The sequence below is a fragment of the Orbicella faveolata genome, unplaced genomic scaffold (assembly GCF_042242905.1).
Source record: "Orbicella faveolata isolate gen_17 unplaced genomic scaffold, um_ofav_v1 contig_4, whole genome shotgun sequence".
In the NCBI taxonomy this organism is placed as follows: domain Eukaryota; kingdom Metazoa; phylum Cnidaria; class Anthozoa; order Scleractinia; family Merulinidae; genus Orbicella; species Orbicella faveolata.
In genome coordinates, this window is record NW_028301569.1 from 7479352 (window position 1) to 7548986 (window position 69635).

At 38.4% G+C, this 69635-nt stretch overlaps 7 protein-coding genes and 2 long non-coding RNA genes across 13 annotated transcripts in view; 3 read left to right on the forward strand and 6 right to left on the reverse strand.

The window, feature by feature from the left end:
* Positions 1–381: 381 nt before the first annotated feature.
* Positions 382–10177, reverse strand: LOC110053527 (uncharacterized). 2 transcript variants are annotated; one of them, XM_089276511.1, is made up of 8 exons: positions 9691–10177; positions 7131–7372; positions 6004–6121; positions 4998–5095; positions 4205–4341; positions 3078–3126; positions 2917–2986; positions 382–2396 (listed from the first exon to the last, which is right to left on the reverse strand). In XM_089276511.1, exons 1-8 carry the CDS (start codon positions 9989–9991, stop codon positions 1048–1050), a joined length of 2364 nt encoding a protein of 787 aa, XP_089132637.1. In that variant the 5' UTR covers positions 9992–10177; the 3' UTR covers positions 382–1047. The 2 variants fall into 2 exon arrangements, with proteins under 2 accessions (XP_089132637.1, XP_089132636.1); XM_089276510.1 differs by having other exon boundaries at positions 4845–5095.
* Positions 7956–14687, forward strand: LOC149101299 (uncharacterized). The gene is made up of 3 exons (XR_016203182.1): positions 7956–8196; positions 13458–13584; positions 14612–14687. It is a non-coding gene; the product is annotated as an uncharacterized LOC149101299 (long non-coding RNA).
* LOC110068630 (uncharacterized) lies at positions 10985–19313 on the reverse strand. The gene is made up of 7 exons (XM_089276512.1): positions 18771–19313; positions 17454–17671; positions 15866–15995; positions 15225–15331; positions 14536–14684; positions 14102–14208; positions 10985–13186 (listed from the first exon to the last, which is right to left on the reverse strand). The coding sequence occupies exons 1-7, from the start codon at positions 19060–19062 to the stop codon at positions 12207–12209; spliced, it is 1983 nt and encodes a 660-aa protein (XP_089132638.1). The 5' UTR covers positions 19063–19313; the 3' UTR covers positions 10985–12206.
* A 4552-nt stretch (positions 19314–23865) lies between these two features.
* On the forward strand, positions 23866–28078 carry LOC149101300 (uncharacterized). Its single transcript, XR_016203161.1, has 2 exons — positions 23866–24358; positions 24751–28078. It is a non-coding gene; the product is annotated as an uncharacterized LOC149101300 (long non-coding RNA).
* A 489-nt stretch (positions 28079–28567) lies between these two features.
* Positions 28568–34264, reverse strand: LOC110068332 (uncharacterized). Its single transcript, XM_089276271.1, has 6 exons — positions 33422–34264; positions 32726–32854; positions 32506–32599; positions 32155–32245; positions 31206–31299; positions 28568–28835 (listed from the first exon to the last, which is right to left on the reverse strand). Exons 1-5 carry the CDS (start codon positions 33482–33484, stop codon positions 31257–31259), a joined length of 420 nt encoding a protein of 139 aa, XP_089132397.1. The 5' UTR covers positions 33485–34264; the 3' UTR covers positions 28568–28835; positions 31206–31256.
* Positions 34265–34394: 130 nt separating this feature from the next.
* Positions 34395–41667, reverse strand: LOC110068397 (uncharacterized). The gene is made up of 8 exons (XM_020775776.2): positions 41520–41667; positions 40251–40825; positions 39298–39419; positions 39130–39164; positions 37499–37521; positions 37008–37101; positions 36326–36529; positions 34395–35353 (listed from the first exon to the last, which is right to left on the reverse strand). The coding sequence occupies exons 2-8, from the start codon at positions 40791–40793 to the stop codon at positions 34866–34868; spliced, it is 1509 nt and encodes a 502-aa protein (XP_020631435.2). The 5' UTR covers positions 40794–40825; positions 41520–41667; the 3' UTR covers positions 34395–34865.
* Positions 41668–45082: 3415 nt separating this feature from the next.
* LOC110068563 (uncharacterized) lies at positions 45083–54582 on the reverse strand. 3 transcript variants are annotated; one of them, XM_089276225.1, is made up of 9 exons: positions 54355–54581; positions 54060–54244; positions 52187–52309; positions 50766–51095; positions 50145–50197; positions 49234–49364; positions 47873–47913; positions 47391–47525; positions 45083–47091 (listed from the first exon to the last, which is right to left on the reverse strand). In XM_089276225.1, exons 2-9 carry the CDS (start codon positions 54145–54147, stop codon positions 46502–46504), a joined length of 1491 nt encoding a protein of 496 aa, XP_089132351.1. In that variant the 5' UTR covers positions 54148–54244; positions 54355–54581; the 3' UTR covers positions 45083–46501. The 3 variants fall into 3 exon arrangements, with proteins under 3 accessions (XP_089132351.1, XP_089132350.1, XP_089132352.1); XM_089276224.1 differs by having other exon boundaries at positions 54060–54581; XM_089276226.1 differs by lacking the exon at positions 47391–47525 and having other exon boundaries at positions 54060–54582.
* Positions 54583–55137: 555 nt separating this feature from the next.
* Positions 55138–64430, forward strand: LOC110068391 (uncharacterized). Its single transcript, XM_089275949.1, has 8 exons — positions 55138–56212; positions 57827–58056; positions 59648–59792; positions 60480–60520; positions 61501–61742; positions 61982–62019; positions 62447–62635; positions 63321–64430. Exons 1-8 carry the CDS (start codon positions 55855–55857, stop codon positions 63746–63748), a joined length of 1671 nt encoding a protein of 556 aa, XP_089132075.1. The 5' UTR covers positions 55138–55854; the 3' UTR covers positions 63749–64430.
* The window catches only part of LOC110068564 (uncharacterized), a 10827-nt gene continuing 5618 nt past the window's right edge, over positions 64427–69635 (reverse strand). For both annotated transcript variants that reach the window (XM_089275948.1, XM_089275947.1), the window contains exons 4-9: positions 69597–69635; positions 68684–69015; positions 67313–67500; positions 66558–66592; positions 65625–65723; positions 64427–65394 (exon numbers count right to left, since the gene is read on the reverse strand). The exon at positions 69597–69635 is cut by the window's right edge and continues 91 nt beyond it. In XM_089275948.1, coding sequence (XP_089132074.1) covers positions 64532–65394; positions 65625–65723; positions 66558–66592; positions 67313–67500; positions 68684–69015; positions 69597–69635 — 1556 coding nt within the window. In that variant the 3' untranslated portion in view covers positions 64427–64531. The remainder of the gene's footprint in view (positions 65395–65624; positions 65724–66557; positions 66593–67312; positions 67501–68683; positions 69016–69596) is intronic.

Genomic DNA, 69635 nt, shown 5'->3' on the forward strand with positions numbered 1-69635 from the left:
TCAAGCAAGGAACTCAATAGAAGGGGCTTCACGGTATAGTGTTTCAATTAGTTCTTAAGAGAACCAATCATTGGTGAACACGTTGCTATCATTTTCGTGACAGTATATGTTACTATAGCAACAGTATGTTGGTGTCCAAAACCAATTGTTGGAGTTGAATCTATTTTTATGTAAGCACATTCCTTTGTTCCAATAAAAAAATTTACACGAATCTTGCCACGTGAGGGAAAACGCTCTATAAACTCGAGAGATACTTTATGACCTGCGAAAGCTTTCCCAGAGGGGAAACAAAGTGGTAATGCTAAATTGAAAGGTGTAGTAGCCACTGTGAGTTATGTTTTGCAGGATTTCTGCTAACATGATCATCGATTTACATGGATATGTGTATACACGAAACCGTTTTTATTTCAGTTGAATTAGTAAATAAATTAGTGGTGTTACAACAGTACACTGATTGGCCTTGAGTCTTCACAACAGCCAGGTCATTATTCTTTTATTGTTTATCAGTCGACATTTTTGTCTGTTAAATCTGGATCGGTTCGTGTGTTTTCTTGGGGACCTCTGGGTTAAGTCATCTACTGATATCTTGAAAATGTTTGGCGTTGTACCCTTTATCATCTGCTCGGACTCCAAGGTAAAGTTCCTCCACGAGAACTGAGCTTTACATCCTCGCAATGGCCCAGTTCATTCTGTTTAATTGTTTCTCTACCTTATTGTTTGTCTGTTTACTCTGGGTCGAATTACACATTGAATCTTTTATGTTGCTGTATTCTTTATCATCCACTGGGGCGCCACGACAAAGTTTCTCCTCGAGAACTGAGCACTACATCCTCACAATGGCCCAGCTCATTCTGTTTCAGCGTAGATGGCCATCGACGAATGGTAACACTACTTGTTTCGCTGTTTACTTTGGGTCGGGTCCTTCGAGAACGTTTTACAGAGGTTCTTGAACATTTCTGGTGCCGCATCCTTCATCATCTGCTGGGATACCCAGCAGATGAAAAGACTCGTCCTCGAGTACTTTAAAAAACCGGATCATTGACGTATTCAGGAATCATTGGGTTTCCTTGTACCTCCAGGCTTAGATTTTTCCATCGTGTTGAAAACCAGCTCTGCTGAAGATATCATGGTACCATATTGGCTAGGTCTTTTTGAACATTCCAGATAAGATTCCAAAGCATTACACTCTGGTTGTATATCATTTTCACGACCATTGGCAGGTCCATTGGTTCCTGGAACTGACAGCTCCTCTACGTGATTGTGCACAGGTTGCTGTACACAGACTGGACCTTTCTTTTTGGGCCTCAGTTCCTTGTCTAAATCAGGATCTTTATAGACAACAGAACACACAGGCTGTTGAATACCTTTGTCAGGACCCTTCACAGGTCCCTTGGCGGGTCCCTTGGCTTCTCGAACTGGCAGCTCCTCCAGGTGATTGTAAACAGGCTGCTGTACACAGACTGAACCTTTCTTTTTGGACCTCAGTTCCTTGTCTAAATCAGGATCTTTGTAGACAGCTGTATACACAGGCTGTTGATTACCATTGTCAGGAGCCTTAGTAGGTCCCTTGGCAGGTCCCTTGACGCCTCGTACTGAGAGCTCCTCCACATGATTGTAAACAGGCTGCTGTACACAGACCGGAACCTTCTTTTTGGACCTCAGTTCGCTGTCCATATCAGGATCTTTATAGACAGCTATACACGCAGGCCGTTGGTTACCATTGTCAGGAGCCCTAGTAGGTCCCTTGGCAGGTCCCTTGGCTCCTCGTACTGAGAGCTCCTCCACATGATTGTAAACAGGCTGCTGTACACAGACCGGACCTTTCTTTTTGGACCTCAATTTGCTGTCATGATCAGGATCTTTATAGACAGCTGTACACACAGACTGTTGAGTACCATTGTCGCGACCCTTGGCAGGTCCCTTGGCTCCTCGCGCTGACAGCTCCTTCACGGGGTTGTAAACAGGCTGCTCTGCACAGACGCGACCTTTCAGTTTGGACCTCAGTTCGTTGTCAAAATCAGGATCTCTGTAGCCAGCTGATTCCAGGGTGTTGTCATGTCCATAGGCTTGGTGTACCACAGGAATGCTCAGATGAGCACCAGACTGTTGCGTACCATTGTCATGATCTTTTACAGACCCCAGCGGAGGTCCTCTTACCGACAGCTCCTCCATTTGATTGTATACAGGTTGATCAGCACAGACCGGACCTTTCGTTTTGGACCTCAGGTCGCTGTCACAATCAGGATCTTTATAGACAGCTTTATGGGCAGGCTGTTGGGTACCAGCTGTTTCGTCATGGCAATGAGTATTGAGTCCCACAGGAAGGCTCGAGGAAGCATATTCAAGGCTTGGGTTGGGGGGAAAAGGGACTACGTAAGTTGACGCATAATAATTTGCTGCAAAGAAAACAATGAAAGAAATAGGACTTAAAAATAAACTCTCTCAAGAAACGGTTCTTTATCATAAATGGTGTCTTAAATGAACCTCTTGCTTTCGTTGAAAGGTCTTCTCACGAAACCAGCTTTGTAAAGGGACAAAATAAAACACAAAAAGGAAATAAAATGAGAAAGGAATTTCTGTCCAGCTGTACCTGCCGTTATTCCATCGTTCTGTGATCACTCTTTTTATCAACCTATAATAAAGCTCTTGATAAGAATTCCTAAGTAGAAGAATGTTTGTACCGGTTAAATATCCCAGGGTAGCCGTTGGAAACTAAATTTTTTCCAGTTCAATTATAAATTGCCATATAAACAGTAGTCTGAATTTCAGAAGAGACGGCTGAAATTCAGACTATATAACCAGACTTTCCTTTCCTTATTCCTTTCTTCTCCACTTGTCATGTATGGTTCTTTTCATATGTGCATTGTCATTAATTATGTGTTGTTCTTCTTATTGTTGTTGTTGTTGTTTACTCACATGCGTGCCTGATATCTGGTGTCCTGTGCCCACTCTCTGAGCTTGATTGTGTGTTCGCCGATGTTGTGTTCTGAGATAGATACAGGTAAACATTAGACTGAGGACAGGTGAACAGTAAGACCCAGCTGCACACCAAAATTATGGTGACTCAAACTCCTCACCTCTCTTTTCACCCTTTTCAAAGCAGGCAGCTTGGGCTTCTTCAATTTGCTGTGGACAAAATATTTGAAAATGATGGTCAAAAACAAAATATCAACGAACGTCTGCTAACATAGTTGGTATGTATAGCCCTTTGCATCTACTTACATCATTTAAAAATAGCGTTAGTTCACTTGTCACCAATTTTTGACAGAATCGCCTGACACAGCGTCCGTTATCTAGCAGTTTGTTTGTAGCGTGACCTAGCCCCTTCAATCAGTTTGTATGTCACAGAATCACCTAAAGTAGCGTGACATGGCCACTTTAAGACCACTTTGTATGTAACTTAATCACCTTCAAAGTTTCAGGGCACAATCTCAAGACCAGAACCACCTAACACAGAGTGCGTGACCTAGCGCCCTCGAAGCGATCTTGTTTGTAGCGTGACCTAACCCCTTCAATCAGTTTGTATGTCTCGGGATCACCTAAAATAACGTGTAACACAATCACCTACAAAGTTTGAAAGTACAGTGCAGACAAGACGCAAAAAGCGCTTTCGAACGATTGTAACTACAAACAACACCAATTTGATAGATAACATCGATAAAGAGTATTCTAAGGTACAACTGCGCTATTATTACACGACTAAGTTAATGCAGAGGGCCAATAACTGAAATCAACCAATCAGATTGCTTCATTACCGGTGCAACATTTTCTATGATTTGAGCGGGTACAGTCCTGAATGATCCCGCACGATCACTCTTGAAGATTTTCTGGCATTGTTATGGCTTACGTCTCTAAAAGAATTTGATTTGACATAAACCATTCCTTTCCTTATTATCAAACTCTCTTTCCCTTCTGTTTTGTTTAACATCGACGTGAGTATACGCCTAGTCGGCTCCCAGTCAGAATTGTGCGCTCGAATTTTCCAATGTTTTTTCAGTCCGTGATCGTGGCACTTTTCTAAACATTTTCAGTCGCGCGTGTAAAGACGTTTTTTTAACCAATCTCACTCGAGACCGTGCTAAGAAAACATGGGACCTTATTGTCAAGATTTGTCAAGACCGCTGGGGCAGATATTTTCACAGTACGGCCCTCGCGCTTAGTGAATAAGATATATTAATCTTTCTTTAAGTCAAAGTTCACTAACTTTAGATAACCGCGTCGATAAGCAAAGAAGCCAATGATGATGACAACAGCTAATATGGAAGCGGTAAGTCCAGCGATGAGGCCCTGGGACGAGCTTGAATCATCTGCACCCTGTTCACGGCCAGGACGGGTGGGAGCCTGGAGACGAAAGAGGAAAGATGCATAAATTACTATCAAGACTGAGGTACCTGGTTAATGCATTGAGAAATGATATTCCTCTCTTTTCCAGTCAATTCAAAGCGGCTAATTGACAGCCCAGCAATAAGTGAAGATTTTGATGACATTTCATTAAAGTTAGCTCAGAACGTTTTTGATACTTGCTGTTAAATCAAACACTTCATTCATCAGTCTCTAAGTAGGAGTCAAGTTAGAGAGTTTAGTATATTGATATGGGCCTTTTCTGATATTTGACTAATTCAAAGCTACTTTTGGAAATAGATACGCGTGATTTAGTTCATTGAGAGTGCGGCAAAATAAAGAGATCTTATAAATGTCAAATGCAGATAAACTAAATTCTAAATAAACATTGTTTTCTGTGGTTTAATTTAGTGTTAAATAAATTTCAGAGAGGCCCATGACTGGTTCGTATATTCTGCAAAACGTTTAGCTAGCGGTTACAGCTGATAATGCAATAGACGTACTATCAGTCGAACGTCGGAGACCGTCGGTTGAACATCGTTGACTGTCGGTCGAACATCGGAGACTGTTGGTCGAATATCAAATCCGTTCGGCATTGCGGTGTAGACCACAGGCATGGAAAGTGAGGCACTGCGTACAAGTTTCAAATCAATTACCGTGTTTCCAGCCATGCCTGTTCCTTTGGATGGAAATAATTTCAAATTTCTTTCTCCTGGCTTTGTTGTAACTTTGGGTGGTAAAGTGGGTGCTAAACCTAAAATAAAAATATCAATGCCATCGATATATATTTAATCAGCGTAAAAAGCAATATACCTTTTCACGATTTCTGACGCCATCTTGCTTGGGGGCAAACATGACAAAAATCAAGGTAAATGTATTAGGAAAATGGAGAATCTAAGGTCTAAGACCTCACGGAAAATTCGAGTTCTGAAGTATTCGCGGGAAAATTTAAGACATTTGTATGAAAAATTAAAAGTCCAATTCTTCCCTTACAGCAAACCTTTGTTCTTCAAATTTGGTTAAAAAATCTTCTGCTGGGTATCTTTTCCTTGTATATGTAATTCATAAAATACTCAGAACATAAGTCAATAGTATTGGGCATCGAACTTTTTTACTTTTTCCATACATTTACTGTAATGTTTGCTTTGTTTGCCCCCCAGGCAAGATAGTGTCAGAAACCGTGAAAAGGCCTATCACTCGATCTTTTTGCTTCGGGGGACGGGGGGGAGCGGGGGGGGCTCTATGCAAAAGGAACGAGAATAGTCGTTATCTCGTGTGGTTTTACACGTTCAAGACGAAACGCTATATCTAAGGGCTTTTACCTTTAAAGTATCTTTTAAAGCTTTCAAGGTGATAGTTTATATCGATTAGGCATCTACAAATGTCTTCAAAGATACATAAGCATCGGATGACGTCTTAGATGTCTTCAAGGTCACTAAAGCTCCGAACGTTAATTTGTCTGTTTGTGTCGGGGTGATTTCTCCTAGGGTTCAAATAGAGCTTTAGTAACGCCCGGATTGTTCTCCTTTAGACGTTTACTAGAAACTCATTAAGTGAGCCTCTCAGCTTAAAACTACTTTAATACGGTCACCGCCGTTAAAAAGAGCAAAGATTAGTGGACTATAAGTGTTCGGATTAACAGGGCTTAGTACTCGAACTTACATTTGATATTTCCCACATATTTAAACAGCATCCAACGGTTAACAGGACCATTGCAAACCACTCCGAGCTTGATGATTCGTCCCTCTAACAATTTGGTGTTTGTTGCGCCGCCGTTAACCTGCAACGTGTAACAAGAGAGGAAGGCTGTCGCTATGCAAACCCTAAAGATTATGCAAATGACATTAGAAAAGAATTTACACGTGTTCTGCCCTATCACCCTACTCGACCCAACGAGTAAGTCGGGCATGATCTAGTTGTCTGCGGCCCCATGCCCCACTAGGGGCAATAAGGATTGATAATGATGATGATGATGATGATGATCTAGCTGTCTGTTTCTATTTTCGCTTGGTCTTGGGCTTGGTCCAGGCCAGAGTGATTCCCCATAACTTATTACCATGTCGTGAATAACAATGCCCAGGGCAGAAAATTGCATTATGCTGGAATCAGGCCTCGTACCTCTCTGATCGAGTGAAAACGACAATTTACAATGAGGTTATGGTTAAAGTTTGCTCAAATCCTAGGGTCGAAGGAAGCATATGTTACATTGGTCTCGGTGCTTAACTATACTATGGCATGGAACGACAAGGAATATAGTGTCATTTATGGGATCAGAGAAATCCATTGCAGGTTATCCCCCTCCCGGCCCTCCCCATCCCCCACGGACTTTTGTAAGGTTACCTTAACTATTCCAGTAAAAACCCATGTGTAAGAAACTATAATTTATTTTTGAAGTTCTTGGTTTTTGTATTTTGGGGTAGTTATTGGCAAGTTAGGCTAAGTAGGTTGTTATTTAGGCTCTCAATTTCTATGAAGGACATATAGTTGTTGATTACTAGAAAAAGAAATAAACTTGGGTTTGGTCCTTGAATATGCAATATTTATTCACAACTGTATTATGTAATTTCTTGTAATATAAATTTGCAATCTCAAAGTCACACTCCTTGGTTAAAATGTTTATCATAATTTAACTGTAACCCATATATAAGAAACTGCTTGATCTTGCTTGACTAATCAGGTTCTTCTATTTTTGTATTTTTGTGTTCATATTTCTGTGGTAACTTCACAGCTCATTTAAACCATTAGGTTCTTAGACTTACTTAGGTTGTTACTCTAAAATCTAGTCTCACCCTAAGAAAATAAGGAGGAGAATCTCTAGGATCCCCATCAGGTACGATAGAAAACAGGTTCGTGTTGTGGAATGGAACTTCGGAGCCATTACACCCAAAATGTCTTGAGGATACCACATCAACTCGACAATTTTTCAGACTCGAAGGTAAAGACACTCTCTTGTAGTTGTTGATGTAAACAAACCGTATCGGATAGTTCAGTCTCTCGGTCTCAAACAGGATATAGCGTGTTGGATTATACCCTATGGAATGAATGAAAAATCATGCGTTGAAAAAATGTGTACCTCAAGGAGACTAGTTTGGCTAGGCAAAATATACCACACCTTTTAAAAAATCACTCTGTTTTTCATCGGTCTCTGCTTTTATATTGTACAACGTTCACAAACAGTCAAGAACATTACAGTAGAATTTTCCGGAAGGAGAAACCTTCGGAGCTTCCTTTTAACATCCCCAGGTAAGCTATGGGAGGTGTTCCCTTACTGGGATTTTTAAACAGAGAGTCCCCGTCATGGGTAGGGGAAGGGGGTCTGAGTATCCCTGATATCGTGTTAAGTTTTGGTCGAAATATCCCGTACCCGGCAAACGTCATGCCCAATTTCAAACACTAACAATTTTCTTACTGGATATACCGGAAAATCTGTCTAATATCCCTTATCCGATTAATGTTCCCCATGAAAATTCCGTATCCCGTGACATATTTACCTTAGCTTCTATAACCATTTCGTATCCAAAAAACCTAATAAGGCCTCAAAACAAAGTAGTTCAGGGCAATGTGTTTTTATCCTGCTATGTGAAGTGTCCTTTGAGGGGTTCGCTCCCATACTGAAAGCAAAAACTGTGGTACTAATGAATGGCCGTGCAGGACCGTTATTCAGTATTCCATCATGGACCCCATATTGAAGGTCAGAAAAAATATGTATGGCATTTCTATGTGGTCAGAGGCATGATTCAGGCGCTTTATTGGACGTTTTCCTTGCATTCCTTATAGGACAAGACAAGACAAACGCAGTGTTCGTGAGACCAAGAACGAGACCATAACTAATCGAGCAGTATTGCATTCATTGAGGTAAGCACGTAGTTAATTGTATCCTAAAATACCTAAAGTGTTGTCCTGTACCAACGGAGGAGGATCTAGGGAACTCAAGTGGCAGATAATTGTCAATTTCATCCCCACCCAGTCCTTTCCCTCCTTGTGAAAAAGCAAGAAAAAGGTTTACTTCATTTCCCCATGTTTTTGAGCAAGACAGATCGCATCTTTCCTTAATTTTAGATCTCGTTTGTGAGCACCACTTGACTGACCACCGAACAATATTAAAGTAAAAATATGAAAAGCACGAAAATCTTAAATCTTTCGAACGAGATATCATCACAAAGTGAATTTTTAAAAAAAAAAAATTGAAAAGGCATTTCCGATCCAAGATTTAAAGGGGCCCGATGGTTCCTATTGAATATGCGTCAAGGATGCGAGGGAACTTTTGCCTGAGCAATAAATAAACTCATGAACTACAACTTTTGCTATCTTCGAAAGCATTTAGATATCTCTAAATCTTGGTAGTAGATTCTTCTAAAATTCGATAAGAATATTGGTATAATGATGAATTTAGAAAACACTTATCGATCATTTGGCAGATAAAACCAAACACGTACAGTATGACTTGAGGCTATAGAAGTTTGGCTTTGTGTCCAAGCTTTGAGCTGGAGATCGAAGTACACTAACGTAATCATTTGAATATCTAGTAGTATATCAAAACCTCAAAGACTGACTCCAATTTTATCATGGCAATGCCATACCATTCATTTAAAGTTGTTGGACTTTAACTTAGATGCAGGCTCTCCAAATTCAAAAGCCTTTAACTTCGATCGTTTAGAAAATAACATTTTTAAAATAACTCCGCTTCTTCTTTAGCACAATAAGACACACCCAGTCTACTTCTGTGTATCGGTTTAATGAAAGCTCAGATTGCTGATTAGTTCTTCTGGTATCATCTGCGTTAATCTTCAAACAAGAGCCGGTTTCTTTTGAAAAATTCATGCTAATGAGATTGATGATCCCGCGCAAATTAATTGAAAACTGAGGACCTTTTTTAAATGTTTCGTGAACCTTTAGCTAACATAGTTAAAGGATTTATGAGAATCACCGTTTTCTCCCAGTTCTTTACGAGAAACTGAAATAGAACTTCGTTTAATCTGGCCATCACAGGGCCACCAAACATGACAAAAACTAGTCAGTCATATTTAGGGCGTAAGAGCTCTTAACACAACAATTGGCTGGCCATTTCTCTTAGCTAAATGGAAAGAAGCTGGGCTTCAACGAGGGGTTGAACGATATTATAAATTTTAACAAGTTTCCATGATTTAATTTACAAGATCTAATTGATTTGATGTAACAATATCGACCTTCTTGCGTGAAATCGCTCCGATAAAAATCCAAAGAATCCAAACAAGTTAAAACTGTTTTCCTGGGGAACAAAGCTATGTTTTGAGATAATCTTATGGTTTAAGTAAGAATTAAGTATATTAAAACTCCGATGAACTATTAATACACCTGTCATTTACTAACCAAACAGTTGACGAGCCTGGAAGTTGTTTACGCATCTCCAATCACTCCTGTCGAACATGAAAGTGGCTGCACCATAAGGGCATGAACAGTGGCATGCACTCTTTCTATGGGCGTTGAAATGAGCACAGTTCATTCCTCCTTGGTTGCACAATGAGGGAGGGATCTTGAACGAGTCTCTCCCGAACACCCATCCATCCTCCCCAAACGGTCTTGGTCTGAAAATCTCGAAATCCTCTGATATAGTGATAGGCGTCAAGTAAATCAGAATTGTTACGGTAAATTCGATCTTGAATACGTCCATTTTGCGTAAATATCAGCCTCACTAGCAAAGAATACCGTCTTGGAAAAAAGTCAGTTATCGCGTCCCTTCATCGTAGCACAAACTTCTTCTCACAAGAAACTGAAATTCAGTCCTCGATGCGTTCAAATATGTTTCTGCTTTCGATTGTTTTCATTGCACTTCGAGAACTGTCTGTTTTTATCGTACCTTGTAAGTCATTGAAGCCAATATGGGCATTTCCTCATAGCTACCAGCCAATATAACTCGTAAACACAAGATCTAACTCCCTTTTTAGGTAAAGAGCTATTCAATCAATTCACTTTTCCAAGTGTTTTTTCGTATTGTTTGTTGGTTGGGTGCATATTGCAGCAAATACTCCACCTGTTATTGCAAGGCTTTTTATTTTTATGGAATTTGAATCACTCACTGATGAGCTTCGAAGAAAACTGAGCACACTGATACACCCAGTGACAGATAATGAATTCAGTCTAGCGTCTTAAATGCACCACGCTTGCTGGTTTACCTCTATAACCACAGACGCAAACACACATGGGCGTCACGTAATTAAGAAAGAAAACATATCCAAGCGTGGGAAAAATCGCTCGATTCAAACCAAGAGTTCTGTATATGACGTCAACAGCTGAAGGGCTCTTCCCAAATCAACCGACCAATCACTTGACTTGTTCCTGTCCTCTCTTACAACTGACTGATGGGCAACCCTTACAACTGTTTCATCAGTAAGAAACGTCTGGGTACCCATCTTGTCTGCGATGGTGCTTACCACTTCTCACCACTTTATCCTGATGGTCTCAATGGGGCTAACTGGTTAACCACAAAACGGGACAAACATTTAGTCGTTAGGCGTAAAAAATGTTTAGCCACGAAGGTGAAAGTCTCAAGATCTCTTGTCAAACTTTTTGTGTATTGTCTTTTGGTTTGGTAGTAAAAAAAAGAGTCTGGAGTCTTTCACATACTCGTCGACTGCACTCCAATTCTGAAAACACAACTACGAGATCATTTCTTCACCGCACATTTACTTATTAAAGTTAGAAACTATTTACAGTCTCTTTATCAGCTATAAAAGCAGCAAGTCTCGTCTAAACACTAGGAGGCCGGGATTCGGAGAATTCGAGACAGTTATGCAAACTCGAAACGCAATCGTGAGTTTGCATAACTTTCGAGAATTCTCCTAACCCCGAGTGTTTAGATGAGGCTAGGTAAACACGCAAAAAGTCCTTTCTTGCTTTTATATAAAATATTTCTCAGAAATGCGCGCAAATCTAAAACGTCACAACCGTGTTTACATACTCTCATCTAAACACAACTATCGACCAATGAGCGCTCGCGTAGTATCTCATTTATTTTATAATAAGCAATTACCTACAATCTTTGTAACTATTTATTAGCTACATGTATTCACTATCTGTTTACAGTTTTTTCCATCTGTTTATTGTCTCAGTGTTTAACACAGTAGTCATCTCGCACTTGTTGTCGATTAACTTACTCATCGCTGAACTAAATATAGATATCTTAAATAAAAAACACCACATTTGCAAACACGATGTAACGACCAGGAGTACGATATTTCCCATACTTCTGAACTACTTTACAAATTTGTTCGTTCCTTTTGTTTTTCATGGTTTGTTTGTTTGTTTGTTTGTTTGTTTGTTTAATGGCTTGCTCGTTTCTTTTTGGGTGACCAAAAAGCAAACAAGGGTTAAATAAATTAAGTACCTTAAATTATTTTCTCCAATTTTGCCCATCCATTTCTGCTTTTGGCTTCCCTATGTTTCTTTAGAGTTCTTCACAGTTTCAAGTTGTTATTGCCATTTTTCAGTTGATTTTATAAGCAGTCGGTAAAAGCTGAAATTGCTTAAAATTGGCTGACCTAGTCCCTTACAGAAATATATATTTATTATTATACATGTAGGTTTCACCTAATTCTCATACCTAACATACAAAGAAATGTATGGTATAAGTAAGGAGAGTTCATATCTGGATTTTCGGGATAACAAAACCCTCGCCTCCTTCTACAGCCTACGTAGCAGGGGTACATGTATAAAAGCACGCGGCGAATGAGTGCGAAACAATAAGGAGCAGGAGGAAGGGATGAGGCAAAAAGATTCCTTTTTTTCCACCCCCTGCCCTCTCCTCGTTTATTGCTCACCCGTCCCCGCTTAGCCCTAGTTTTTGCTCACCCCAGGTGCGCTCGTTCGCTCGCTCGAGTCTCCTTTTCTTAAGCAACTGCGTACAAAAATGTGTTACTGTTATTATCCTGTTGCTTGGTATTGTACAATGTGTCATTAGCCGTTTCTTCTGTCTTTTCCGGTTCAGGCCCCTCCAGGACGTTATACACAGGGTCTTTTTCAATGCTAGAACAAGCCTTTTCAGTGTCTCTCGCGCCCTTTGGTAAAGGCTCCCCCAAAACGTTGTACACGGGAGTTTCTTTGTGACTAGGATCAGAGCTGTTGGGTTCATCCTCGGTTACTGTGTCAAAGACCTCAATCAGGTTATACACACGTTGTTCCACGCTCAAAGGAACATGATTCTGTTTTACCACATTGGAAGCATAATCATAAGGGCTGTCTGAGGTGTTAGTATTTAGGTCCTCCATCATGTTATAAACACCTTGTTCCACGCTTAAGGGACCAATGTTACGGGACCTTTCTGACGAAGCGGGATCGACATATTCATAAGAGCTCTCTGAGATGTCAGTATTTAGGACCTCAATCATGTTATAGACACGTTGTTCTACACTTAAAGGACCAACATCGCGGGACCTTTCTGACGAAGCAGGATCGACATATTCATAAGAGCTCCCTGAGGTGTCAGTATTTTGACCCTCAATCATGTTAGACACACGTTGTTCTACGCTCAAAGGAACATGGTCGTTGTTCCGTTCATCGGAACCATGATCACAAGGGCTGTCTGAGGTGTTAGTATTTAGGACCTCCATCATATTATACACATGTTGTTCCACACTGAAGGGACGAAAGTCGCGGGACCTTTCTGACGAAGCAGGATCGACATATTCTCCTGGTTTGCCACTGCATTCTGAACATAATTCGTCCACGGTACTGTAAAATGGTTCCTCTCTGTAGAGACCGTTATTATCAAGTCCTTCAGAGGTACTGGGTGCACGAGGGGAACGCAAATGAGCCCTTTCGTCTTCAGATCCACCGCCGTTAGGGACGTCGTAATTTGAACTGTATATTGCTAAACAAGAAGAACAAATATGAAAACTATTGTATTTGACTAAATTAAAACTTACAGTACAACCTCGTTTCCAGGGCCAATTTTAAAGGGAAAAGCCCGGAAATGAGGTTGTTTACAATACTACAACAGCCTTCCCTCCCCCTCCCCTCCATCTTCCTTACCCCACCCCGTCGAAAAATTTAAATGAAAAACCAATGACTATGACCTAATCAGACTGCAATATACCCTGTCATACAGGAGTATTTTGACGAGCGAGTGCATTTGTTAGCAGGTGAGGTCCATCCTGGATTCAGAAAACAGAGGAGGCTTGAAGTGAGAGGAAAAAACCCTCTTAGGAAGTAGGAGTGAGGCTTAATGTCGAGCGACAAGGGAGCAGAGGTCTCCAAGATGGCTGTCAGGTACGCGAACAACTTCATCTAACTTTCAACCGCATGGTAAAGGCCTACGCATTGGACTGTTATGATTCCATTTACTTTTGGTCGTTCAAGGAAGGGCGTTTATCGGAGATAGGGTGCTAATTAGGGATGGGACGTTTATATCTTTTTGAACACATACATTTGAATGGGGTACAACACTATGCAGTGTAACACTATGACACAAAACAACAACAGATACTTTCCCTCAACAACTGTACGTAATAATAGGGTCTTTGATAGTCATAATGTTCAATAATACGTTCAGATTATAAAGCAGACATTCGTCTAGTCAGTCTACTCTACGTCAATGTCTTGAATGTTAGTTTTGCGATGGGGGGGACAATTATTGGGATGGAATGCATATTGGAATAGGGGCGCTTACAAAAAAAAAGCTGCACTCAAGAAAAAGAGCTTATTAGAAAGGGGGCGTTTCGGATCATTACCGGGTATGTGTCAAATGCTGCATGTTTGTGATGTTACACGAAAGAATCACACTTACCGGATCTATAGGTACTGAGTGTCTCGTAGCCCTCATTTTGATCACGAGGCTGGGATCCTGAGTCTGATTGAGAACTTTGAACTTCAGAGATGGTGCGAGGATGTTTTCTGCGAGGAAAAGCCACAAAGTTTGTTTGTTTGTTTGTTTGTTTTTTTTAAAAAAAAAAAGAGCAGTTGTGCTTTGTTAAAGCAAAACTATTCCCAAAACGTTTTGAAAATTTGTTTAGCAAGTGTGGATCTGAGTCCCCAAAGGGATTCGAAGCCATAACCTCACAGACATGGGTCGCATTATTGTACCCTTATTGTACTGAGCTGAAGGAATCTTTCATGGAGGGAGAAGCAGCGTAAATGAGGTAGATGCACATACGCTGATATTGAGAAAAATGTCCCAAATATTTGCGACAAAGGTGTAGATGTATATCAAAGTATAGTTACCTCGCACTGTGCCTTTGGTAAATTATGATTCCAACCAAGAGAACAATAAGAATAATACCGACTGTTACTCCCACAGTAACACCCAGAGATGCCGGGCCGCCGTCATCGGCAATGCTTTGGTCAGCAGCTACATTTGGAGGAGTAAAAACCTGCAAGGAGAAAAATTAAAAGATCGGCATTCGCTTTTAAGATGATACAGTAAATCAGGGTAAAAAAAAAGTTACTGGAATTTTGCCAGTTTTGGCAGGTGACCACTGAAAAGAGAATTAAAATAATCGAGAGCCAGAAACGAGAGAGAAACCTTAAAGATTATTTGCATTTTTTAGTACACAAAACAGACGGGCCAAATATCCGCGTTACACAAATAAATAACTTATATTTGCCTCAAGGTGAAGCAAATTGTTACTGTTTTACTTATCGTTTCAAACAACTGAAATGAAAAGTCGACATTTAAGATGATGGTCGCTTGGCCATCTCCTGTCAACATTAAAAAACCACGAGATAAGGAACAAATGTTACCCCTTTGGTTGTTTATTTACTAACATTTCAAAACGTGGTATGGGATATCGGAGTTTAAGGTCATATCTTTCTTGACAACGCAGGATTTTAAAAAAATGATAACACGTGGAATTACTGACTCTAAATCAAGTTTATTTTCTTGCTTGCATTGCTATGTTAACAAAAGGTACCTGAGTTGGATTCATTCCCAGGCCTGCCTCTGGTAGAGCAGATTTTAACACCATGTCGACCACTGTTGTTGTTGTTGTTGTTGTTGGTTGCGTTACTGTCATAGGGCCTATGTATTAAAGTAACAATACCATCAAATCTCTAAATTATGATTGGATAACCGATACTTTATGGAAGGGCATGACAGTTTCTATAAATGGCCAAGAGAGACTTTCCGTATATGACGAAGTGCGAATTTAAGTTTCCATATTTGGCGACTGTTACTCTCCGAAAACAAGATGCCGGACATTACTATATTGTGCGGATAAGAGTTAACGTTTTGGTCGTTAAAGGCTCAAGATGGCGCTGCCAAGAGGTCTGTGAATAGCTAAGCTAACTGGATTGTTGTCAGTTTCACTGGTAAGGTATTTTTCTTGAATTATAAAAGTGCTAAGTTAAAAGCTTATGTGATTGTAAGTAACATTTTAATTTGCCTTAATACCCGTGGTATGGTGAATGGTGTTGAAAGTTCCTCTCAGTTCGCGTTATTATTTTCCAATGTCGCTACAGTAAATATAATGGTACCACTTGCGTTAAAATTATAGCGGAATTTTAAGGCGTGAATGCACAGCAGTTTTTACGTGCAACCATGGTAAAAACTTACAGCTGGTTGTTCCTTTCAACTTGAACAACAGGCAGTAGTTTTGATTGGTTTGTTGACCCTCCGGGCTGCAACTTATTCCCAGGTTGATAATTCTTCCTGCGAGTGGGCTGTTTGTGGGAAGATCGTCAACCTAGTTTGAAACATGACAAAACATTAATATGAATAATAATAAATTATAAATTATAATAAATTAATACTTTAAGAGGAGGCCTCCAATTACCTAGAGGTGGTTTCAGGAGGATCCTCCAAAATTTAAAACTATACATTAAATGTCTAAAATACAGAAAGTAGTAAACGCTAAAAACTTAAGATACAGCTAAGGTCTAAATCTAAAACTAGAACGATGGGTAATCATATGACGAAGAGTGAAATATGGAAATAATCTCACGTCCGTGAGATTTCTTAATTTCACGAGTGTACTATTTCATTACCTTTTAATATCAAGGGTGACACATTACACTTACTCCCCAATCTTGCGTTTTTGACTTGTATATAGCCTGTGAGCAGGCTCACGTTGGAGCACAAGCGCGCGCGGTGTAGCCGCGAGCGCGAAATCGAGCTGCGATGCCGCGGGCGCCTCTTCACCAGACTCCTTCCCGCCGGATCGCTTTGCTCTTCGCCGCTCGCGCGTGTGACTCAAAGGTGAGCCTGCTTGCAGGCTAACTTGTATATTGTATCGAGAAATTTCGCGCCAAACGTTGCTATGGCAATTTGGAGTGTTTAGATGAGGCTATGTAAACACGAAAACAAGTCGTCTATTGCTTTAAAAATATATTTCTTGTCCCAACCTTGTTTATATACTCTCATTCAAAACCACCTATCCACCAACAAGAGTGCGTGTACCATCTTAAATATTTTATAAATTAAAATTCATACAAATCATTCTCGTCCCAAAATCTCTATAGAGGACTCTTCTCTAACTTAAGACTTGCTCCTTGTGAAGCCCCCCTGCCTTCTATTTGGCTCCCCATCCCCCCACTACAGGATTTTCAAATCCAGCGTTCTACACAACTGACATTTTGCAACAGAAAGGGAAAGAAACTGGAAATCTTTCTTGCATTATTGGTGCAATAGATTGGTGCAATAGATACGGCATTTGAAAACCGTAAACTTCTCTTATAATCTCTGGGCTTAAAATCTTTGTAAGGGGTTTTGGATAGTCTTAAACACGGAGGGGCTTATATCCGAGGGGGCTTTTAAGCGGAATAAAAAAAAACCGTTTTTCAATAAGCTACAGCAGTGCTGATCGAAATAAATTCTTCATTGAATTTTAAAGTTCTAAAACATCATTATAGATTCATTTCATTTTAAACTAAAAGAGGCCTTTATCCGGGGACTTACAGGCAGAGTGACCTGTAACTGTGGAGGGGGGGGAGGGTTATAAGCGGTAGTTTACGGCGGTATAGACAGAAAAAAATGCCAGACGAAAACGTGTCGTCGATCGGTATGCACCTCAGACGCAGTCATCAGACCCAGCTCACGTTAAATGTCCTGATAAAACTTTCCCTAAACGGAGCAAACAACACTTATTGTAATAATTACTGAGTCAAAAACTACGACTTTTTCCACACATTTTGCTTGTTTTTACCTCAAGCTCATTATTGCGAGGGTCTTCTTCAATATCAAACGTGTTTTCCATTGATTCAACTGTGTCTTTATTTCCATCGCAGTCCATGTACCATGAAGAAATCGTGTTTATTTTACAGTTACTTCCCGTCAAATCTAATTTTTTCTTGTTACCACTTCCCAGCAAGCTCAGCTTATCGTCATCTCTCTCCTTATCAAAGAAAGTTGGCTGGCTACACCCTGAAAAATTTTTCAAAAAAATGAATGTTATTAAGTCGGAATCCACCAGAAGTTCGAGTAACAAGTGAACAAAAACTTTATACCAAGATTATTTACATTGTATTGCAAACTTCTGTACGACTATTTTAAATATTTCGATCTCAAAAAATTTCATTTCTAACAACACCAAACGTCGAAAACAAATTTTGAACTTCGTATGAAACACTTGAAAGTACTAGTGAAATGGAACTGATGATCAAATTTTACCTGTGTTTGCACAATTTCTTTTCTCGCGTTCCCATGGGGAAATTGTTTTCGGTATTTAAGAAAATGAAAACAGGACTATAAAATACTTAAAATTATTTTGGTGCAAGGTTTTTGGCCATTAAAACTGAAATTGCTCCATTTCCTGTTAGATTTCGCCTTAAACATTTTGAAGGCGCCATTTTCTTCCTTGAATTTTTGATATTGGGTTATGTTTGTCTAACACGTCATTGGTAGAAAACAAAACAAAGGCTGACACGAAAACAAGTCAAATGTCTTCACGTATGTTCATGTTTACAAAAAGTAAATTTAAGGGAAAAAACTTTTGCTGAGGTAGTATTCACTCGATTCTCTTGATCCCCTTCCGTTCCCTCACGTTTCAGCTCTCGTGAGAGCCACTGGTAGCACTCTTAATCTCAATATGTATTAATTGGATAATATTTGTTAGAAATGAAAAATATACGTCATTACGACAGCGAGCTACTAATCTTCTTAATCTTATTAATACTTTGAAAGATATCACGATATCGTAAAGAGAAGAAACACATAAAAAGGAACTAGAGTAGAACTATAACATCGCTATCTTATACATTTTTCTAAGTTGTAAAGCATGTTAGAGAAACATTAAGCCCGCAGTTATGTTACTGAATGAAATCTGGCTTAGACACAAAATTAAAACATGCTTCAAATCGTCAACTTTTGCCAGCGAAGGTAATTCTGTGAGCCCTTATCAAGCTTTGAGAGCTACTGAATTAAAACAAGCTTGCTCATCTGTGATTGGAACTGTTACAAATTTCAGGTAGCTTAAACTAAAAAGATAAATTAGATGGCTGATAGCCTTAATAGCAGAGCTTACCAAAATGCGTTCTTGTATCTTCATCTCTAAGGCAAGACCAAGACTGCTTGTAAACCGAAAAGGTCGCTTGCTTGTCACGGCAGACACATTCACATCGTTTACCATTCGCTGCAGTGGCATTATATTCACCGCAGTAATCGAAAGCATTGTTGTCTTCGTCACATTTCGTTGGCGGAATCGTAAAAGAATCCCACGGTGTTCCCCTGACGATTTGAAAATTCTCCGAAGAACAGACCTCGGTCAGAAGTAGACAAAACAGCGCTATGGATTGCTTCAAAAGCAAAATCTTCATCTCCGCCGACAATGATGGTTTTAACGCAAATTGAAAATAAATAAAGAAGTGTATAAAAGAAAAACGGCTACGCTTGGACAATTGCAAGCTGTTAAGATATGCCGGAGATCTGATATGTGCTTCAACGCTCGTCGAAATTTGAAATGAATTGAAGAATGGGTTGAAACCTTGCAGTGACGATTGAGAGTATCGCAGGTAAGCTAAAACTGGTCATCTCTCAAAACTGAAAAATATTGGACTTATTGTTATCTCTTCAGGTTCGTGGTTTTTGATATTGGCCTTAGCAAACTCTATATTTACCAGCAAATGGCAACATTTTGTGGGGCTATTTTGTAAGGATTGACGTAAAACGTTCCATTTCCTTCCTTTGCAGCGATATTGCAACTTCAAGTAATCAGTGATGGATGTCGCATCTAGAATAAGTTAGCCACAGATTTATTAATTTTTTCGTTCGTTCTCTCTCTTAATCCTCCCAAATCTTAACCAATCTCGTTCCTTTTGCGTTTATCTTAGTTTCCTGGAATCAGTTTGCCTGCGTAACTGTTCTTTTGTACGTTTCCTTCGTTTTAAGGGTGAATTAAAAAGTTGTGAAAATGACTTAATATGCAATTAATAATTAATGTGCTCCAATATATTATACCCAAGATATGACCAACTCGGAGAATATAAGAGGTCATTTGCATTAATCCTTTGTGAAGACCCTTGAAAAGCCGCCAAAGGTATTTCGGAGCGGAAATTTTAATTTCTCAATTGGCTCAAATCAGGGAAAGATATGCGAATTTATATGCTGGTTTTTAAGATATAGATATTGCGTAGTTATGCTTTTACTGTTATTTGTTAACTTAAGGATATCGAGGATGTCAATTCAAATAGAATAAGTTCATTAACTATAGATTATGTCAGCGTTTTTAACATACAAGCATTTTACTTGTCATTGAGTTTTAAGCGAAAATGTGAAATTGAAAAACACCGCATGCGTGACTGCCACGAAGTATTGTGAAAACTAAAACTTGATATTGTACCTCAAGATACAAGATGTGGGTTTCAGATCTATTTCCCGCGGAAGAAGAACTCATGATTTCCGTTTCAATCAAAAAGGTTCTTTTTTCCTTGAAAAGAAGTGGCAAGCTAACCTATCTGCCTTTTGAGAACATTATGGTGTGATAATGTTACTTCTGTAATAGAGATAGTCAATTTCTATAAGCATGCGGATTATCATAATAAAGGACATATTTATAGTTCTTCATTAAAATAGCGCCATTGACGTAATCGCTTAAGCGCCTCCTCTCTGCCACTTCATTGAAATATTGAGTCGTCTGAAAATACACTTTTTGTTGAAATAGAAAGTGCAAGTTGAATTAAGCTTTTAGATAGTTTCAGAGGTGCGAAACGAAAACAACAACAAACACATTATTCACCCAGGAAACGTTTTAAATTTTGAACTCGGAGTTGCTAAGTGTAATTCATTTCTTTGTGAAACATTTAGAAGCGACATTTTTCAATCTGAATATCTTTTCTGTGTGCGAGCAGTTTAAATTCTAGCTCTCTAAGGTTCCTTCCTTTCTCCGCCGGAGAAATTTGAAAACGCAGCTTTATTTCTCCGGTTAGGCCTACCGTCCACACTAATCCGTCACGAAAACGGAGCTCTTCGAAAACGCTCTTCAAACCGGAAGAATTTGAAAACGCTGGCTTTGCGTTTTCGTGGGGACGGAAAACGTAGTGAAAACGGAGCTTTTCAAAACGATGACGTAACGATAATGTTATTTTCCCTGATGGAGTTTTCTTTAAACACAAATCCAAATTGACCGGTGTTTGTTGCGTTTTCAAATTTTTCCGGCGTAGTGTGGACGGAAAACATTTGATGCGTTTACAGAGTGAAACTTTTCCGGTATAGTGTGGACGAAAAACATTTGATGTGTTTTCAGGATGAAACCTCCGTTTTCAAATTTTTCCACGTATTTGGACGGGGCCTGAGCAGGTCGTCTTCTCTTAATGAGGTGTTTTTTGTCTTAAATTCACATCTCCATAAGTCATATCGTCTACAAATTATGTGTAATTAATTACCGAGGGTATAAACTTTAGGGAACAGCTGTATTACATGGTAAAATTGTAATTTAAAGCCACAAAATTTGATATTTTGCAGGCTTAGTGCACGGTCGCCTATCCTGTGCACAAGCTTCTTCTGGGAAGTAAAGACCATAAAAAAAGAAGAGAAAACCTAGCAAAAGAAAAGAGACGAAGTGGCAGGAGGTAAGAGATACAGAAAGCGTTCAAGGTATAGTCAGTCAGAAATAGTTAAGGTGGCTGGCAACAGTTTCCAAATAAACACTTTCCAGCAATTATATTTTGACGGATCAATCTTATACTACAATTCTTTATCAAGTGATGTCAGGTTTACAATATTTATATCACTGAAATGCCACTCAGTCATTGATGAACAAGTTTTGGCTATTTCATAGGATAACAGGTTATAAATAAAATAAAAATAAATACTGTAGGACTCTCTAGTGGCACTTCCCACGTAGAGGCTTGTCTTCTACTATTTCCAGATCGAAATGGAATTTAGAAGTGTTGGTTTCCATAGCAACAGATAACTTCTTAAAAGTACGCTCAATTTTACTCTTCAGTGCTTCTAACTCAAAAACAATTTCGATAACCTTTATTGTTTTTTTCTACTTTTGAATGCTCAGCATTTTTTAAGATGCAACATTTAGCAACGTTTAAAACATTCTGTCGGGAAGGTTCGAAAGTTCACCGCTGGAAAGTGCGAGAAACTGTTCCCAGGCACCCTAAATAAAGGCATGTAGACTATTAAAGTTACAAAAAAAAAAGGCATTATAGTGCTTATATGTTATTGAGACACCAGTCTCCAATCCATTCTTGGATTGTTACATCATCCTGGGTATTAGCACTTAGAATATTTCCCACGGCGCATTTACCAAAATAAGATTAGGCTGTTAATAACAACTACATTGGAGGTGCCGATATGAGCCTAGTAATTAAATGGCCTGGCTCAAAATAAATTCGCAGTTCGGAAGGTCGCTGGTTCGACCCCTGGCGGAGGACTTCATTAAAGTTTTTCCTTATCCCATCTCAGGTCAAACTAAATAAGTTCTTTTTTGTTAAACGTCTATCCAACAGTGGGTTACCGTAAAATCTCAATAAAGCCACTCCTTTCCTCTTCTTAAGCCCCCCTGTTCCCTGTTTCTTTATGAGAGTAACCCTGTATCACCAAGACTTGAACATAGCATGGCCCAAACGAACAAACAAAGCATGTCCAAATCTCAAGATCAGCATTTGACTTAATAAACAAACATTACAAAGGATTATTTCTTTTCAATTACTTTAGCCTACACTGACCTTCATCATGGGCTATGAAAGCTTTCCTCGTGCAGTCCCCCCTGTTTTCCGCTATTCGCATCCCGCGCTTTAACCTTAGCTCCCTCCTACTTTCCCCGTGTAATCCCTGTAAATTTCCCATGCGTTAACATGTCCATCGTTTAACCTCATGCAATTCCCGTAATTTATGCGCGTGTTAAATCGGGTTTTCCGTACGTTTTACCACGGGCATCCCTTGAGCTCCGCTACACACAACCCCCTGTATTTCATAGCGGGTTCCATGTGAGCTTGCTACTAACTTGCTCGTGCTATCGCTGTAGTTTCTGCTATACCTATGTCTTCAATTACCCCCCTTCCCCTTCTCCCAATTGCCTTCATTTGTTTACCCTGCGTACTCATTTGCGTTTCCCACGATTTCTCAATGAGTTCCCCTAAGGTCGTCTCATCATCATACGTCATTCGCCTAATGCGTTTGTGTTTCAGTTATACTCCAACTGCTAAACGGAGAGCAGAAGTATGAGAGGCACAGACAACAGTCTGAAATAGATTGAAAAAGTTTAATAGAGACAAACTATTACTGTCACAAGAAAAATAATTATTAGTCAAGAGTATCTATATATTAGACGCTGCCTCGTTCCCGGACGCCTCTGTCTTTCTTCAAGGAAAATGAGCGCGCAAAGGAAGAAGCGGGGTATGCCAGTATGCCATGTCTATTTCACGCCCAGATTTTTTTCATGGCACATCATTGTTGACAAAGCAAGATCAAACTGCCACCACTACATTTTAGATGCATAGATATGAACTTAGTTTAGAGCGTAAGTCACTATATTAGTCCTTGTAGTTCAGTTGTTAAAGCATCCGAATGAAGTGCGAAAGGTCGTGCGTTCAACGCCCCTAGGGGAAGCGCTATTTTTTTTAATCCAATGCTCGTGTTACAGTGCGTTTACTGAAACCGGGGCCACCCAGACAATGAAAACCAATCAAATGGCACATCTGAAACAACAGATTCCAACATTTTCAAATCCAGGAAACTCATTTTTCTATCCTCTATAAAGAGAAGGGTCAAACCTAAGTTACCGTAGAGTTCCCAGATGCCATTCCTTTCCTTTTTTAAGCCCCCTTCTTTTAAGCTAATAACTAATATGTGAAAACTTTGAGGAAGCATGGATGACTTTGTACATCGAGTGCAAATTCAAACAAATCTTCGCGAAAGTAAGAGTCGGCAATGGACTTAACAAACAAACTTTATTTAGATGCAAGGCTAATAAAAAAACGATTGTTTTTGAAATCTTTTTTAATTTGGCCCAGAATTAGGGACACTTTGCATAAAAGGAGCCCATATTGGAATAACAACACTTATATGCTAAGCCTCCATTAAAAATCCTTTGTCTCAGGCTTAGGATGTATCGGATTTTTTTTCAAACCTAGGCGCAATTTGTGCAAGTGTTTATTAGTCCTGCCATTAAGTGTGGCATAAGGATGAACAAATTGTGTGATTAAAAAAATTAAAGTATTACTCGGGTATTGTACACTGTGTTTACATGCTTAGATGAACGCTATCGAATTCCTGTTTGAAATGAAGGAGAGGAATAAAATCTAAAAACCGTAAAACAGTGAATAATATTTGAAAAACGGCCTTTTTGTATACTTGGCTCTTGCGGGTTCACGTAGACTCTACAGAAACAAAGAAAATGCAAAACGATCTCAATGTAAAGCGTGCAAAGGGTGTTGTCGCTAAAATTCGTGACGTATTTATTAGCTGATTGGTCTAATCTTATTTTGCATATTCATGATGACTGTTGCTGACCTGAGGTGTTTGTTTGTCATTTTGAGATGTTTGCCGTCGGAGTAAGATGTGAATGCTCCCTTTTATACAAGAAGCAAATTCTTACTTTGAAGAGGAAATGGCGTCCACGTTTGGGGAAGAGAAGTCGGTTGACACCCATTTCTGTCAATGGTTAGTATCAAATTCTTTGCACTCTACCTAATTCGCAAGTAATATTTCAACAAAGAATACCAGCTTCAAGTCCTACCACGTGCGCTTGACCGGCTCGGCGCTTTACGTTTCGCGTTGAACTTCAAAACAACCTCATAGTTTTAGCAACGGAGTAAACCTTACGATAGAAAGTAGTTCAGGAACCATACGAGACGCTTAAGTTCATAGCAGTTACTTCAACGAGGTTTTGGCTTTCGTTACGAAAGTGGCGTGTCTTTGTCAAACTTTGTCTTGTAATTGTCAACGCGCACTCGTGTTCAACAGTTCACTATGAATTCTTTATTCCTCGTTTACTCTTTTGTTTCCACAGTTGGGTTTGTTCCTTACCCAATTTTAATCTATTTTATTTTCAGAGGTTTGAGGAGATCAAAAGGATCCAAGCAGGGAGGATGAAGACAAAGTTAAGAATTTGAGAATTTGGTTAAATTGAAATCTTTCCGATAACAAATGGCAGGCTTGTAACCTAAAAGGTTATATTCGGGGTCAAAACTTCGTAGTCTAAAATCATTTTGATTTTTTCACGTTTTGTTTTTTTTTTTTCCTCGACTGAAATATTTGCATTCCAGTGACATTCGGGCGCGGAAAAAATCTCGGATTCGGTAGTGAATGTTGATTAATTCTGCCATTTTTGCCGGAAAATTTTCAACCACTTTCGAGTTATCATTTAGTACATGTTTTCAAATTGTGGGGAGTTTTATTTCTAGGATTGAGCGATCATCAATTTGATTAAATTAAATTTTATCGGTCGGCATTTGCATGGTTTAGTACATTTATCTTATCAGACTCGAGTATTGTTTCATCTTTTTTTTTTTCAAAATTCCAAATTATTTTACAATCGCTCAACTCTCCTAAGTTTGAAAACCTGTTAATAGGCGATTACCTTTGTAGAGTATTTTAAGGTGGCGCTGCATGTTGAAATCAAACCGTGATAGCTACTGTGATCATGTCAATCAATACAAATTATGTTGTGACATAAATTGGGCAAACAATTATTGAATTTCTCCAAAATCGCATTAGGCACTGAAGTTTTACAAAGGCTCAATTTCGATTTATGATGCGAATTGTCTGATGGAGGGCAATGCCCTTGCTCAAAAACAATATTACATGAGTGGTCGATGAAAATTGTTTTAGTTTGAAAGCTTACCGTACTTGGTTTAGCTATTAAACGTTTTAAGTTATCGAAGAATTATTTCTATTTCTCAAATCTTCACATTTTCAGACACGAAATTAAAAAGTCTCTTGATCGATTCTGTACTTTGCAGTCGAACAGACGTGAACATTTTTAGATTTTCTTTTTTTTCCAACATGGTCACCGAACTTCTACAAAGTAAACATATATTGCTATTAATTTATGATGTGAATTGTACACTTATTAGAAAAGAAATTTCCTTGCTCAAAATTAATTAATGAGCCAGCTCGTCTGAAAATGCTGCAGCTTGAAGTGACTATCAAAGAATTCCTATCGTTTCTTTGTACGTCAGTTGAAATTTTGAAGCACTTCAACTTGTTCCAGGAACCGTTTAAGATTCGTTAGTAAATTTGAATTTGTTCGCAACTCCGATCCATTCAAATTAATTTCTGGATATTTGAAACATTTGTTGACATGATCACATATTTTTGGACGCTTCTTTCCTTGTTTAGCTCGTGTTCATTTTTTTTTTTTTCGGTTTTGCGCACTTGCAGTAAAATGCGTGAACATTTCTTTTGACGTTTGTTGTGTATTGACAGGCAGAGCCACCTTGAATTAATAATTTTAGAAGAGGATATTGGGTTTCTGGATTGATGTTCGTGTCTAGAAAGTATTAGATTTATCGGCAGATATTGTGTTATACATCTTCGTACGGAAACCGGTCGGTTTAAATTGTCTCTTCGGAACGGGACTAAGCGAATAAATATCAACCAGAAACCAAATATATCCTCTTGTTTAACTTCCAGCGAGGCTGTACTGAATTATGTCTGGTATCAAGCAACTCTTTCAATTATCGCTTTTCGAAAAATGTAGATATAATTATCTGATTTTCAAACTGTTTTGGCTGTCATTTGTACTATCAGATCTTTTGCATTTTAAGAAATGTAGTTTCAATTGTCTGAATATTCTAAAGTTATCATTTGGACTGGCAAACTGATTTTTACTGAAAATTTTTACGAATTGACCTGCTGCTTTTCAATAATGCAACTCCAATTGTTTGATTGTTCTAAAATTTCATTGCTTTCGTCCACAACTGGCAGAGATTTTTCAGAAAATTTTCACTATTTCATCTTTGATTTTCGAAACTTAGGGGCAATTGTCTTATTCTTTGAAATATTTTATTTCTATCGTTTTCTACGGACAAAAATTTTCCAAACACTTGCTATTAGCTTTATTGCTTTTCAAAACTGTAGTTTTGTCTGATTTATTTTACTAAAAATATTAACCATTACATCATTGAGTTTCAAAACTTGGTTCCGATCGTCTGATCTTTGAAAATTTTATGGCTATTGATTTTATTCACATGTATTATCATGATCGTAGCTTCAATTGTCTGATGCTTCTAAAATTTCATCCCTTTCGTTTGCCACGAACAAAAATTTTCCAAAAACATGCCATAAGCTTTATTGCTTTTCAAAATTGTAGTTTCAATTGTCTGATTCTTCTAAAATGCTGTTGCTTTCATTTGAAAAAGTTTTATTACAAGTTTTATTACAGAAGCCATAGGATATATAGTGATACATTTTGAAGCTTGATAACCAGACATTAATCTTTAACACCTCGCTGGAAGTAATTTCTAGAAGATAACGAAGCAAGCCATGAACAGTTCTTTTATAAATTGAATTGGCCTGTAATTTGTCGGGTATTGATATTTCACCTCGGCTTAAAGTGACGGAAGTTCTAAAATTATCCAAATACTACGACTAGATCGAAATTTTAGCGGTTTCATTTTCGTTAGATTAATCGGATTCATGGCTTGCCTTTGCTATCTTCTTGAAATATATTGCATGATGATATCACGTTAAATAGTTAAGCTGTGAATGACGGGCAGCTGGAAACCTATTTACAGAAGTGGGAAGAGCAAGTTAAAATTAGTACGACTGCAACGTTTCTGCACAACATTGAGAAGGCGGTGACATTTTGGAATCGCTCTAGTTGAGAGAGTTTATTTAGTTGGGGCTCAAGCTTCCCGGCTATACAAACTCTCTTAAATATTTCGATTTAAAAATGTTTTCACCCTCTCAATGTTGTGCAGAAACATTGCAGTTGTGCAAATTTTAACTTGCTCTTCTCATTTCCGCAAATAGGTTTTAGCTGCCCATCGTTTTAAGGCTGACTATTTAACAAGATATCATCATGGAATATACCATCTTAAACACAAACAAATATCGACTGGATTCAAAATCTTAGTTTTTTTGAAAGACTCCGATGATTGGAATCAAATTTTTTTCGTTAGTTTGTGTTCAAGATGGTATATGTTGAACATTTTTTGGCGGGAAAAATTCAATGGAGTACCTCCTTAAAATTTTTGTCAAAAAAGTTGTCAGGGGAAACGCTGTGCAAATTTTTTCCAATTTTCCCGCCAAAAGTCTTAGTATATATAGGGCAAATTTTTTTGATGACACCTTTGTAATCAATTTAATTGAATTTCACTTAACTAATTAACTATTGCAAGTAGAAAATTAATGATGAATAAAACAATTGAAATGAAACACTTGTTGTGAGTACTTTGTTGTTCGAAATATTTTATTTACCCAATAAAGATTACAAAAGAAATGCACACTGGAATAAATATTGCATTTATTGACTCTTAAGTTAAGTATAATTTATCATTAACTTACATTTTTTTTAAAATTTGGCGCATGCGTATTTTGGGCGCCGTATTTTTTAAGTCTTTTGGCGGGAAAATTAAAAAATTTTGAACTGATTTTAACAATTTTTTTTTTCAAAAAAAATTGGCGCATGCGTATTTTGGCGCCCGTATTTTTTCTAAGTTTTTTGGCGGGAAAATTAAAAAATTTTAAACAGATGTTAACAAGAAGTTTTTTTTTTTCAAAAAAATTGGCGCATGCGTATTTTGGCGCCCGTATTTTTTCTAAGTCTTTTGGCGGGAAAATTGAAAATTTTTAAACGTAGTTTGGTACGTGAAAGACCTGAGCAAAAAATTTCATTTCAGATTAAGCAACCAAAAAATCTACAACTGGTAGAAAAACTGAGTATTTATTCATCAAAAGGTTTGTAGAATTAAATTTCATCCAGGAAATTCTCTGTAGTTTCCATTTAATCTTCCAGAAATTTTTTCAATGCTTAATTTTCAACAGTTTGATGAAGAAATATCGAATTGTCCCTAGCGACAGCGGTTTTTAACTAATGTAACGTCTACCTTTTGGAAAAATTAATTGTTTGTCTTTGCTTGTCCCTCTTCGATTAATTCTGGCTTTATGACGCTGAAGAACCAACCCAGGCACTCTGAAAGAAATAAACAAAGAAGAATTAGAACTATTAGGTTTGATCAGATTGTACAAAAAGTAGTTAAGATACACGAAAGCGAAAACATGAACTTTGACGTTCAAAGCTACAATTTTTACTATGCTTATGTTTTAACGGCGGCGAAATAAACTTGTCCGTTTTAATTTAAGTTCATAACAAATTCCAGCGACTGATGTCAAATGTAGAAAACATCGAGACAATTGCACACTGTTAGACATAATAATAATAATTATTTCCATTCCCGAGTTTCCTTTGTTTACTGTTGAAAACTATTTTAAACTGAACATTTCAATGTTCCTGCAGTCTTCAGAGTCATTAGTCTTTACTATTTCAAACCGCGTGCTTTAATTTTTCCCTGAAATTTTTATCGCAAATGTCGCATATTTTGCTAAAAGATCGTATCTAAATATTGATGGCAGCTCGAATTAGAAAGAACTAAATTAGCGCAAAAAAAACTGAGCGAATCGATCTGACTGACCGAATAATTGCATTGTCGGCTTGTTTTGTCAACTCGAAGGTATTTTGAATTTTACAAAATTTACAACTTACAAGACAATTGGTCACAAGACAGCAAGTAAATGCTGAACGAAGAAAGATTTCATGAGCTCAATTTGAAATTTTTCGCTTTTTCCACATGCAGAACTCGAGTTTATTGTTTCTGCCGCATCTGTTGTTGATACTAGTAGCACATCAAATGCACGTGCTTAAGGTGGAGCGGTATAAATTTGAATATAGATTTTGCAAAAAAAGCCTTCCTGCTTTATATCACCTCGCTTTTCCATCCTTTCAATTCTTTAAGATTGTAGTAGAGCAATATTCAAATCTATGCTAGTTTCCGGACAAGAACATTTCAAATATTACCTCAGTATCAACGTCTAAGAAAAGAAAAAAATGTCCAAACAAGAGGCTTGGAGAGCAAAACAATTGCCTTGAATTCATTATTACTAACATCTTTTCGCACATTTTGCCTGACATGGAAAACAGCAACATGAGATTTTTTTCGTGTTTTTTCGCGTTTTTCGTGTTTTTCGTGTTTTTCGTGTTTTTGTGTTGGCCTAATTAAACGCCATCTTTTGTAGGATAGTACAGAGACACTACTGAAATACATCCAGATAACTGCGAGATAACTGCTAGATTAACTGCTAGATTAACTGCGAGATAACTGCGAGACTCAATGCACAGTGAATTTTAAGTCCTTTTAATATGTGTTCTCTGAAGGTTGTACAGCTGTTAAGCAACTGAACAGCGATACGGTTGTAAAAATGAACCAGGTTATGATCAATCCGTCACGATCGACTTCATTACCTATCAACTTAGAAAGCTAGAAATCTCGACAATTGAGTCGCTAGCGATCGTTAAATTACAAACATGGACGTATATAACCCAGAGATATTTGATGTATAGACCGACGGTGTTATGCAAATCTACTGACGTCAGCTAGGGAAACAATATTCATGTGTTTATGTCCAGTTCATTAAGCTGTAACCTAAAGCGCTGAATATTGGTGTCGTAAATTTTGCAAAAAAAAAAAAGAATGATTTAATTCCCAAACCGTCAAATGAGCAGAAAAAAGCTTATAAATATAATGTGCAATCGCACGTAAGAACACGTAATAGTCTTTGCTATAAAAATCACAAAACGCTTATAGTTATTTTTAATTCTTTCTTATTTTCTAAATTAATCAAAATTGAAAACAAATGTAAGCGGTTACAAAAGCCATGTCACGATATTTTAATTCATTTTTTTCTTATTTACACCGAATTACTTTCAAAGTGAAGAACAGAACTGCACTTGAAAAAGGGTAGAAAGCAGGCTTAGTGAGCGTCCTTCAGTAAACACATACCATGATCCTAACAAGACAGCATCTGGCTTCCATTGAATGTCAAAAGTAGCGTCACAAGTGTACGGAATGATCTCCTTATTATCAGAAAATTAAACTTTTCCTTATTTCAACTTATACTCAGATCACGCTCTGGATACACTACAAATAAGAAGACCGTCTATATATGTTGCAATGAGAGCTACTAAGCTTAAGACAAAGTTATCTTTAGGCATGTGCTCGATTTTTCGTAAAACTATTCAACTTTATTTTGCTTGGTGGTCGTAGAACTGATCTTTGTCCAAATGGCAATTCCCTTGTTTCTGTATTACCTTGAGAATCAGTTGATAAAGACCGCATTTTACATTTATAAAAAGCAACTATCAATTTCAAAAAGATAGTTTACAAAATGTGAAAAGCTGAGCGAAATCGAATTTTCGACCCTCGCCGCGAAATTAAGAATTTGTTTGATTTTTACAGGCATACACTCTTAACATAATCATATAGATCAATCAATGAATAAAACATACCTCATATCGCTATCATATCATCCATGTGACATAAAAATCTTTGTTCCCAATTCACCAACTCAGCTTCCTCTCCAACACGACTCCCTTCATTTCTCTGAAATAAAATGAAAAGTATTTAAAGTACTGCCAACCCTGTAGTGGTGTTCATAGATAAAATTGCCAAGACCATGCGAAAATAGGAGAATCTAGTGTGAGGAAAATATCTTCTAGTGGAATTCAGTCTGTCATTCAAAGTCTTAACTCTTTCGTTAAAACTGATGCAGGTAATATTGCCTTAGATGGTGTAACTTTTTAAATTTTCTTTGAGATGGGAGAGGGGCATGCCCCGCCCTTCTCTTCTTCAGTCAGTTTAACAAGCTGTTACAGCCCCTTGCTCCCCGAATTGTCTGGTTACACCCTTGGTAAGTCTATTTTGTCCAAGCGGTCAAAACATCGTCGAAAAATATTTTTACTCAGTTGGGTTTTGCAACGATTTTTCCGTTAGTTGGAACTTAGCTATATAGATGTGAAAAACACCTCAACTTTACTTCGTCTATTCATTATTGTTAGTTTTGGACAATTGAATCTTTCATTTGGTCATTTTTCCCAAAAAAAAGTTTTCCAATTTTAGATGATGAAAAACGCTATGGTCCTGGAATGACCCCAACACCAACGCAAAGCCCCATTCGACTCGTCTCATTTTTTATGCAAGCCTGCAACTTGTAAACCCCCTCCCCCCCCCCCCCCTCCCACCAGCCCTTAAAGAAAAACGCAGTGATGGGATGTGTTCCGAAGAAAGCTAAGGATTAAAATTGCCTCTATACTAAGATTTCCCCTAGAATAATTGTATACATTACAATTACCAAAAAGGTGCTTCACCACCTCAAGTAGGGGGGGGGGGGGGGACAGTAGTGTCTTGATGTACAAGCTGCCAATCATTGTTTGAATCAAAATAAACAGTTATTGTTACCTCGTGACTTTGAGCTTGTTCCATACATGCGGTTCACAGTCCTTTTCAGCCAGTATCCAGAAGATGATGGACAGTTGCATCTCGTATATAACTGAAAACCAAATCAAGCAGTGACGTCAAATGTTTGAAATCTTCTACCAGACATCTCCCTCACCGGTCTCTAAACGTTATTTCCCTGCATATCCGACACAAGCCTTCAGCCCTTCAACACCCAACTCTTTTGCTACAGACTATAACAAGGCCCTCCCTAGGAGGTAAGGTAACCCTGGAGCTAGGGTTACCCTAGCTAGAGGGTTATACCCCAGCACTTCCAAATTTCTTGCTAATTTTCCAAAGGAATATTTTACTTACCTTTTGGCTTTTTTGCGCTGATTCCAGAGATATAGTGGACAATCTGCTCCAGGCGCTTGACTGAAACAATCAAAAGTGTCATCCTCCATGCCACCTAAAATGGTGAAAAAATAAAGTATTTTTAAACTGCTGAAAGTTTACCATAGATCTCTCCTTCCCGTTAATTTCTGACACGTAATCGTGTTCCGCTATAAATCGATGTAAACAATATCTTTGTTACCTTACGGCGTTGTCTTTGTTGATGCATGAAGTCGACAATCTTGCTTGAGACATCGAGAAGACGACTGCGAAAAGAGATATGAGCATGACTCGTCAAATTCCGGAAAATATACATTCCCACGCCAACTCCCTGTAAAGTATAACAAATTGAACTTAGATGTAACGTCAATAATGCACTAATGAAACAATAACAACTTCTCTGAACAAACACCCTAGCTCATCAATGGGAAAAATCAACTTGCTGAAAACACCCAATGACTTTAAAGTATAAGAATTTTGCGTCAAATGTTCAAAAATGTATTGAAGAGTGAGCGATTAGTTTTGTGTCCCAGTCCAAGCCCGATCTTCGAAACGGAAACTTCACGCGAAATATAATCCTTTTAAAAACATAACTCAAAAAAACTTTCGTATATGACGATTTTTCCTTTTTGTAACGAGCACAAAAACGAACGATTCACCCAAAAAACAATTCCAGAAAATCAGGGTGCAGATCTCGCTCGAAGACAATTTCAACCATGCAATTCCAGGTAAACAGCGTTTAAATATGCAAAGATAAACTTCGGTTTCGACGTAGTGGAGCAATTAAACCGTTTTGAATTCTATAACACGTTGGGAATGTAAAAAGTAAAGAAAAAAACGTCTTTCAACAACATGCTTAGAGAAGACTAAATGTAAGGAAACTATAGAAATGAGTTACCTCGACACTGTAGACAGTGTGCTTGAAAGTCTGCATCTCCTCTGCCAATAGATATGTATACATTCAGCATTTGTTCACTGCCCCCTTTCAGTGCACGGTATTAGAAAGGCCTCCTGGTGGTCGTTCAATACATACATTTTCCACGCAGGAACTAGTGTCTTGAAGATTATTCAACGGAGAATCAAAGCAACTTTACTTTCCCGTCACTCGGCAGTTACCGCGTGCGAAGTTAAAGATGAAATATGAATAGTAATGAGTGAACGTAATTTGAATTTCAAAAAGCTTCACCAAGCAGTAAATTTGCGGGAAGACTAGAGCGATTTTTGCTCTTTACGTCTCCTATGTTGTTTGTGTGAATTTTTTGAAGATCTTTTTAGAAGAAACCTACGTTTATGAGTTCTGCATGATTCAGAGGAATGCGGTTTGATAACTGTTAAGATTAACTTCTGTTTTGGGGAAGGAGAGGGTGAGTTGGTTGTCGCGCCCATAGACTGTCTGAAACCCTGTTTGTTAAAGAGTCAGCATAATTTAGGACTTTAGAGATATAAAAAAATCATACATATGGCCGCATTTTTTTTTTTTTGTTTATTAAAAGTAATGGCGAGCCAGTACTGGTCGGTGATTACTAATGACGGAAATTTATAAGTAAGTGTTAACACCACAAGATCAAGAGTCATACGTGAAAGAAATCCACATGTGGGGCTTATTTCATGTCAGTAAAAGGGAACTTGTGGAAATAGTGTTAACCTAACTCTTGCCCTTTAATTACTTGTAACATAGTGAACTGAATAAAATTGCTTCTCTACTTGAGGAGGTCCTTCAAGGTGGTCAAGTCTTATACTTCAAGTTAGAGTTTTTAAATCGTGTTTGTATGTTTAAAGGAAATCTGCTAAGATTGACTTTGAAAAACAAACTATGTTAAGGTTTAATTAAGATTTCGTCCGACTGTCTTCAATGTTTACCTGACAAAGAATGAGCTTTACATAGTTCTGATTTTATTTTTCTTGTCCAACATCTCGGGATAGAGAAAAGCGACATTTAAGTTTGTCCCTCTTCAGATCGAGAATTCCTTCTAAGATCTAAGCTAAGCTGCTTTTTTCAGTAAAAAGGAATGACATTTTTGACATTTACTTTGTTTAACGGGTGGCACAGTGGATCTGAACAAGCGTAATACTTCCTTGTTCCTGTCTTGTCATTTCTAAAAAAAACAAACAAACGTGAAATGGCCAAGTTCTGGGTTACGGCAGAGAAGGTTTCAAGCCTCTTTGCCTTTAGCAATTATTTGTCTATGAGAGACAAACTAAAATCATTTAGATTATAGCGAGACCTGACTCGCTTCCCTCAGTTTGATTGCCGTAGTTTCTTGAACTCTTTTAATAGTTTCCCAAACACGATAGTTCAAGTTTCAAACTATCCATGCGACTCAGTGGAAGTCAGAATAGAACTAAAGAGTCAGTTTAAAGAAAGTCTTAAACTTTTTCAAGGAACTGACTTTAGTTTTGTTCTCTTTGGACTTTTCGTGCACCGTACATGGATGCCTTTCCAGTTGCTCGATCTGTCTTTTGGAGGTTTGAGATGTCTTGTTCAGTTCAATTGATGAATTTAAATTCTCTTCCAAAGCGTTTGCACTACACCTATTATCACAGTCTTCACTCTGACCAGGGATTGTTCTTTCCTCAATGAGCAATGAAGGTCGCAATCGTATTTCCTCAAAGAGGTCCTCAGGAGCTTCGGACGTTTCTATGTCTAAGTCCTCAACTAAAATGTCCCTTAATGTGTATCTCTCCCTACGTTCCATGTTTGAAGGGCCCTCCGCAGTACTTGATGATGGCGCGCTCGTACATGTAGTGGGCCCATTTTCCATTGTCTTATCCGAGCCCTCGTGGTGTAAGGGCCTGGCTTGAGGCACAGAATATCTCGACGCATATTCCACTGCCAAGGTGTTCAAATAATAAAAACGTAATTTAAATAAGAAATTAAAACATATTGTGTGTTTAGTATCTTCAACAAATCACTGAAGGTCTGGGAACGTTCGAAAATGTGTTTGATCATCCTCGGAACACTCCGTAAGGGTTCGTAAATGATCGGAGATCGTCGTTGTAAATTTTGAGTAATTCAGTCTTCAATAAGCTTCAATAATTAGAGGACGTCCACTAAAAATAATCCAAGCACTTGTTTTCCAAAATTTCCCATTTTCAAATTTCCAAAACTGATCTTTTCATACGACAAACACGAGATTAAATCTTTTCAGTTTCTAAACTTGAAATATCAATTTTCTATACGCATTGCCATACAATTCTTTCGATGCAGTTCTAAGAATTTGGCGGTACATCAAGGCAATATCACTTAGCTAATGATTTCCTGTATTGTCAACACCTGCCTTCTCGGCATTTTATTGATTTGGTAAAACCTCTCCACAACGGCCACCTTGGGGACAGAGGAAAGTGACCATTGTGTAGAGGTAGCCGTTTTGGGGAGGTGGGAGTACAATATGACACTTGTACTTTTTCAAAGGGTTTAACATTTTTAAATGCTTATTGTAGCATGTAAATACGTAACATATCAATAAAACAGAAACCAAACAGAAACAGAGACCAACGACGCGCAGTGTATATGGATCACGTTTTGTGACCTTTTCCAATAAAGATGGGCTTTTGTATACACCGCTCGTCAGACGTTAATTAACTGGCCGTTGTGGAGAGATTTTTCTGTCAATCTGGACGCGTTTTATTGGCCGATGCCGTTGTGGAGAGGTGGCCGTTGTAGAGAGGTTAGAATACGAGAAAATGTATGGACTTTTCGCCAAGACAAAAAAAAGGGGCCATTACTTAGAGATGGCCGTTAGTGAAGACTCGACTGTATTCTGTAAACGTAAAAATTAAATATTAAGTTAAATCATCTCACCACTTTCTAACTTTTTCCCCAGGAGATTCTGATATCTAAGAGCATTATCCAAGGGGGTTAAAGCAGAATCAGTGTGTACATTTGTACCAGCAATGTGTCCAAATGGTTCGGCATATATGTTTACCGCGTCATCAGGCATTTTGGCGTGGTTTGAAGGTTCTTGGAACTCAATCTGATCATCTTTTTGATACACAGCATTTGAAACTAAGCAGATAAAAAGTTTACGATTAATCATGATGACTTTTACTGAAGATACGGGTAGACATCTATGGCCTAGTTCACGCTATCTAGCAGCATAACGACAAAAACATAACGACACAAGGAGGACGTTCTGTTGTTATGTTTGCAGTGTGAACATTAAGACATAACGACATAATAGCAACATAAGGCGGACATGAACATAAAGAAATAAGGAAAAAGAACTGACGTTTCCTTATGTCTTCATGTTGATGTTCACCTCACCGACATAAGTGATCACATCGTTATGTAGTCATGTCGTTAGTATGAATCAAGCGTAACACGGTTTTACATCACTGAGAAACCAGTGACACTCCTACATGCACAATAGCAAGGAGAAAACTTTAGTAATTAATGCCTTAGCTATTATCGTAAGGCTTAAAAAATATACCATGGAATTGAAAGAAGTCAGTCATTTCTTTTTGATTTTTTTGTTAAATCTTACCTGATCCTTGAGTTTCATTTACACCTGAAGAATTTCCCCTCTCAACCAATTCATAAACAGAAACATTTTCTTCACTTCCATGAATGGTAGCGTCCTGTATGGGCGTGATTTAATTGTAAGTGAGTAAAGAGTTTGCATCAGGCCAGTGGCCCATATACAACCGGAGCTTATATTATCCCAGTTTCTGTAATACTGATGAAACGACTACAGCTTGGAGTATATCTCCCCCCTCCCCCGCCCTTGGATGGGTTGCTATTCCATCACAAGGTTACCCCCAGCGTTAAATTTGCCAGTACCCATTCATAAATCTTGGTGGACGGCAGCGAGAGTAAAGTATCCTGCCCAAGAACACATGGCCATTCTCAAATGAGTTTAAACTGCACGAATCATACTTTAATTATTCCGGTTTGCCATAATCACTCGAAATAAAATGTTCCTTTTAAATCAATATGAGTATAACTTCGCACGTAAGAACGCTGAAATTGACTCACCTCACTAAAAGAGTGTACCCTGTCTAAAAGAGAAGTAAACGGAAAACAATTTGCCATGTATTTTCTAACTTATTAGGGGTAGATGTTTTTCTAGCTTCGCTTTATGCCCAACTTAAACATTTTTTAAGTTTTAAGCCCTGGCCAAACGGACTCGCAAGCAGACGGAAACTGAAAACTTGGGTCTACTTGCGAGTCCGTTTGGCCAGGACTTGCGTGCACTTGCGTTGACTTGCGCTCACTTTGGTCGAGATCAAATTTGCACGCAAGTCGACGCAGGTCTTTCACCGTTTGGCCACCCAACCCAAGTCAACGCAAGTTGAGAGACGTCCTTATGCCTGTTATTAGCCAACGAAATACAGAATATGTCTGCCTTGAAATGTTTTTTTGCGACTTGCGTGTACTAGTCTGTTTGGCCACCCAACGCAAGTCTCTACTTGCCGCAAGTTCAACTTGCGGCTACACAGTCTTACAAGTTTGAAACTGAAAGCAGTCAGGAGTACCGCACGCACACCAGGGTTTCATCCACAGACTTAAACAACCACCTTGTACAGCATAATAACAGTGCCACATGAAAGTACTGCTCAATAGCTTTCGTTTGAATGGTCACACATTATAGTTTTATCTTAAGATTAAAATTTATAACCTTTTTGTACAGCATGAAAACCAGTACCACGTGAAAGTAGGGTCACAATCAGACATCTAAGAGCTAAAACACCCTGGTAGAGCGCAGTTAGTTAACAGTATCACATGACAGTACTTCTCAATAGCTTCAACATGAATTATCTAAAAAGCGTAGAATTCAGCCACAGATTAAAATGTACGATCACATTACGTGACCCTTTGGTTTGGATCTAGTCAGAAAAGGCTTAAGGAATCCACAAGAGCTGTCCAAAATAGTAGAGGAACTTCCTCTAGTGTCCTTATAGAGCCATTGGCCTTTAGAGTCTAATACTGAACAAAACCGCAGCACCCCTTCTGATGTTTGATCGACTAACATGAACTAAACGAAATGGCTAGTGTTCCAATCGCGGTCGTTTTATCATACCGTTATCATAGCCGCAATCAAACGTACTCGATCGTTATCTACCTGGCTATTAAGCCATCGTTGTGGTTTCGTTAAAGTTATCATGTTCAAGCAATAGTGTTTTTCTCTCGCATAGGAACTAAATCACAATCTCATTTCCGATTTCTTGAATAAGATACTGACTCTTCCATTCGATTCTCAAAAATAAGCGGCCTCTGGACCTTTCATGCGGAACGCTCTATTATACAATTAAGGCCCAAGAAAGTTTAATCAGGAAGAAGACTAATAATCAAACGAAAACTGTATCAGATTTTTCTTTCGAAAAAGGGAAATCAGAGAATTAAGTCTATAGCAATTTTATAACTGAATTCAAATCAACCAAACAGTTTCCTTCTGAATATTAGCCCTAGTAAGGAAATGTGAGAGCACAAAGGCAAACCAGAACTTTTTTAGACCTCGGTGAGATTCTAACCAAAGATTTTCGGATTAGATTACCGTAGGTCTCGGCTATTCAGTTAAATTACAGAGTTTTCAAGGCCAGATTGGAGTAGGTTGTGGGTTATTTCGATGGTTATTCTTAACAAATAAAAACAAAAGACTAGCTAACCTTCTCCGTCCCCGTCTCTGTCAGCTCCAACACGTCTGAAAAGAAATAAAATTGTACATGGTTTGTAAAAAGTCTTTAACAGTGTTAAGGAAATGGTTCGTAGTTCTTGGTTTGAAATAGTCTTGGTCAAAAAAAAGCCACTCGGAAAAAAAAAATTCGAATACTTACATCAAATGACCCATTCTTCTGGCAAGGAAACACAACAGAAGTGAAACAAGGATGATTAAAATGCCCGCCATGATTCCTGGGATCACAGCCGTCAACATGATCCGGCTCATGGATGGGCTCATCTGAGGAAATGAATTGAATTAAGAATGACATATTTAGTCAATGTACTTAGCCTCGAGCTACACTGAACTACTAAGTTTCGAGGTGTCACACTCAAACAGACGAAACAAACATTACAAATAAACAAAACAAGGCTACAAATCTCAACTGGTGGGAGGCAGAACGGTTAGTTATTCACAATGTGTGATTAAGGCCCAGGTCAAACGTCGAACTTCACATAAGACGAATTAAACTGAGCGAAGTACGTTCGTGATATTAAACTTCGACGTTTGACTCAGCAGAGTTTGTCCGACTGAATTTAGATCTAAATTCGAATTAAGTTCGACGTTTCACCCAACGGTCGAGCTTTACTCGTTTGGATCGACTCAAATTGCAATTATAGTTCGTCTCTTGTGATGTTTAAAGTTTGACCTGGCCCTATAACTAGCGACTACCAAGAGAACCTCCATTTAGTGGCAGGGTCGAAGGCTTGAAAACTGAAACTTGTATAGCTCTAGATTACAACACCAATACCTTAAACCACTCGTAAAGACACAAACGGTTAAGTCCTGCAAGTCGCACACAAATGTTTATCAATTATATTTTTAAATATAAGCGGCTTTTTGTTATATGATTTTTGAAAATAGCCTACGAGCGCACGAAAACCACTCTCATCCAATCACAGAGCGCGTTTTAAAAATACACTTTTCGTTATAAATATCTATTAATATCTAAGGGTTCTTGCGGTGAGAGAAAAATGCGGCAAGATTTTGTCACGAAAAGGGGAAGGCAATTTGACAGCCCCTGTTGTATATAAAATAGTTAAATGAATGAAATCAAGACTATAACCTTACCTTATCTGTCATGGCTTTTTGGTCTCCATCTCCTAAAGTTTGATTCATTCCAATACTTTCATTTACAAAAACCGAGTTAAATGCTGTTATAGTATTAGTCGAGTGTAGAACAGAGCGCGAAGTCATTCGTGACAACACAGACTGGGTTGAATCCGTTTTTCCACGAAATATTGAAAGTTCTTCATCGTTATCAACAGGTGTCGACTGAATACCTGTGTTACCGGTCAGTGGCTGGGAAATTGTATTCGCGGAGAGAGATACAAACAATGATAATCCCTCGTTAGATATTGTCTGAGGTTCTCGGAATAAAGGCGTGGTGGCTACGCGTACAGTTTGTGTCGGCCTAAATGAAGAAGCAACTTGGTTGATAGGTGTGATACTTGTGTGGCTAACACTTGAAGGTGACGTATATGAAGAGGATTTCCATGCCAGCGAGAAGCTGTGAGTTCGTGATGGTTTATATGAAATGGTGGATAAGGTGTAAATTTCATTGTGCAATGTGCTTGAAATCCAATATGGCGAAGCTAGCATCGTTAAAGACATCGAAGGCAATAACTTTTTCTGATTAAATGGACCTGTGGATCAAACACATTAGAGGTCACGAATAAATTATCCTGAAGGCCACGAATAAATTATCCTGAAGGCCACGAATTAATTATGCTGCTAACAAGACTGACCTGCACAACGGGCACTTTGTATTGCAAATTGAAACATGCAAAAAGCTGTTCCAAGACAACTTTTAAGAGTCAGGGCCTAATATACTGTGTAAACAATGTACCAATGCTTGTAATCTTTTTAACAGTAAAACAACTAAAAAATAGTCCCTTACGAGTAAGAGAACAACTTTAATTACAACTACAAGTGGTACGATGAGCAAACATGACGACGAAATAACCCAAATTTACATACACCAGACTTAATCAAGGACCTGGTTCCAAGGCTATCATCTACACCCTTATTGGGGGGAAGGGTGTGGGTTGAAATGAGTTGAAGAGTGTAGTTTCAGGATCATATATAGACCTTCAACTCGTTGGAAGTATCAAGTTTCCTCCGGCCTAGAGGTTCGTTAGTATAAAGGCTAAGTGCCCCAGGGCTTCCCATCCAGCAAAAAGCCGGATAGGGTACAGATATTTCGAGGAACAGCCTCTGATAATTAAAAGTACATTACGGTATCATTGTCTATGGCAAGGTGCTAATATTCTATCATGTTTTTGTTGGTGAACAGCTCATAGGCCCAGGAAAATAAAATACAAGGAAATATCAACTTACATTTAACGGATCCTCTAAGTTTAAAAATCAAACAAGGCTCTCCATTGGCCGGAAGACAGGTCAAACCAAGTTTTATTACACGGCCGTTCAACAAAGATGAGATGTTCTCACTGTCAACCTAGATAACGAAAACATGAAAAAAAATATTATTTTGATAGAGCAGTGAAACAACTCATATTATTTAGAAAGTAAACTAAGACGTTCAAGGAGCCGTTCAATATAACGAAAAGGACAACAGAAGTGTTTATCAAACTTGGCTTCGTTCACATGCACTACGCCCGAGAAACTTGAAAACGGAGTTTTCACTCCGAAAATGCATCAAATGTTTTCCACCCACACTGCGCCGGAGAAATTTATAAACGCATCAATCACCGGCGGCAGAAAAGCTTGAGAGCACCCTTAAGGGTCAGGGTTAGTGACATGATTATCAAGAAGTCGTGGTTTTCGAGAAACTTCATTTTCAAAATGTTTCTCGTCCACACTAAAATTCAAAGGCGGCTTTTTCAAACTCCTCCGGTTTGAAGAGTGTTTTCGGAAAGCTCCGTTTTCGTGACGGATTAGTGTGGACGGAAGGCCTAACCGTAGAAATAAAGTTGCGTTTTCAAATTTCTCCGGCGTAGTGTAGATGGGTCCATAAGTAATTTTTACGATAACCTTCGTGTAAATGTTAATATCAATATTGCGCTTTGTTTTGAAGAGAAACTATGTTTGAAATTTTTGACGACCCAAATCAATGCTATATAGTTTCTCGAAGCCAATATTTTCCCGTCATATGACAGACAATTAACAAATGTTGTCAAATAAAGAAGTATTGCTATATATATATTACATAATTATGTGCCAAATAGCAATGTCTGCTTTTGCTCTCGCACGGTTTTGGCCTCCAAATGGTATACGATCAAATCTGAAGGCAACCGTGCTGCTAAAATTTGGGTAAATTCCTCCTCTTTATACACTCTAGGTAAAATTAAATCACTTGCCTTTAAGATGGGGCTATCCATACAACTCTGATTTAATCTAAACGTGTTCAGCACGGACATTTTGTCAATGGGACGCCAGGTTCCGCACTCAAGATACATTGAAGTTGATTCATTAATGGTACAGTTTTTGGATGGTAGTACGACAGCTCTTTGATCTCCTTCCTTCAGAACTTCCAATGGGTCGTCGACTTCAGTATCCGAAGAAAATTGAAATCCACAGCCTGCGGGGCATAATATTTTAACAACGTAAACCCAGACTAAACTATCAAACACATTTTAAGGTTTAACCTTCAAAAATAATCAAATCTTGTTAGCCACGCGAAAAATGTTTGGCTGACTAGTTCCAAACTTCTAATCTAGCATTTTGCTTGACGATTTTCGTTCATCCAAAATGACGGTGGATTGTTAAGAATTAGCCGGGCTTTGAAAAGCTATTACTTGGTTCTCTTTCTTAAGATGCTCTGATTTCAGTTAAAATGGAAACCATTTAAATTCCTGATAAATTGCTTTATCACTTCCTATACTTTATTCTCAGATTGTAAAGGATGATCAACTGTCTCTATATACAGTAATTAAGCGACAGGTTCTAGCAGAAGACGTATTCATGTTTAGTTATTGGATAAACATTTCGACTGTGCTCGAACCTGGCCTTTACAGTTCCGTTGGTCGTCACCATAGGTGCAGTGATGCAGAAGTCATAACTACTCCGTTTTACCTTGCAATATTGAAGTCATCGGCAATATTTAAAAATATAACTTCCCGGAGGGCTAGTGGTTGATATTAAATTTAATATAATGATACTGCGGGGGAACTCCAGTTGAGTGTTACCGCACGTGAAATACACGACATCAAAACAAGAACTATCGTTCCACTCGAAACTTTGCTACATTATGCAACTTTTTCAGACTTCAGAACACTGTTTCACCTAACGTTCACCTAACTTCCCCCGGGGGTCCCTTAAATGGGCTGTATAGCCGTTTTGGTCATGGCTTTGGGAAGCGGGCCGCACACCCCACTGATTTTTCTTGGACTACCCTCTGGGAAAACAGCATGCAGACAATCAGTATAGTGCGTACATCTCGAAATGCACGTGCGTGACACACTTTGATACATTTCTAAGCCAATTTTTCACTGAAACGTCAACGTGAAATAATCATATTTTGGGTATAAGAACTTAACAACGGTGAAATCTCCATGTTTCGATTTGGATCTAAAGGTGATATCTCTAGTTATTCAGTAACACAGTCGGCTGTGGCGTAAATTAAATAATTCCTCTAAGATACTTACATCAGTTTGTTCTATGAATTGCGCGTTATGCAATCATATGTCAGTGTCAAAACTTTTTTATGTACATATGTAAAACTTTGAATCAAAGTTTAGTCCAAGTTTCAATCTTTCATTCTCCATTACACAAATTCCTGTTATGTTTGATCAAACTGAGAATATATATGGTGTCGTTGCATCAACACCATTGCCACGCACAGTTGTTGATTTCTTAATTCTTGACACCTGTTTACTTAATCCTGTATTGATATTGTAGAAGGAATTAAGATTTTTATCACTTTTAGGAGTTAAAGTAAATTTAATTATTAAGCGGAAACTGTCGGTTAGAAAGCAAACAAAAACCTAAACGCACAAGTTTTAGAGTATATGTCCCATAAACTTTGAAGATGTTTCGATACCTACCTTCACTTTGGCGAAGTTCTCCGTTATCCACACATTGCCACTTTTCATCAAAAAAGCCAAATGTTGAAGCTTCACTTTTACATTCGCAATGAAGTCTGGAACTTGAGTTTATTCCTCTCGGAATCACAGCATTGAAATCTTCGCATTCAAATTCCTTGCTTCCAAAATTCATTCCACCATTAGCTCTAACCCGAAAGCCATCTACTACTCCATCGTTCATAGCCTGAAGGGATGGTCTCTTGATCACAATTTTGGCAAAGGATTCTTTGCTTCGTTTTACCATTAGCAAAAAGCAAATGGCAAAAAAGGTAGTTTGCATCGTCCTCGATCAAATAGGAAACTAATATCTGGTTTTACTTACTGAAAAAAGTAACCCAGTTTAAGTCAGTAAACAATTAACTTAAACAGGGTTTTTCCTGCGTGCGAAGTTTCGAACTCTATAATGCCTTTTCAATAAAATGATCTTGTAACAATTTTACACAAATAGAAAGTTGTGAACACTGGTCATCAAATATCAGGACGATATACTTGATAGCATATATTGCCTTTTGTAAGTAATTTCCTTTGCGCCTCTCGTTTGTTCAAGTGGGAACTTTCAGGGGGCATAACGATTTGATCAAGAAATGATCCTACAAAAATATTCCCCGCCGAGAATAAAATAATTTATAACCAGCGGGCAATTAGTTTATGAGAATTTCAAGAATGCACCATTGCTGGTATTCTCCGTTCGATTCTTTTTTATCATACGTTAAATTTCCCTTCGATTCAATTCAATCAATTGAAACGTTATTGTTCGTCACATTCCTTGTAAAGTGTCTTTTCATTCAGAATTAAAAATATTTAATGTTTACATTTCAGCAACGTTAAATAATTCACTGATGAACATAGAGAAGAGTATTGGCCAGTAAAATATGTTTTATTATTATACGTTTTTTCACGATTTGGAACAAACAAATGTTGTCCCTCACTTCAATCCAATTGCGTCATTTATTGTTCGTCGTATTTCTTTTCAATGTTTCTTTTTATTCCCAAGTAGAAAAATTTCCTGTTTACATTTCAACAACGCTAAAAGAAGAGTATTGGTCAGCAAAAAATGCTTTATTTTTGCACATTTTTTCCACGTTGTTGAACAAACAAACGTCGGCGAACTTTGAAACAGACAAGTATGAGGTTGATATTCGCAGGGTCGGGTTGTTCTAAAGCCGGTTAACGCTAACCCAGGATTAAAAGTTAACCGAAATATTAATTTTTCCTGTATTAAAATGTTTTTCAATGCTTATTTTTCTGTAGCTTGAGATTATACAATCTCAAACTAGAAGAACAAACAATATAAACAGAAAACCGCACCGAAAAGTCAGTAAACTGAAATAAAAATTCTCGCCAATTTTGTATTAGCTAAATCGGGCTTGGAACAACCCGGCCGTGCAAGCCGTTCGCGATTACTTATGGAAAACTTACCCTAAATCAGTTATTTCTACAGGTAACACTTGAATACTTTGAGACAAAAATATCAAATTGTAGTGTCCAGGACATTTTTATACAAGTTTAGCTTCGTTGTTGGAAAGTAAGGAAATTCATCAAATACAGAAATTGCACTAAGTTAGTAATAAATGCAATTATATTATCCCGGAGAGAATTTAAATATATTTAATAAAGACCCCGAACTATGATTGTTTGCAACGATGCCAATTTTTTTCTTCGCGTTATTGTAGTCGCTGTTCTGGTATACATAAAAAACCAAAGAATTTCGAGCTTAAACTATGTAAGGAATTTCAAGTCATTAATTTAGTGTAGGGATGCAAAATTGTCCGGGGACTGGGAATTGTTTACTTCAGTCACAACTGAACGCCACATTGTTTATATAGATTGTGTATTGTAAAGATTGATCGACTGTTACAAGTATAATGTTTTCTAAGATTAACGTTCTTACAGTTCTTGTATATGACAGTTCAAGCGAACTGTCATATACAATTTTATTACAAGTATAGCTCAATATATTTAAGTCAAAAAATTACCTACAGCCTACAGCTAAAATTCTCAAGGAAATTCTACATTCAAAACTCAGCTCTTCATAGAGTGCTAGAAATTCACACGCTAGATTTCCAAGGAAAATAAACCACATCACTGAAATATAGAAAGAGTGGATAAAAACACAAACGTGACGTCATTTCCGGCTCTCGAAGCCTTACCATGAGGTCATTTCCGACCACCAAATTAAGGCTTTTTTTTAAAGCAAAGCAGTATACATTCACTCGCTCCTCTAAGGAAGCAGATAATTTTAATTTAAAAAAGTAACAAAGATAAAACAGAGTGACTTTATTTTCTTGTGAACGCCCTTCGAGGAGTTTCAGTAGTTGTCTTTCTGAGTGGCTGATAGACTGACCGTGTTGGTTTCTGAAGGGGCTGGTAACCACTCAGTTCTGTTACGCCCTCCATGGGCGTGTAACCGTTCGTCGGAGCCGGTTTGCCCTCAAGGGCCTGGTACCCAGCATTAGGGCCCTCCAAGGAGTGGTATAAAGGGCCGTTTGTTTTGGGATCCTCGTGTGGTCTGCTTTTTTCATCTTTTAAAGGTAGGTCAGTTGTGTAACTATAACAATACTCATCGTTGTTGTCTAAGGTATCACTACTGCCGGCAGCGTCTGTGAATCTCTTAAGATGCGCGTCTTCGTAAACAGCTTCCTTTTTCCGCCCTTTTGAAGGCGAACCAATCGCTGCGCGCTCCTCTTTCAACACAGGCTCGTCATAATCGGAATCAGATCGGAAGCGCTCGGACGACTGCTCGTTCTGACCGGACAATGCTCGGTCCATAATCGTGCCCATTCCGTAGGGTCCTTCCAACACCTGATATAAAGGCGTATCAGGCGGTCGAGAAATGGTGTCCGTGACGTCTGAAATTTTACGAGAATCTACCAGAAAATAAACGAGGAAAGATTTAGACTCACTTGCACGACAAGAAAAAAACAAAGTGAGGCACAGCAAATACGACAGTGGATTTGCTAGTCTTTGTATTCTCTCGTGGGTCGAGAGGCAGAAAACCTGAGAACAAATGGCAGTGGGAAAGCTGGAGACAAGAAAACTCCAGTGCCCTCATCTCCAATGCCCTCGCGCTACTTTTTTCCCGCGCTCTTGGCGTTATCGACCATAGCTCATTGCGCCGTTACCCAGTATCAACCGCATGGCTACGAATTATAAAAGCGTTATTTACCTGTGGTAATAACTTGGTTATTACATCCGTTAATTGCAGCCGCCTCCACAGAACCCAGAATGGGATTTCTTGAATCTTTTCTTGGTTGGCGCTCTAACCAAATAATCTCTTCCGAGCGAATAGTATCGCTTGGAGCTGGGAATAGCGAAAGAGAGAGAAACTTAAAAGTCTAAGAGCTAATTGAAACGTAAGATAATGGTGGAACATCCTCTGAGATGTCTGTCCCAAGCTTTCCCATTTCTTTACTATCCTATTCCGTTTTGTTGTGCCATTTCCTCGTTTCGTGTTTTTTTACTCTGGCACGAAGTTATCTCGAAATATCTTTCGTTTTTGACTCATTTTCATCTGCTGGAGTACTCTTCACTAGTATCCCTTATGAGTCCAGCTATTTTTAATTACCTTCCAAGTTAGTTAAATCCAGTCTGCTTATCAAATCGATGTAAATTAAATGCTATGAAAATAGAAATTTAACCAAACCACACCTTGAGGCAGAGTTGGCCATTTTTGTTGATTTAAGCTTCCCCTAGAGTTAAAAATAATGTTATTTAAGTACAAATTAGTAAATCATTCTTTGCTTCCTTGAAATTTTAGATTGTGGAGGGGTACCAAGGGGGAGTGACAGCCAGTTCGCTAAGGTTCCCCTTTACTTCAGACCAAAATAAACGTATATGATTTTCCACACCCCATTTAGACCCAACATTTTAAATACCGTTGTGGTACGCTGTCGGATAATTTATTTCAGCTTTATAGTGCAGCAAGCACTAAGATGAATGGTAAGGCAAACCGTTGTTGTACATGTGAGCCCTAAAATATTGTAAGGTTACCTTTTTTGGTTAGGAAAAAGGAATCCTACATTAACAGGAACTATCTTTTTTGGTACAAGTCTTACATCTATCCTTAAAGGATACACGTAAGATAAAAGAGAAATGAACTTTAGAAAGCTTTAGTGTCTTGGAGTCTCGGTCGGCAACCCAGAACAGCTTCAAAGGCTTCAAGTTGTAAATGCTAAAATGAGTTCTGTACAAGCAGGAAAGCGCACCAAAAACAAGAACACAAACTTTTGGTTTCTGTCCGCGGTTCATAAACACTTGCGTTAAATCTCCTCTCCACGCACCCACTGAGAAACAAACTTGACAGTTTGACTTCAGTTCTTGTATTGAGCGTTTAATTTTTGATAAGAGCTCTAGAGAGGACAAAATGTTCAGACTGCTTGTCAACGTATTCAAAGAGTGTCTTTTGAAATGATTTCTTTTCAGCTCCAGTATTACCTTAGGAATTAGGTGAGTTTGGAGCGAGAAGTAGAAGCAGGCTACACTGTCTGATAAGCGAGGAAGAAGGAAAGAAGTGCCACAATTAGTTAAGAATGCGATTAGACAATGTGGTGCTTGTTTCTGATCAGAAGAGGGAACATTTAGTGGCTGCAGGAAATAAACAAAGTTACGGTCACAGACTTTGCGCAAACTCATAAATACGAGGGCTAAAATGACTAAAATGCTCTTATTAGACAAGACAAGCTCAACATGTTATTCTCTCAAGTGTACTTGTTATACATTTCGGACACCCACCTTAACTGAAGTTTAATTTATGGTACTGGGAAAATGTTTTTCGAATGATCACGTTTATTTGTTTGGTTTGTTTTAATTTGTTTGTTTGTTTGTTTGTTTGTTTGTTTGTTTTTTAAAAGCTACCTGGAACATTATTCTACACATTATATAAAGTACAATTTTCTTTAATCTTATCAGATCAGCTGATCGTATTAAGATAGGGTTCTTTATAGATACAAATTCAGGCATAACCAAAAACAAAAGTTACAAAACAATAATAATTTTAAAAAAAAACTTACGAGCGCTTTCTTCTCCAAAAGCAAAATAACACAACCCCCACGACACAGATAAAAGCAACAACTCCCGCAATTATGGCTGACAACATCAGAACGTTCAGTCTACTTGCCTCTGCCTCACTTGAATCAATATCCTGGAAATTGGACCACAAAAATCACTGTACTGCAGACTACTTATCTCGTACTCATACCTCACTCGGTTTGAAGCTGCTTGCATGGCCGTGGGAGAACTGTGTTCGAGATTAGCAGGTTACAGTGCGGATAGTAGTACGGTTATAAAAGGAAGGCTTAATCTCGGGCGGTGGGAGAGGGGGCGCAACCCTGCAACCTCCCTCTAGATCCGCCCTGAAGAGGATATACTGGGGGTGGGGAATGAGGGTGCCTTGGCGAAGGATAATTTCACACGTGGCCATATGGAATCTTCAAATGGGTGAGAAATGACGCGTTTTTAAAGGGGCTCAGTCATGGTATTTTGAGTTATTCTGGTCACATACAAAATTACCTTTAAATGGTAGGAAACCTGAAAATAACAGTTTAATAAGATAGAAAAACACCAAAGAGATTATGATAAACCATAAAGGAACAAGGATGGCTAAGGATGGAGAAGATTGACACGGATTACAAACGACGAATTTGAAAAACTGAGGCTAAACTTTTCAATATGCGCAAACCGTGACTGAGCTCCTTTAACAGATAGCTATCACCTAAAATCTGCAAATTTTACTGATAGCTGGGAAAGAGGATGAGATTTTATGTGATTATTGTGAATCGCGGAAAATTAAATTGACGACTGATATTCCAGCACCCCCATCAAAGACCCTCTGTTATTATTGCATAAATTCAGTAAGGAAACATTTTCCGATGAAAGTTTCCAGCCTGGATTTAAAGAGAATAATTCTTATTTAATTACGCACCTGTCTAGTTACGTTGTTGGTCCTCTTTGTCGTCTGGGGAATACTAGTTTTTTCTAAAAAAAAACCCAGAAAATTTCAATTCCTTGTCGAAGCTCTCAAAGTTCCGCATTGTTGTTGATTATAATTTAACGCGCGCATTAGAAACATGGCGGAAACTTTTTAGCGACTAACTTCATCAAAGACATAAACAGTAATTACAAATAATCACGAAACATACCTAGCTTTATTGCATTTTCAATTCCAGCGACGATACAATTTGAATGAACATTGACGCATTGACCACGCATACTTTTTTTTCTTAATTCGATCTTTTTGGACTTTGCATGGTAAAGGACAACCAGGAAAAATTTCAGAAAATTGCCATATCAACATAATATCAAAAGGAATTACTTTGAATATCTTGTAGAGATTGGCTGCATTTCACTAGCGCTGGAAAAGAGTCAACCTTTATCATGCGCAAGAAGAAGGCAACCTGCGCCAAGCGCGTGAAAACATAGAAACTATCTCAGGGGTGTTATAAGTCGCGAAAGCCAACACACGTACGATCAGTTATAGCTTAAAGTTCATTAGCTACAGTGAATTATTATAAAACTACTTTTATGGAGTAAATACCAAACATACCTTTTGTTTCAGTCGTCGTTTTTCCTTTTTCAGTAGAAGTTGAGTACAAAACGGTCGCAGCCGTTGTCTGACGGGCGGTCGTAGTTGAATAAAAAATGGTGGCAGCCGTTGTCTGGCACGCAGTCGTTGGCTGGCGCGCAGTCGTTGTCTGGCGCGCAGTCGTCTTTTTTGAAAGTGTCGCAGTTGTTGGCAATGGTACAGGAGGTGACGAACAGCATTTGCACACACACGTTTTTCGGCAGTTCTTTACCAGATCAGCGGCGGTGGCTGGTCTCCAACAGTTTCCAAGTTGCATTTGACAATACTGGTCGTTATAAATGTTGACACACGCTGTGAAGAAGTTACAGTCATAACTTTTTAAAAAGAACTACATCGCTGATTGCGCATCTTGAAGAAGTCCTCTTCGGCTTATAATTCCTCGACTATTCACAGACTCCCTATTTTCAACGCGAGCGAAAGAAAAAGCAAGCGTGAGCGCGAAGAACAAGGGGACGGCGTTCAACGATCGAATAAAAATACGAGAAAATAGCGGGCTGTGAAAAGTCCATATAATTCTTCGTTGGTTTTATTCTACCTTGAAAAAAGCTTAACTAAAGTTGCACTCAGTGCAGGCCGCTGGCCTAAGGGCACTGCCGGACCTTACCCCGTTTCCATGGCATTAAGTGAAAAGGAGCGTGGCTACTCCCCGGCCGTGCAGAACGGAATGCTAATACATCACAGTTTAGCCTCCATGATTTTGGGAAGTTTCCATCACAGATCGCTGGTTCCAATTTTTTTACCAGAGACACTGTAGATCCAAATGTCTTACAACAGACCGCAGTGACTCCAACGAGGGCTAGAACCCAGACCAATCAATCTGCCGCCGTAGTTAGTAGCACGAACTATAAAGCCATTGCTATTTCTGTCAGGTTTTTTCGATTTGAAGAAGACTTATTATATATTGTTAACACTCGATACCGCAACAAAGTGTTGCAGACTGGGCCGTGGGTATAAAACATCAGTGTATAGACTGCAAGTGCGATACACATAAGCATATAGTACAATAGTTCGCAGCTTTGCACAAACCCTCGTGAATGAATCAATTTTTATAGATGGTCGACGAGAACTAAGGCAATGATTTTCCAGGGAACGTTTTGGGGAGAAGCATACACTTAATAGTACGTAGCTTTGCACAAACCCTTTGCGATTGAATCAAATTTTATAGATGGTCGACGAGAACAAAGGCAATGACTTTCCAGGGAACGTTTTGGGGAGCAAAGCAACTAGCCTTTAAGTTTTCGCTGTAGAAAGTACGCATGGTCTCCGTATGTTATGAATCAGAAAGCTTATGGAAGTTAATACTGAAATTAAAGCTACGGTAACAACAACAACAACAACAACAACAACAACAACAACAACAGGTACAAGAGTAACTCACTCACCAGGAACTCCCAAACACACTTGACAGCTTTTAGGACAATTTTGAAGCATCCATAATGGATTTCTTGTACACTCGCCCTTGTTTGCCCAATCACAACATTTATTGTGTTTGTCAACACATGCACCTGAAAAGCAGTACGTGTTGCAATCTCATATAAGCAACGAACTCTACCCTTGCCCTTAAAGGGCCCTAGTCAGCAACACCTATGTTTTTGTTTGCGTGCGAAAGTTTGCCTATTATATTTTATTCACAGTATGTCGATCGAAATGAAGGAAATCACTGTGAAACTACTTAAGATAATGAAATATACTTTCAGGAACACAACTTGCAGTAAAGCATGAGATTTCGCTTCACCATGCAATGTCAGTAATTTCGATGGCACCGAAAATGGCGAAGGTTCACCAAGGTCCTTTAACCTATGAATACCCGAGGGCACTATGAGCGTGGGGCTTATCCGACCGTAACCAGTCGTGATTTATTTGTTTTACCCCCTGCCACACCCATCTTGCAAGCACAGTGAACAAACCAAGCCAGTGAATCTGTTTGAGCAACTTTGATGAAGAAACGATAGCATATGAGAGCTCAAGGAAAGTCCCCAGGGTGGGAGGAAGGCTACAGAAACAACTGAAACGATCGAACCAACAAAACGAAGTGGTCGCATTATAACCCAAATGTCAGTCAACAGCTAGCCAGGCGCAGCGTGGAGGCCTGGGGCTAAGATTTAACCTCGTTTCCAGGGTCCTCTCTCTATGACCCTGGGAACGGGGTGGATTAAGTTATTCCGTCATTCCCTGGGAATATGAACTTTGATTTATTTGATTTTCGGGTGAGGGGAGATCGAGATTAAACGGACATCCTGCACGCGTAAATCCAGTCATTACACTCTGGCATTCAAGCTTCTCTCGCCCAAAAACACATGAATAGTGACTGCGAAAGAGCCCTTATAGTAGAGATGATAATGTCCCTGATATGTTGTTTTAACAATTGCGCGCGGAAAATACGCGGGAATAATTATAGCTGGGAAAACCTTTGATCTCAATGAGTATCTATGCCCGAGGCAAAGCATTTAAAGTGTACAGAAAAAGTAAGAATCTAACTGAAAAGTTGACTGCACCTTTAACAGAAGAAACAATATTTATTAGTTTTGCGCAATAATTTAAGTTTTACTTTTGTGGCTCATTACCAATCATACAGTTCCTCATTAGAAACGTTTTCCGCGAAAGTTCATCCGTTTTAATATGAATTTTACAAGCTTTTAAATAAGAGTTCTAAATCCATTGAAAATAAAACGCATTGGGATAACTTGTACTGTCAAGTCAAGCACAACATTGTACATATTTGATTACAAAAATTGAGCAATCAAATTTGAAAGTAAACAAATAAAGAAAATGAAAGAAATAAAATACCAGCTGTCTTATGGTTGCATGGCAGGCATGTCTTTAAATTAGCTTTCCGGGAAAGCAAAATCTGTTATTATAAAACCAGATCTTATTAGCTAACGACGGGTCCCTGAAGCCGGCTGGGGTTAGCAGAAGTTGGAGAGTGAAACGTAATAGGGTAACGCAATGTCCTTATTGAGAAAGCATTGTGCAAAAATGATGTAATAAAGACATTGCAACACTCCGCAAAAATGCCAAAATCAGATAAATACGACCTTATTGTGGGATACAGTGCGTTATAGCAATTTCGCAGAGAGCACTGCCCGGAACACTGTCATTTAGAAATTACCATCAATGAAAGCTATAATTACTTAGAGATAGGTAAGTCAATACTCTACGAGAACACAAGTGTATGTGAAGGGCCTTGAAAGGCTTTCAATATCTTTAACTTCCCTTTTAAAATAGTAAACATACTCACGCATAAGTGTGTCTAACCTGCAATGAAGAAGTTGTCTGGGCGTAACACTCCAGCAAAAATGAAGATCAATGTAATCGCGTTGATAATCGTCCACTTTAAAATCATTTGGATGGTTGAATGTGATTTTCTGCCACAACTCACAACTGCCTAAGACCACGGCCAGGACTAAGTCGTTTTCTGTCATCGAATGCGGTGCAAAAATCTAAGAGAGTGGGAATCGAACGCCAACTTTAAAACCATTTCCTCACCGTCATACCGCAAAGAATTGAGGCCCAGAAATTACGAAAGATCGGCCAGTCTTTAGATTTGCACCTTTTCCTGTGACGTTGTCTACAAAGAATTATTTCTCTCTTCTTCTCGAGAAGTAAGCTAAGGCATGTTTAAGGCATGCTGATAAACCCGAACTATTCTTGTCATTTTGCCCCTCTAAGCCAGCCGAGAATAAAACAAACAGTTTGCTGAGTTTTGCGATCGAAGGTCTTCATTCATCGATCTCGCGGTAGGAAACTTGAAGATGTTGTTGAGAGACTTTTGCCATGGGTCAGTTTACGTATGTTTCGTTAATAATTATTTTTTCTATTAATAATTATATGTTGAAAATGTAAGCTTTTGATTGCGTGCTATGTAATATGCAGATTTACACCTATCGTTGGTTTGCGCGATAAAAAAGGTTTTTCGCTTGTCAATTTGGTCACGTACAAAAACGTCAAACTCTGGTTGATACGGTCAATAGATTTCTACGAAATTTTTCTGTTTCAAAATTAGAACCGGAGGCTATTTATTAATAAAATTAACAATACGTGGTCCACCTCCGCCCCTTTTGAGTCTTCCTCATTGTTTTGGGAACGTGGCTCCCTTCCCACCCCTCCTTAGTCACAAATAACACAGTATCATGTCTTTGTAGGTTTTCTTTTACATATTTACCTATCTTCCTTGAGATAAACTACCATGGACAAAGCGAAAATGTCCATTATTCGTCGTTCTTTTCACTTTTAGTTTCGCTTTTTGCACGCTGTAGTTGTATAGCCACTATCCCGTCCCACCCCCTGCAGTGGAAGATTCTTGAAATTTTTGCATGAAGCTTTACTTGACGTACCTTCCGGAAAAACAAATCGATTTCTAAAAATGGCGGACGAACATGACCTCGCGCTTGAAACTCTTCTCCTGTTTATTACTTGAGTTTTATGCGTAATACTTGCACAATACGCTGGCCAAAACGTGCTACGGCCTACGAAAGAGAGTTGGATTGAGCTCAAAAAGGTTTAAATCGTTATCAGCTTACTCTTAACGACCAAAAATAGCAAATGAGCCAATACAGTTAGCGTCGCTTCATCGACGAATGAGATTCGAGAACATACAACAACAAGAAGCGATTATTCAGGGCTATCAACAGCTGTGTGAGAAGAGCTTCATACCTGACACGAAAAATAGTTTTATGGTTCAATGTGGCAGCTTTTTCAATTTAATCTCGAAAGGAAACTTTAGAACTGGATTGCGTTATTTTCAACTGAATCGTGCTTGCCAGCTCGTCAGACGTGCGAAACAAAGCGACTTCCGGTGATCAAGGTATAAAACATAGTTGCGGAGCTTAAATTTCCTGAAAGATCGACAGTTGTGTGTTGTGTGGGAAGTATTTCTGCGTTCAAGATCAAGAAGTTACTGATTCTTACGTGAACGTGGCCGGAATTTCAAGTGTATACACCGTTTTAAGGCTTGTTTCGGTAGACTACAACTACACCGATCGAATAAGTTTTTCACAGACGAACAAATTTGAGACGTAAACGTTGCCTTACTAGCAAGACTGACGCGAACATGTGGGATAGATATTATGTTACGATGCGGAACAAAGCTGGAGAGTCTGAGTTTTCGACGGGCAACATGAAGCTGGAAAAAGCGAAGTTTTATATACAAGCTTTTGTTTTACTTTATTTGTTTGTGTATACATCGGCGGAGGCACAGTTAGGATGTTCGGTAACCCGCGCTCGATTTGGAGATCGCTTTGTTTTCTTCAATTACTCAGGAACTTGTAACAGAGGAATAAATCCGTGTAAACAGATCGACGGTGTGTGGAGAAACTCAGCGAGAAACTGTTTATGCCAGTGTGTGAGGTCAAACAGTACTTACAGAGAAGATCTGGGATCTTGTGTCGAAAACGAAGCGAGTCGTGAAGGTAGGAACCCATATATAAAATTGAAATGGTCATAATTGTCAAAGTCAATTTTGTTGCATGGTTGTAACATCAGTAAGTAAGTAAGTCAAGTTCATCACTGATGATGAACCACGTAACGTCTTTTAGCTATGTCAATATAGCCATGATCAACAGACATGATTTATCAACTGTCTCTTTACAAAGTTTGGCAAATCCTCTGTTTAGTAGGACAGTATGCCTGTACATAAATGAACTGACTTGCTTTGTTGCATTCTAGAATTACAAACTAAGGTGATAATTTCTAGCAATCAATATGGGGTGTATGAATCAAAGTGAGTGCTAAATAAGTGCAGGACCTCCCAACCCCATGTGCATTGAACATGAAAATAATACAATACTGTAAACTGCTGCTTATGAGCAAGCCCTTGTACTTATAAGCCCCTCCCCCTTCCCCAGTTATAGCTCATCTACTTGTAAGCAAAATATCACTTCTGACTATAAGCCTGCCCAGACAGAAGCCTTCCTCTAGTTTAAAATGAATTGAAATTGATTTTTTATGATGTTCTTAAGCTCAATTAAAAACCAGTATATCAAAAACATATTTCAATCATATGCGAAAACGTATGTGACTGGCATATCGGCAGATGGCGTCACGGTTCCTGCCTTAACAAACTCTGTTGAATGAATTTGGTTTGATATTTGGAATGATGGCAGCTGTTGGTAGACTTGTTTTGTTGAGCAACAGTGACGAAATTGTGCTTTCTGAAAAGTTCTCAGGAATGTCTCCCAACATGACAAGAAAACAGAAAAAGAGGATATTATGCTGGTCGATTGACAAGCAGTCATCAAATACTTTGTCTTTTTTGTGCAAAACTGATAAATGGCAGCACATATCCAAAGCACCAACTGCTATCTGCTATCTATATATAATTATATATACCAATTCTATGCAATTTTAAGTACTTAAAACTAGCTCAGATTTATTTTGCTTGGTTGCACCCACTATGTAGTGTGCTGATTAAGCCATTATTTTTAGAAACCCAGCACAATGGAACCCTGTTAACATGGTCATCAACGGGCCATGATAATGTGGATATTTTGGCTTCAATTTTCTCGAAAACGAAAAGCAAACTGGCGAAAAAAAACAGCAAGGCATTGTTAAGTAAGTAAATTGAAAGCCACATGCAAAAAATCAGGCACTTTTGACAAAAAAATTTTTTGACCTAAATAGTCACTTAGGAGGGTTTTCCACTAGCATCTTCAATTGAGTGACATCTTAACAGAAGTAACAGATATAATTATCACAGTTGCACTTCTAAGCAACTGTTCCTTTAATTTAAGCATCCAAAATGCAGATGTAATTTTAAAAAAATAATTGAACAAAAAATTGGAAAGATTACAGGATTAAACAAGTTGGGATTTAACAATGGGGTATTTGGCCATATTAACGGGGTAGCCGTATTAACAGGGTTTCATTATAAAAAATTGTATGGGTGTTTCACTGGGATAAAAAAAAGTGGCCGTCATAACAAGGTTATGGTAAGGCAGGGTTTATCTATCCCAGCTTAATGGTTGTTATGTTCAAGAATATTGTTATTACATGTAAATAACAATACTTTACTGTTTTATTTTCAGAGTGTGATTTGTTCTTCCTTAAAGAACAAGATTCACAGCCTCTGAGAGTATTCAACAATTCTAGTTCCATTAAACTGAAAAGTCTACCCAAAGAAGATTGTTTCGTAACAGGAACAGCTTATCTTGTGGCTGATAGCTCTGTTACCTGGCAACAATTTAAAGGCAACAAGCTGCCATTTTTCATTCACCATGAAGACAGGAAGAGGCCCAAACATGCTCACTCCTTGCAAGTATGTTTAGATTTATTTTTTCTCCTGATAAAAATGTGGTTGGGGGAGTGATATGCAATGGACTAGCTTTAGTGTCTTTTTTTTTTTTTTTTCATGTCCACGAGTTTGGTCATGTGGACACGAGGATACGGAGTGAATCTGGTGCATTCCTGTCTGAGACATTCCTGTGTAACCATTCTTTGCATTCCTAATGTATGATTTCCTAAAGGTGGTTCAGGCAACTTGCGGTTTAATCAATTTTGGCTATACGAAAGACAGGTATAAAACCAACGATGAATTGATGGTGTTTGGTGCTATTGATTTTGGAAATGCAAGTTTCAACCATGTTGCACAGATTCAAGGCACTTTTAATTGTTTATTTATCTTTTTTTACAGTGACTGGGATGTACAGTAGACCTTGGAGACTTAAGCATTAGTAGCTATTTGTAATACACTGTTTTAAGCATTTTATTTTTTTAGTGTCGAGCCCTTGGTTCACGTAACCCACTTGCGTTTTGATCAAATTTGACAACAAATAACAGGCTTAAAATGTTGAAGTGACAGGTTTCAGTCACACAGAAAAACCTAAAGATGACAATAAGTGGATTGAAAACTAACCTCCAAAGCACATTTTCTGCAAATAAGCAAACAGGTATAACTCAAAACAACTAATTGTTAGGTCTATGATCAATATCTCACTGTATATACATGTATACCACCAATGGGTCAGATCCGTGCATGAGACCTGATTGAATTGCATTTAGTAATGTTCCTTACTGGTAGATTTTATTTTTAGCACAAGAGTAGCCTGTACACGTATAGCACATCGGGATGTACACAGGCTAGCATGAAAGCATAATCTAAACTTTGGAGCAATACACAAATTATCTGGAACTTATTCTCGCTGACTGATTTTCAATTCCTCTGATATCAGTAATATCATTTCAATCCATAAAATAAAGCAACAAACAACAGATTTAAGCTCAAAATTGGCTGAAATACAGAGTGGCATAAACGTTCCTGAAATGGAAGAAATCGAGCTCCAAACTGTGTGACAATCTTTTTCAGGAAACCCTTCAGGGTTGTAAATACTGAAGTCCCAAAGAAATATATGCAACCCTAACATAAGAAAAATGTAGGGATCACAATGAGCCAATTAAAAACTATAATGCACTCTTTCAAGCAAGCAAACAGGTATAAATCACAAAAGTTAATTGTCAATAAGGTTTGAATTGGGCCAGATCAAGGCAGATCAAATTTTATTCATAAAATTATAGTGCAAAGTGAAAAATAGTGTATCCTGTTCACTTGATCTAGCGTTATGCTTGCATTACACTTGTTTGGTTTGGCAGTGAATTTCTTCCCACAAGTGACACAAAGCAGTTTAGATCTTTGATTTGCTTTAAAATCTGTGGGGAAATGTAAAACATTGAGCCAATAAGCACAAGTAGTGAGCAGTAAGGCCATGAGCTGTGAGTAGAACTGTTGAAGACTTTGGTTAGAGACTAGCAATCTTGGGGGATTAGCAATAAGCAATTACAAGAATTTTAACTGTCGTTTATTAATTGAATAACAGTCATGTCCTTTATGACTTTTTTGATTGTCCTTTTAGTGGAGAGGGAAGCCAGTGGCTGAGTTATTTGGAAAAGTTGTCAAAGTCGATGTTCAGTGTCAGAGAACCAGAGGACGAGGAAGTGACACACTCAAAAAGCTGTGTATTATGTTCAAAGTGAAAGGAAGTTCCACCAACTTGCCTTGTACGTAACACTTTCTTACAAGTACTCTGACTTTACAGTGTTTGACAAAGTAGTTAAGTACTAGTCATACAAAGTAACTCTTTAAAGTGAAAACTCCCTTTGGTTAGGGGGTTTTAATATTTCAATAGTATTTAATATTTCCACTCCATTATTTGAAATAAGTGTTCCTATTCTAATAAGTTCTTCCCTTATGCACCAAAATTAGAGAGATCTATAACCAATTTGTAAATTGACCTTTTTAGCTTGGGCAGTTTGTTGCCCTATTTCAGACTGTGTTCATGATGGTACTCTTGAGAATTGCTGCTTTCAAATTTTCAAATAGTTGTGTGCACTATTGAGAATTATTCTCTATTGTCTGTGATGGGAAAACAAACTTCTCAAGCTAAAAGGTCCAAGTATTTGTTGTTAATTTGGGGCTTTCCAGTGATGGCAAGAAAAAAATATTGACATAAAATTTAATTACACACTGGGTGCAAACTTAAAAATAGCTTGCCTAGTTTCCACTCACAAAATAGACTGGACTGGTGCTGTTATGTTAAAAATGTGCAGTCTAACATATCCGTGCTGTTTGGATTAAACAAACATTTCGTTTGCAAGCTATGTTGTAAAAAAATTCCCAAAATAATTATTTTGTAATGGCATTGAATAAATTTAATTGCAGTTATTTTTGTTTTTGTTGTTATCAAGGTCCTGTCGCAACAACAGCAGCACCATCAACTACAGTAATGGTATGTAATAAAGAATACAGTGGAAGGCAGAAGGAAACGTTTAACAGTAAATGATTTAATAATATGGCATTTAACTGTTTTAAAAATTGTTCCCAGACAGTTACATGTGCTATCAGTAGTTGTCAAATGAGACACTGCCAGAAAACAAACCTGGTGTAACCAAATGATGGTGTCAACAATTTACAAAGCAGCTGAAGGGGCAGGGGGGAGGTGTCTTGGGTGCCTATTGATAAAAAAAGGTGACTGGGTTTTTTTTCCTCAAGGCAAGAAGTATGGATCTCTGTTTGAAAACGTCACATTTGCATATATCTGGACACTCTTGTCCCTGATTACAGTCTCAAAGGGTGTCAATGCAGAGACCTACATGTACAGTGTGGTTGATCCAGAGGTGAATAATTTAAGGGAGGGGTGGCACCCTTTTTTTACTCTAAGGGAGAGGGGAAGGTAAGGTGCAGGACAATAGTGAGGCAGTCCTTACCTGTTCCAGTAAGGAGGAAGGGGGTTGCACAATTGACCTTAAATTTTTCAGGCATACACAGGGATGTGCTTTAGAGGTGTCTGGGTGCCACATGCAACTAACGTTGGCCTTTGGGTAACTGGAAAAACTTACTTTTTTCATATATTAAACTTTAATGTAGTGCTGGGCACCCAGGATTTTATGGTCAGGAGCCTTTGGGCTCCACTTAGTTTTTCTTAGACCACAGCCTTGATACATGTACAAAAGACACAGGTAGGGGCAGTCTCCCGCCTTAGATCTGCCATAAGTGCTTCTCGTTTTGCTCTACGCGAGACAGATATGAGACGGAGACGGAGACGAGACGGAGTGAGGGGTGGGGGAATGCAAAGCAAAGGAAACTAAGCTATGTGCCTTCATGTATATTATCTTGAGTATGATCAATGTGTGTATTAAGGGCATTTGCATGCATGCACTCTTTAATAATCTAAAAATGGTTATTGATGTCTTACTTTAATTTATACAGACAACAGTTCCAAGAACAACACATGTAATTACTGCAGTTATACCTGATGTCATCACGGTACCAACAGAACCCAGCACAACTCCAGACCCTTCAATCATTGACAAGGGGAAAAAAGAGTCCCACGATGTTGGCAAGAATACCAAGCTCCCCATCTGGCTTATTGCAGTTGTCGCAGGAGGTGCAGTTATTGCCACCCTTTGTGTTACTATCATTATCTGGCTATGTTGGAGAATGAAGCGAAGGTGAGACTGATTTAGAGTGTATTTGATGATTTTTTTTTATTATTTTCTGAACAGTGGTTCGAATTTTTGGAAAAAATAATTTTTCAGTGAGGAATTAAGAATGTAACAGAATTTTACAACCATTTTACTTTAGAGTGCTTCTATTCAGAAATCCAGTTCATTTAATATTCCAGTCTATTGTATTGGAGTTTGGGTAGTGATATTGACAATACTTGATTTTGATTTCACATTTTCTTCAGGAGTCACAAGAGACGAAAAAAGAGCCGATTAAAGCTAGGTAAGAATCACATTCACAGATTAGTAAAATCTTGAATTATTGTCTGTAATTGTCAGTAGCCTTCAGGGTCAAGTATGGACATTTAACTTAAGGATAAACCAAAATAATAGCTACAGTACTTAAGTAACAGGAAAGTGCTGATGTAGGGATTTCTTGCCTGCTATGGGTTATACCTGCCAACTTTTTCTGAATCACAGGCATCCTGTTTTTATCCTTGGATTTATTAAGGAATGTTGATCATAATAATGTAAAGACATCTGGAAATTCCAAGAACATTCAGATTTCTGAAGGCATCTCAAAGCTTTTTGGGTTCCAGTCCCAGGATGTGTTTTATCAAACATAATGGGTCACAAACCAATTTTTGTTTTTCTTTCCCACCCTCTCTGCCATAAAGTGATTTGTTCTCTTCCTTTAATATCACAATCAGATAATTCACTGTATAACCCAGAAGATGACACAGCTATTGCGTTTGCCCCATGGGGTGGTGGAGCAGAGACCAATGAGCCAGGTTATGCCAGAGTTGGAAGTCCATCAGGACCCAAAGGGTATGCTCACTTGAAACCTACACCAGAGAGATGCAGGTCTGAGTACATGAAGCTTCTAAAGCCATCTGAAGGTATGGTTACTAACTGCACTTGGGGGAGGGGGAGGGGATGAACTTGACATATATGTACATGAGTGTATTTTACTATGATATGTGATTCTTTTACATACAAAAAGGGGAGGGGAGGCCATTTATTAAAAGTTGGTCTGCCTTTGCCTTCAATTTATTTAATTGAGAAGCATTCTCAATATTCTCAAAGGCATTTATTTAATAATTCATCAGGTTCATGACTGTGATGGTGTTCAGATATGATTGTGATCTTGATTGGCAGAGATATTAACTTAACAATACAGTAAACTTCCAAAAGTAACAACCCCCAAAAGAGTACCCCCCCCCCCCCTGAAACACTCTGGCCAAGTGCCTCATGGTAGTTACATTCATTTCCTAGTATTTCAGGTGTAGTTAGTTTTCAATTTGGTTCCTCTCTTGGTTCCAGTTCTCAAACTGAAACATTTTGGGGGTATGCTTCATTGATTCTGCAACCCCAAGGTACCAGCCACTCCTCCCACCCCAACACACAAAATCCTGGATCCGCCCCTGCCACAATGTTAGACCACATTTCCAAACACCTCGAAGTTCGTCCAACATACTCTGCCACATGTATTCTCAACTCTCTTGTTGGTGTTTCGAAATGTGGTCAAACGTGGTTGTTTGTGTTTGATATTTTTATAATGCAATTTTTTTTTATTAATTTCAGACCACTCAGGATATTTATTGCCCCTGGCAGAACTAACAACTGCCACTGACAGTCCACCAGAGTCAAATATATATAGCGAGGCCTCAAGTCCTAAACCACCCCAAAACAAAGCTAAGAGTAAAGACTATGATTATGCAAAACCTGAGGGCATCATTGTACTGACAGGAAGCCGTTCAAGTTTAGACAATCTTGATTCACATAAAGACACTGATGTGGAGCCTGAGGGAGGTTATGCTGAAACAAGAGACTTTGAAGCTAATAGCCCTCCCTCTCCACTGTATGCAGTTGTTGAGGGGCCCAACTCGCCTAAGTCACCAGGAGTTACCTCTGAGGGAACGCCATCAGAAAATGAACCTAATGATCTCTCAGGAGATTATATTGAAGTGCTCCCAGACACAGAAAATGAGAACAAGGATGCTGAAATGTGACACAATGTCCTTAATTTTAGAATCTAGCATAAAACATTGGTGTAGTGGCTGTGGCATCTTTGTCACCAACATCAACCAGCATGCCCATTGTGATTTTTCAGGGAGTTTTCATGAAGGCAATTCATGTAGGAAAACCAATCACGTTCACTCATGTGCTTGATGCCAGTCACTGCAAACAGGACTCATATCTGTGATTAAGATCACAGTGACACCATTCTTACTTCTTGGTAGTCTTATCTGATCGGCAAGAAATAACTTTAGATCAACATCTGGGCATTGTGATTTTCGCTATTCATTTGTAAAAAGTATGAACTATAAGAGGAAATTACTTTTTTGTCTTTGTGTTTTCCCCAGTATGGCCATTTTTACATACAAAGCCACAAAAAGTCCAATAAAACCCTTAAATTTACACTTAGACTGATAAAGATCTAATTTCTCAACAAAGGTTACAAGAATTACAGATTTGATCAGCAGGGGAACTGTCTTTTTGTAGGATCAAATTCTCTCAACTACAGTTATAAAATTATTAACATAGGAAAATGTACGAGTCAGTGTGGAGAATTCTTGTAAGCTCATGGGTTCCAAACTTGTGTCTGTACTGATGTTTGAAATTAATTTTAATTTAGATAGAATGGATTTATGGTTTGAAATTAATATATAATAAATTATTTGTAAAGATTGATCTCAGCTTAATTTATTTAATAACACACAGTCATGTAGAATGATTAACCAGAGCACACCTCATAAACTACTCTGTTTTGCAAGTTGCATGATATAATTATTTTATGCTCTCCTTTTACTCAGGGGCTCATATAGATCACACCTATCAGGCTTCCTAAGGGCCTCATATACTGACTCCCTTGGAGGTGGCCCAGACCTGCATACTATGCCATATGCTACATCAGGCTCAAGACTTGGGTCGTATGCTTGATTGTCATAAGAAGCTAGAGAAAAGGGCAAATTAGAAGGAGTATAATCCATGCCACTCTCGTTTGCTCCAATTGAATCTGGTTCCTTGAGAACATTATACGAGGCCACATTACTTGAGCCATAAGAACCCTCTGTTTCAGTGGGGTTGTCTTCAGCATCAGAGCTCTCCAGCACATTATAAAGAGGTTCCTGTGGGTCTTGGTTAGATTCAGGCCCTTTAGGTACATTGATGTACAAAGGCTCAGGCTGCATGTCACTAGTATTACCATCAGGACCTTCAAGGACATTATAAAGAGGGTCTGATGTGTACCCATGACTATCATTCCCTGGGGCCCTACAATCTCTCTCTGAATCCGACCCAACAAGTACAACATAAAGAGGGTCTTGTGTGTCTCTGTGATTATCACTCTCTGATGCCCCATAACCTTTCTCTGGATCTGACTCGAGCACATTATAAAGTGGCTGAGGCATGTTCCCTAGCTCTGCATCCATTTGTCTACGGCTATTAACATAGACCGGTTCTTCTAGTACTTTGGTTCTTTTTTTTGTCTGTCCTGTTCCACCAGGTTGTGGTTTGAAGTTTGGTTCTTCTATGGAATTCTGTCCTTTCTTCAAACTCTGGTAAACAGGAGTCTCGGGTATTTTTTTGTTCAGGCTTTGATAAACAGTGTGATTATCTTCCAAGCTACCATGTAATACCACTTCAAGTTTTTGTCCTGCAGGGGAAGCAAGAAAGAAAGGCTTTAGTAGACCAGCAGTCCCTGCAAACCCACATAAGACCAAATAATGGTTAAAATAGTTTTGTCCCATCTCAGAATATTCAGGTAGTTATTTTTCTGTAATAATTTAATCCATGACAGATGCTACTAGTTTCTGAGTGGGAGATCACCCCTTTTCTCTAAAATCACCATTAGTTTGTTGGGTTATTCCTCACTTCTAAGCATACCATTTTCAATACTGAGGCCTTGGTATGTTGGTTCACTGTCTTGTTCATTGATTGTCACAACATGTTTTGCTCTTGGTCCTCCCATTTGAATATCATTGTCTGAAAGAAAAATTGTCTTTATTATAAATTAAAAATTATTTTTTATTAATGGCTCTACAGTATTTTCTGTATTTCAAGCCCATTCCCTCTATCTGGATGTGATGGACTAGCATCCCAACTAGGGTGGAGTAACAATACTCCTAGTCACTTCATGCGGCAGAAACTGGGATAAGCTCCGGCCTGATGACCCACTTGGCTTGTATACAGACTTTACCTTTACCTACCTCTATCAAGCCCCAGCCATTTCTAATATCCTGTTTTTCAGGAATTATACAAGCCCCTCCTCCTATTCATTAGACCCCACCCTGGTTTGAATGTGACAGTCACAGCAGCAGATCATGCGCACTGAAGGCATCTGCAGTCGAGTGTTGATCGATACCCTTGATTGATGCCCTTGATCAACACTTGATCAATACTCGATTGACACTCCATCAGCATCTCAGTTGACACTCACTCACTTGAACACTCAATCAACATCTCAGTCAACGGTCAGCCGAGAGTCTCATCGAAGCATACGAGTCGATTGACATTTGGCTGACTAACAACCAACTGTTGATCAAGTGTCATTTGAGTGTCGAACGCAGATGCCACATGATCCATGGCAGTCTGAGCCCTTCCCAGGTCCAGTTAACAAAATAACATTCAAGAACACTTTTCTGCAAAAAAAGTGATGGCAAGTTTCACTGGAAATAATTATTTATTTTTATTAATAAGCAGCTCATCTTATCAACACTCCTTTCCTTTCCAATAAGCCCTAGCTCTCCCAATCCAGTCTCCAACCCTTTACAAAAAGCTTTGAATGGTCAAACTCAATAATAACAATAATTAATTTACCTTCCAGTTTGGTCGTCTTTTTGTGCTTATTTGTCCTGTGGAAATAAAGTAACTAAAATTATTTCAAAAGATTGTACAAGGATATAAACAAAATACAAAAATTGTTAGAAATAGTTTTTTGATGAATTAGGATGTTTTATCACTGACAACATTTTTGCATGTTTCAGGGAGCATATCACCAGAGGAGTATATTTATTGTTATTTTACTTATAATTAAAATCAATAACTTATATTACAATTATAACATTTTCAGCAGCTTTTATAATAATAATAATTAGAAGAAGAAGAGGAAGAGGAAGAGGAAGAGGAAGAAGAAGTAAATAAATACTCTATTTATACTGGAAGGAACCATTAGTGTTAAAAAACACTGGTCTTACAGGATGTCCAGTAATCACTAAATATTGTTTGTTGGAAAAAGGTTACATATTTAATCCTCAGGTACTCATTTCCAACTGTCAGCTAATGCAATCTGATTGGAAGTCTGTGAATTAATCCCTGTCTCTAGATCTCAAACTGGAATTATTGGCATAAGGCTGATATTTGTGGTCCTGACCCAAGGGATTACAGGCTCTCGGGAACAAATATGACTAGCTCAGCACATTGATAACAGTCATTTCACTTGGCATCTCTCGATTCACTGTTAGTTTTCAAATAAGGGAAGCATTGTGGTATAGGATGTGAGTTTCACAGAACTCGCCAGATCCACTCAGTACACAATGGGTTGCTTTGGAAAACTTGTTTCACATAGTACATACCTTGACTTTCTCCGCTTGCAATATACAATGATCATGATGATACAAATCCCTAGAACAACAGCACCACCTCCAGCAACGCCAATAATTATTTTAACTCCTTTATCATCACCACTTCTTTGTGCATTTTTGTTTTCTAAGCCATCATTAACAGCAGCAGAATTAGATGGTGCTGTGGTGGTTGAAGAGGGCTGTACATTGGAAAAAATGATTGTAGTTAATGATTGATGTAATGTTGCTCATTTGGCAATCAATGTGCATGATTTTTAAAACGGGGTAAAAGCTTGCAAGTGATCTAAAGAACTGAGAAGTTTCCCAAATTTTCGAACTGTATCTCTGGTTCTTCTTCGGGTAAATAATAAATTTGAATTTCACAATTATCACTGCTATACATGTACAATTCAGCTCCCAAGAGACTTTAGCAGTAGCACATATGCCCTCAGAATTGAACTCCATTTAAGTTTAGATTGTTATAACGTAACGTTGTTTCATTACATTAACGTGATTGTTAGCAAGTTTGGCATAGTTCAGTTGTTACATTTAGTACATGTTAAGTTTATTTTTTACTTTTAATGGTCGAGGTATATAGTACAAATTAATGCTGAATAGTGCACTGTGTCAGGAAAAAACTCCATTCCTGCATCCGAAGGAAAGATCTTTTGAAATTCTGAGTGAGGGGATTTTCTAATTAACTTAGACAACAGATTTCAAAGGAAAACACTTTCAAAGGTAAACTGAAATGTCATGGGTTGCAATTCCTTTGAAGGGGGAGGGGGGGTGCATTCATACTAAAAGTCTTCCATGGAAAGGTATATGGCTATTTCATGGAACAACACAGTGATAAAAGTTACGGTGTAAAAACAGGGCTTTCTAAATGTGCATGCAGATTGACCTGTGTGCAGAGCCCTCATAAGATAGAAGAGGAAATTGAAGTGTTCAAAATCAATAGCAACAGTGTTATTTGCTCTTTGACTCAGGGTTTTTAAGCCATTAATTTGGTGCATGAACAGTTTACAATTTCGTCAGGACAGGCAATTGAGAGTGAAATCTAAGGGGTTTCATTAATGTTTTCAGCAGGGTGGCAACTGATTTTCACAGGTGGTCAAAACTAGTTGAACTGAACTTCTTTATGAGAAAAACTTTCCGCGAGATGGTCAAGCCAGGTAGGCATGCAAAATCTTCCTCACAGCTGGTCAATTGGTGCCTGATCCTTATTGAAATCCCTGAAAAAATAAATATGTCCCAGACAAATGAACTGTACTTTTCTGAGCCCTACTTCGTAAGTACCAAAGAATTTATGAGCACTAATTTTCATTCAGCTTCAATAACCACAGTGTAGCATAAAATTAATATAATTTCTCATTATAATTATACCTTTGTTGGTTTTAAGCTGACAACAGTTTCTTCGGTTGTTGTGCTCAGTACGGATGGTTCCCGATGCACAGTTCTTGAGGTTGCAAAAGTAGGAAGAAGAGTGGTGGATGCAAATTTGGTTTGATGAGGTAGAGGTGAGGGAAATGATGATGATGGATTGAGTGATATTGATGGTGTTTTTTTGGATGGTTGCAGCGAAGACACAGATGGTGAAGATGATGGTAGCAGTACCACAGATGCCAATTCAGGAGCTGTTGAAGAAACTGCTGACAATGACGCAAAAACTGGGGTCTGATAAACCTCTCCGCTTGACGTCAATGAATGAAGATTATCTGAAACACCAGCAAAAATGCAATTATTTTTATAATTTTGAGCAACATAAGACTAGTGTAAAACAAATGGGCCAATTATGAATCGGCTGGTGGTTATTTAACAGGTTCAACCAGGGTTTAATGAAAGTCATGGTTTAAATTGAGATTCAGCCTTAATTATCTTGAGCTGCAACGTCATAAACTTATAAAGAACAGCACAATACTGGTATATGCATTCAGAACCTTGATCTGAGCTGGTATTATGTAAATTACTCCTATTTCTCACCCCTAAAATATTTTAAAAAATCGAGCATATTATTTTACAAGTTATGTGATAATACTTGCATGTAAAATAAGTATGTCATTGGGTTTACAATCAATTGGTGACAAGTAAATTAGGAAATAATTTCTTGTGCATTTTGTCAAAATTCTTATAATTATTAGGAAATCATTCACATATTCATACAAGTGAAGTTACAGTATTTCTTAATTTCACCAGTATACCATTTGAATTACCTTTTAATGCCATAGGTCAGTAATTTGTCACCCATGATATCATATAAAAAAATGCCACCTTAGGTCCTTGTAACAAATATACTCACATGTGATTTGTCCTGAAGACTTAAACACCAGACAACCTG

Excerpts from the sequence above, each read along its gene's own strand:
- LOC110053527 (XM_089276510.1), bottom strand. The coding sequence starts at position 9,991 with ATGGACGTATTCAAGATCGAATTTACCGTAACAATTCTGATTTACTTG. Across the intron at positions 6,122-7,130 it reads CTCCTCCTTATTTTCTTAGG|GTTAACGGCGGCGCAACAAA; the intron begins GTGAGACTAGAT and ends TACACGTTGCAG. Across the intron at positions 4,342-4,844 it reads TCTCCGACGTTCGACTGATA|GCTCCCACCCGTCCTGGCCG; the intron begins GTACGTCTATTG and ends TTTCGTCTCCAG.
- LOC110068630 (XM_089276512.1), bottom strand. The coding sequence starts at position 19,062 with ATGAAGATTTTGCTTTTGAAGCAATCCATAGCGCTGTTTTGTCTACTT. Across the intron at positions 15,332-15,865 it reads GTTGAAAGGAACAACCAGCT|GCCCTATGACAGTAACGCAA; the intron begins GTAAGTTTTTAC and ends TTTAATACATAG. Across the intron at positions 14,685-15,224 it reads TGGGAATGAATCCAACTCAG|GTTTTTACTCCTCCAAATGT; the intron begins GTACCTTTTGTT and ends TTCTCCTTGCAG.
- LOC110068332 (XM_089276271.1), bottom strand. The coding sequence starts at position 33,484 with ATGTATACATATCTATTGGCAGAGGAGATGCAGACTTTCAAGCACACT. Across the intron at positions 32,246-32,505 it reads CAGCGCAAAAAAGCCAAAAG|TTATATACGAGATGCAACTG; the intron begins GTAAGTAAAATA and ends TTTGGTTTTCAG. Across the intron at positions 31,300-32,154 it reads AACAAGCTCAAAGTCACGAG|AGAAATGAAGGGAGTCGTGT; the intron begins GTAACAATAACT and ends ATTTTATTTCAG.
- LOC110068397 (XM_020775776.2), bottom strand. The coding sequence starts at position 40,793 with ATGTCTTTAACGATGCTAGCTTCGCCATATTGGATTTCAAGCACATTG. Across the intron at positions 39,420-40,250 it reads AAAAAGCCATGACAGATAAG|ATGAGCCCATCCATGAGCCG; the intron begins GTAAGGTTATAG and ends TCATTTCCTCAG. Across the intron at positions 35,354-36,325 it reads GGGGAAAAAGTTAGAAAGTG|TGGAATATGCGTCGAGATAT; the intron begins GTGAGATGATTT and ends ACACCTTGGCAG.
- LOC110068563 (XM_089276225.1), bottom strand. The coding sequence starts at position 54,147 with ATGATTTTAAAGTGGACGATTATCAACGCGATTACATTGATCTTCATT. Across the intron at positions 50,198-50,765 it reads AACGACGACTGAAACAAAAG|AAAAAACTAGTATTCCCCAG; the intron begins GTATGTTTGGTA and ends GTTTTTTTTTAG. Across the intron at positions 47,914-49,233 it reads TTTTGGAGAAGAAAGCGCTC|GGGAAGCTTAAATCAACAAA; the intron begins GTAAGTTTTTTT and ends TTTTAACTCTAG.
- LOC110068391 (XM_089275949.1), top strand. The coding sequence starts at position 55,855 with ATGTGGGATAGATATTATGTTACGATGCGGAACAAAGCTGGAGAGTCT. Across the intron at positions 58,057-59,647 it reads AACATGCTCACTCCTTGCAA|TGGAGAGGGAAGCCAGTGGC; the intron begins GTATGTTTAGAT and ends TTGTCCTTTTAG. Across the intron at positions 62,020-62,446 it reads AAAGAGCCGATTAAAGCTAG|ATAATTCACTGTATAACCCA; the intron begins GTAAGAATCACA and ends TATCACAATCAG.